General features: G+C 39.8%; 1 protein-coding gene across 2 annotated transcripts; it reads left to right on the top strand.

The window, feature by feature from the left end:
- The first annotated feature begins 357 nt into the window (after positions 1–357).
- On the top strand, positions 358–38347 carry mfge8 (milk fat globule-EGF factor 8 protein). 2 transcript variants are annotated; one of them, XM_012958774.3, is made up of 10 exons: positions 358–960; positions 9481–9603; positions 12498–12629; positions 17352–17465; positions 17892–18073; positions 19349–19498; positions 28181–28325; positions 29958–30142; positions 35423–35578; positions 37185–38347. In XM_012958774.3, exons 1-10 carry the CDS (start codon positions 882–884, stop codon positions 37326–37328), a joined length of 1410 nt encoding a protein of 469 aa, XP_012814228.1. In that variant the 5' UTR covers positions 358–881; the 3' UTR covers positions 37329–38347. The 2 variants fall into 2 exon arrangements, with proteins under 2 accessions (XP_012814228.1, NP_989401.1); NM_204070.1 differs by having other exon boundaries at positions 737–960; positions 29940–30142; positions 37185–38333.
- Positions 38348–72089: the final 33742 nt, after the last annotated feature.

Raw genomic sequence — 72089 nt, forward strand, 5'->3', positions numbered from 1 at the left:
AATAAATAGTCACTGTCTATAACATTTTACAGCAGCCCCTCTGACATTTGACATAATCCACAGCTTGCCAGTGGGGGGGCTTGCCCTCAGCAATAAGATATATGACTTGATCTTTTGCAGAGGTGAATGTTTCCATTCTGACTCCCAGAATGACTACTGCAAAAAAAAAAAAAAAATTATTTAGTTTTTTTAGTGTATGCTATTTGCATATTTACAGCCTGCATATAATTTTATTGTGAGAGAAGAACGCCACCCCTTCCCCTAATTACATAAACTGCTCCTGGGCACAACGCTAGTTCTAAAACCCATTGGAAAGAGCCAGTATTCCAGCCTATCACAGCGTGTCATGACACAGCCTATCAGAGCGCAGCTCAGTGTAACGACGATGAAGGGAAAACTTCAGTCGTATGCGGGAATATAGAGAAATACATGGGAGGTAGGAGATTGACAGGAAAATCATTAATCTCCCTTCTGAATCCATAAAGTTGCCATATATACTGGCAATACCGCGGATAATTCCTGTGGAACTCAGGTCCCGCGTCCCGGTTACCCCAAGCTAATACCGCCCATGCTGTGGGGGTCTCTATACACACACATTGCTCTGCTTATACAGACACAACAAATCCTCCCACCGGTCTCCCTCCCCGTTCTGTATCCAAAGCACAGCTGATTTTGCCTCCTCTCCTCTTCCCATTGGTGGAGCCGCGGAGTCACATGCTTGAGTAATCTGCATTCACAGGCTCAGCGCTCAGAGACTAACAAATCTTTCTGGAACCGCCGGACTTTCTCTCCTAAGGGCACCGGGGGGAGTAAACTATTCCCGGTACGTGTGTGCCTGTGGGAACAACAGTTCCAAGCAGTGACCCGCCTGTGTGCTAACGATGGATGGATCCGTCCGCGCTCTTCATACACTTGTTACTTTCACTCTCCTGACTTCCGGGCTTGTATTGGCTGTTCCAGGTAAGGGCAGATCTGGTCACTTTTATTTTTAGAAATAGTGGTCACTGAGCTTGTGTTGGAACCATTCCATTAAAGGGTCTCGCAGGGTAGCTGTGCTATATGGCAGCCTCTGCTGCTGATTTACCTTATTGTACATGTCGCAGAACTCCTTGTTTTTGGAGCAGCGATTCATACATCTGCTCACTTCCCAAGTGAACATCCCATTATGATTAGTCATTACCCAAACCCATATTCGCCCTGCTGGACCTTCTAAATATTTTATAGGTAAGCTGCCTAAGCACTGTAACAAGCCATTATTATAAAACGTTTTGCTGATAAATGCTCCAGCTATGCCCTGTCCTGCAGCATATGCTCCTACACAATCATACTCCCTCATATAATGTTGTTAAAAGCAAATCTTTAGCTTGCTGCTGCCTCCAGCTATTACTGGACTACAGTTCCCAGAATCCACTGGCAGTCAGTTGCTGGGTTTGCTGTGTATAGTAGTTAAAACATGAATTTTAGTTGAACAATAGCTAAAGGGTTACATGCTGGTCACCCCTGATGGAGTTTCTGTCCCCTGCAGGGGTTTGGTCACAGCAGTATTTATTAGTGTCTGGATGGTGTTGCCTTGGGAATGCAAGTGCCTGTGACATGTTATGGGAGCAGTGCTATGGGCGAGGTGGTGCTGGAGACAATCTGCCTTTAGCTGCAGGGAGCAAGCAGAGACTTGATGTTCTGTTCCATTCCTTAGTGTAACAGCTGCAGTTCGGCAAAATGTTGATTAACACATTGTTTTAATAGCTTGGGTCAGCGTTGCATGTTACAGGCACAGTTTGTATTATTAATATAAGCTTAGCAAACCACAAATAGCTTCTTTTTTGTTTTTTGGGCTCCTGTCTAGACAGTTACCATGTGCTTGTTTTTTCTATGGTAATTTTTTCTTTTAGGCTAATGTCACACTGGGGCGTTTTCTCCACCATCAGAGAAAAGTCAGTCTGCTCCCACTTGCGCCTTGGAAAGGCCTCTTCTGTCAGTATACACTCACAAGTGTGAATTTTCAGGTTAAAATTGTTCCAGGGTGCCGAGCAATGGGTAATGCACACTTTGCACTCAAAATAGTAGGGGGCTGAATCAACAATGGAAAATCACCAGCATTAAAAGTGCGACATTAGGGTGGTGGTAAACAGGGGGATTGTGAGGATTTTGTTCAGTGGAGTAGAGAGATGTTCTAAAGGAGCAAATCAGACTCCCTGTATACATCAGTGGCAATGCTAATGAAATTGCCTATTGGCTGATTGCTGTTTGGTATAATGTTACAAAGCAACAATAGCCTGACAAGCAGTTGCACCATTGCTTCTAAGTGTATAAACCTCAACTTTTCCCCAGCATCAGGTGATACTGGTGGTACTTTGGCTGCAGCACGAAAAAGTGTATCCTTACTGGCATATATTTGTGTGAAAGCAGCATTGCTACAGCTATTAGGGGCCCTACCAAGAAACTTTTTGGGCCTGTCTTAAGGCAAACACAGGAGATTGGCTACATTCACAATTAGCTTAGAAAGGAAACTACAGAACCAGACTTTCCTGTCTCCATTTCCAGTTCAGCCACTTACTATTGTTATCTGTAAGGCTTTATATATTAGGATAAACAAAACAAGCAAATATCCTGGTATTTTTCATGTAAGAGAAATTCTTTGCATTTCACCTTGGAATCACCAGAATCCAGCTTTGGAATTTTGGTACATGTACAGGTAGCATTTTAATCAGAATGTCAGGGATAGCCAAAGAGGTGCCTTTTAGTGACAGTGTGCTGCTACATTCAGTGGGGAGTTTGAATTGCCATAAATATGAAGAGCCTTGACAATTTTGAAATTAATTTAGAGTTTGCCTCCATCTCTGTTGCTACAGAGCTTTAATACCACAAAAATGGCAACAGCAGCTGTGCAATGTAGCTAAGTCAGCAAAGAGCAAAGTTGTAGGAAAATAAAAAGTGGGGTAGCATCAGTGCTGTGGTCTTTAAACACCCTGATTTTTTTTTAGTCAGGACATCTCACTCATATCTCTAGGGCTTACATTCTGAGCTCCATAGTGGTTACATTGGGCCTAAAGAGTCACACTGTGGAATGCTGACAATAATTTATTAACATAGTTTCAAGGTTATAGTTGTGCATACAATCATACAGACATTTGGTTTCATTAAACTAAATGTGGCCATACACTGTGCGAGGTCACCAAGCAAGCAGATCGTCTCCCAATATGCCTACCATGGTAGGCGATATCAGGTTAATTTGGTCAAATTAAAACGGTGGGTATATGGGCCATGGGACCGAGGACTGCATCAACAAGCTGGTCCCTGATCTGAAAAGAAAATCGAACCTACCCGATTGATATCTGCCCAATTTTAGCCCAGATATTGTTCAGGTAGGCCCGCCGGGGGTGCCCATTGACAGGCACATAAGCAGCCGAATTGGTCTAAAGGACCTGAATCAGCAGCTGAAATCCGCCCGTGTATGGCCACTTTAACTTCCAGTAGAACAATTGAACTGCTGACTAATTATTATAGGTTACTTCACACAAACCCTTTTGAATCTGTTAGTTAATATGCCTCAAAGTTCCATATGATAGGCAAAAGTCTAAATAGAATTTATATCCCTGAATTTTTTGCAAAAGCTAACCCTGTGAATAACTTTACCCACCATTTCTGATGTTTCTACCATATGACCTAGAGCAAGGCTGTTCAACTAGAGGCCCAAGGACTGGATGTGGCCCGCTCATGAGCTTCTTACACTTCTGTGTATGAGGCAATCATTTTAATACAATCCAGCTTTCAAATATGTGGCATGCCAAATAAGTGTCCCTCTGTATATAGACAAATGGACAGCAAAGGGCTAGAGCTATAGCCACCCTTTCTTCTTGTTGTTATTTACTCAAGAACATACCTGTGTCTGCACACCCCAGCATAGTTGCAATTTCATTTGAAAAAATATAGGTGTGCTTAAGGCTTTTTATATGCCAAACAAAAGCAAAGTGTTGTCATACAGTACAAATCTAAAGTGGGCGCGAGCTACAATGTATTATGTTTTGTGGAGTTTCTTTCCATCTGTGGTCACTCATATTGCTGTCAGCTAGCAAGTCTGGAGTGACTTTATGAACTGAAGAGAAATGTCGATTATGGGTGATGTTGACTGCAATCTGAAGGCCCAGTTAGGGGAGTATAATAAATGCAGTCCTTATGCTGCCGGTTGACAGTTACAGGTATTTACGGCCATTTACCTGACAGTCAGAGGGCTAGATTTGCTTCCAGTGTGGCCTTACAGTTTATATGTGGTCAGTCTTACATCCATACTGAAGCTGGGTGCCAGCAGGCACAAAATTAGTAGAACTTGATAAGGCATTTTGTTAAATCTCTTTTGCTAATGATTGTATGTGCATGTGTGTAGAAACTGTATCTCTGCATCATTTGTTGTCTTGGGCATCTGTGAAATTCAGAATCTGACTTGCAGTGGCCAGTTTGTCCCATTGTGTGTGTAGCTAATTTGGCCAGTAACTTCTCATTCATTCTGGGCTCATCCTCTGCCCAGGCTTTATTGGATGTGGCTTGGAGAACGTAATGATAGATACATGTTCAAATGGGCAGCACAGTGGCTCTTTGGGTATTGCTATGAATAAAAATAAGCACTAGGGCAGTAGCACACTGCATGGCTTTGGATGCTTTGCCGGCTATGTATTTTAGTATCCCAGGAGGCGGGGGCGTAATAAGCATTTGAATGAGCACTTGAAATCGATTCCAATAGATGGTAATTGAGCGTGATTCCTGGCATTCTGGTGCCGCTTGTCTGGCCTTTTAAAACATGCAGTGAACAAAGCACCTTAAATTACACTTGTTCAGTTGGCCTCAGATCACTGATAAATGCAGATGATTGTGTGCAAATATAACCCTGTACATATGTTCATTTGTCTTGGCCCATTTCTATGCATCTGCTATGGGTTAAGAATCCAGTGAACTTCCATGATCTCTTCCTTCTTACAGTCAAAAATAGTAATTCAAATATGATGCATTACTGGTTCTAAATTAATTTTAGGGTTGCCAAGCTGATATGTTCATTTGTGTCACCTGACAAACTGAGCTAATAAAAATTAAAATAGGTTAATTTGTGCATAGATATTAAGTGTAGTTTGTAACTGGCTAACTGGAGGGTAAATATAGCTTTTTTTTTCCTATGTGGCAGCCTCTATTACTGTTTGTGACCATTGTGGGTTGCCTCTTAGGAAATAGAACTATTTTTAAGTTGCACATTGCGTGTGGATTAGTTAGCTAAATTAAATTATTCTTAAAATGTTTTATTGAGTTTTAAAAGTCCTGCAGTAAGCAAGAAAAGGTTAAATAAATTTGATGAACACTTTAGTAGTAAGTGTATAACAGAAAAAATGGGGGGAAAAGAGAAATATAAACATTTGAAAAACATCAACAGAGAGAAGGCATATGGGGAAGGTGGAGTTGGAAAAAAAACAGGAGAAACAATTGTCAAGGATGCCAATAGAGTGCAACATATCTGCATGAGTTGATAATCTGCTTTAAAAGTATGTGCATGAAATAGTTGTACACATGTCTTCATGACTGGGCTTCAACATAGGCCTTGGCATTTCAAGTACACAGAGGCCTAAAAAGCCCCCCAGCAGCAACAGTGACTGTCTATTGCAGCAGCCCATCTGGCATTTGCCAGAACGGCAATCAGAAGACATTAAGGGCAAAGACTTTTGTAAAAAGTTGCGGTGACTAATCCGTGCACTGAAAACTCTGTTCAGGTGGACGATATCTGGCAAATGTGGGCTAATTCGATCGTTTGGCTCTGGGGCCAAATGATCGAATTATAACGACGGCAATGGGTGCAATCGGTTCATCCATGCGGCTTGTTGATGCGGTCCCCGATCCGACTAAATCTATTAACCTGCCCAATCAATATCTAGCCAATTTCAGGCCAGATATCGGTCGGGCATGCCCGTCGTTCCTGGCCCTACATGGGCCGATAAGCTGCCGAAACGGTCTAAGGGTTCGATATCGGCAGCTACAATCGGCCTGTGTATGGCCACCTTTAGTTGCAGTGACTTATATAATAGCCTATGCCGGGAAAGATGTTGCAATCTACTTATCGCCCTGTTTGCCTTTCGCCCTAATGGTGAAGACACACAGAGCTACTAGTAGCAGCTACCAGAGGCAATTCTCAGTATGGTCTAGGGCAGGGTATTATTAATTCTGGGGTTTAGTAGCCGTGAAAAAGTAGTTGCTACTAAGTAGCTCAGTGTGTCTTCACCCTAAAGGTGGCCATACACGAGGCGATTTCGCTCGTTGTGCGATGAACGATTATATCGACAAACGATCGTATGGCGATCGAGTTCCCATACGATATGCCATCCACGGGCAACGATAATTCGGGAAAGATTTTGTCGCATCATTATCGTAAAATACCTACGATCGTACATCTACGTACGATCGATGTCGTTGACTTCCGCTGCTGGCAATCGTGACATGCGCAGAGAACAATCGTTGAAAGACAAATGTCTGACACTCACACCAACTGGCAGATTTTATCGTTAAACGACCAAAATTTTTAAACCTGGCCGATCGATTTTGGGGACGATAATGTCGGCTCGTTTAGTGGGCCGACGATCGTTCGTACACCACCAACTATACGATAACTTAACGATAGCATCGGATCGTTCGGGAATCGGTCGTTTGTAAGTAAAAAATCGGTCCGTGTATGGCCACCTTAAGACAGTAAATAAAATAGGTTAGTGTAGGGCTAACATTTTCTCTTAGGGTTCTGGCACACTGGGAGATTAGTCGCCCGCGACAAAACTCCCTGTTTGCGGGCGACTAATCTCCCCGAGTTGCCATCACCTGCCATCCCACCGGCGAAAATGTAAGTCGCCGGTGGAATGGCAACTGATGGCTCTCTGATGGCAACTCGGGGAGATTAGTCGCCCGCGAACAGGGAGATTTGTCGCAGGCGACTAATCTCCCCATGTGCCAGAGCCCGTATACTTAGGGACAAATGGTTTTATACATGATTTACATATGAGGTTCAATGTAGAGCTTATTTAGCCTATTCACAAATCCTTCTTTGGTGGTGATGTTTTTATTTCCATTTGGACTCAAAGCTGCTTTTGTATGTAAATCTTTTGCTAAAAATAATTAATGTCGAAGGTGCAGTGGCATTGAGACCTTCTAAAACAGATGGGACTAGATATTATCAGATCTAGACTAGCATAATCTCTGGGATAAAACAATCAAGACACTTAACTCGGATGCATTGTCACAGTCGTTTTACTTTGTGCTGCCTGAAACCATTAGGCCCCCTCATAAATCTCAATATACAAAACAGCTCAGTTCTTATATCTTCTTAAATTACAGCATTGTGTTTCAGAACAAAGGATTCTTTACACTTACAAATTGTATGTGGCATAAACTGCAACATTTTAACACCTTGGAGAAATCTTAAGGCAAATGCCAGACATAGCTGTTTCTTCACTCACTTCTGCTCTCTCCTTTGTCAGATATGACTGGCACTGCTTTGACCAATGTGCAGACACATGGAGCTGAAATCCAATCCCTGTGTCCGTACACAGTAGTTCCTGTCATTGCAGACAGAGGAGTGAGCAGAGGTCGCTGTTTCTGTGAATGCAGGTTGACAATCGGCAACATCTGGCATTAGCCTTAGCCTTAAATGTATAATAAGGGTTAGGTTCAGGGCTGTATTTAGCACCAGTGATTCCCTAAGCACAGGGCCTTAGCTGCTGCCCTAGTTATGGGTCCTTCAGTGCCAATTTGGTAAATTAAACACCAAGTACATTTATCAATGATCCAAACAGCTCAGTTATCTGATTCTCAACTTAAATCAACCATTTCTTGAGCATATAAAGCTTTTTCTAGAAAATTCTCATTCTTGTTTACTGGCCCTAACTACTCAAAGGTGCCAATAAATGGTACCCATGTCCATCTTGTGGGCAAGGAGCTGCAAGGCAGATATTCATAATATTGCAGGGATTCTTATCCTGTATGTCTTGCTCGGAATAAATTGCTTAAAGGAAAAGTAACACTAAACATTTTTAACTAAAAAAATCTATTCTACCCTCCCCCAATAATTGCCCTATCCTGAAAACCATTTGTTATTGTGAATGTTTTAGTAGAAAATACCTGTAAAAAACTTGGCTTCTGGTCATTTGAACAAAGGCGATACGGCGATGCAGGGAAAGTTTCAGGGGAAGGGTCCACTATGCAGCGATTGATCGAGCCTAGCCTTCCCTCTGTATAGGAAGGAGTCAGGCTAGGCTCGATCAATCGATCGCCGCATAGTTGATGCTTCCCCTGATACTTTCCCCTGCATCGCCGTATCGCCATTGTTCAAATGACCGGAAGCCAAGTTTAACAGATATTTTCTTCTAAAGCATTTAAAATAACAAATGGTTTTCAGGATAGGGCAATTATTGGGGGAGGGTAGAATAGATTTTTTAGTTAAAAATTTTTAGTGTTACTTTTCCTTTAATATGCTGTTTAGAGTGGGTCAGTGTAATTCTCCCTAAGTAAAGGTGGCCATACACGTAGCAATTCTGATCTTTCGTTCCCACCTTCCACTGATGTTCAGGACTGAATCGCCAGATATTGAGGTAGAAACAACAACAGGGCGATTCAGCCCTGAACATAGAATTTGCTTGGGCGCCTTCAATAACGCCCGATCAAAATCTTTTAACCTCACCGATCGGCGAGTCGACCGATATGTGCAGCCTGCGATATCGGTCGCCTCTTCGAGCCGCCATACATGCACCGAAGCTATTTTTTGAAAAGTCCAGCTGACACACAGATATATCTAAATAAATATCAAAAGGTGAAGGGACCGTGCACTACAAAATGTATGTGAGAATCCTATACAAGTGAATATTCTTCTTAATTTTGGCTTCCTGAGAAATAATTACCACAATGGACAGTTCCCAGGATAATTTGTGTTATGTTGTAGTCATTCATTTTCAACACTGTATGACTTGTCTTGTTAGAAGTAACCAATAACATGCTAAAAGATGAGCCTGGGTTGCAAGCATTGGGACTCAGGCACCCAATTAGACCCGTAAATGGAACTTTCTATTACAGGGATACCTCTCCACATTTTTGATAGCCTGGATATTAGCTTGAGTTTCTAAAGTCTCTTAGCTTGCCCTTTTAAAGACTCTTCTTTCCATGCAATCTGTAATTCATTTCAGGCAAATATTTTCCCTGGCATTTTGTTTTAGATGCTAAAGACCCAATACCTATCTGGCGACCTTATCATTCTCTCTCCATCAAGGGGTAACATGCTCTGTTGACAAATGTGCCTTAAACCCAATACGGGCAAATGCTCACAATATATGTTCTCACGCAATGGGAATGAATGTTTATAATGATTTGTTTTTGTTAATGTGTCAGTGCTGTATAAACAGAGGGTGAATTTATATGAATACATTTTGTTGCTTTATTCTTGGTGAGTGACTTTTTATTTATTTTTTTAAGGGGAACTTTGTGGAAAAACCCCATGTCTTAATGGAGGAACCTGTCTAAAAGATGCACCTGACAATCCTTTCTGTCTTTGCCCAGTTGGTTTTACTGGAATCGATTGTAACATAACTGAAAAGGGTAAGCACAATAAAAGGCAAGGGACACAGGTGGGTTGGGGTGTTGTTTCTTTCTAATGTAGGCTGTGTTACACAGGATACACAAAGAATATTTTAAGTAGGTAATGTAATTCCAAAGTTTGCACCAGGTCTAATAACTATAGTGAACAATCATCAGGTTGTATTCACTGTTTACCAGATTTGGTTGATTGTTGTTTGTTATGGCTTACCCTACTGTACAGTGCTGAGTACATATGTAGCGCTTTATAAATAAAGATATACATACATACATACATGCTTTAGAAATCACTTGGTGCAGAAACTTGTGTACACCAGGAGAGGATGCTGACATAAATTCTCTAAAGCAGGGCTGTCCAACTGGAGTCCCATGGGCTGGAAGTGTCACTATGAAAAGGTTTTTATGGTCCCCAGTCTCCTCAGAGGCTTCATACACTTCAATGTATGATACATCATGTTAATTTAATCTGGCCATTGAACATGCTGTATGCAAAATATCCTTGGATGATGAAATCACTTGGTGCAGGCAGGTGCAAGCATTCCATGTGTTGTTCCTTTGGCAGGTGGGCTGTGGATTGGAAGACAGATTTGTGGGCTAGCTATGAAAGCCAAATAAACTGGCAGCAGTTACAGAACTATTATACCATCATTTCCTAGATTACCCTTGTGCTTGTACTATGGAATTATTTATTTAGGTATAATGCTACATTATTTTCTTTTATTTTGTTTTCACAAGTCGAGTGCAACACTGGCTCTGCTTCCAGTTGTATAGCTGCTAAAGCTCCTATTAAGAGAGGATAGCTGGGCACAACCATTTATTTCCTATTAGCACTACTCTGGGGTTATGTTGTAAAAATTGCACAGGTTTAGTCACCTAAAGCAACTGGTAGCATTAATTGGCCACTTGTCTAAAAGCAAAATCTTATTGGTTGCAATGGGTTATTGCTCCTGGGTAAAAGTTGCGCCTTTGATTTATAATCTCCTTGCAACAAGGCAACAGGTATTCTGCCAAAGGTATGATGCCCCAGGGGCCATGGCAGTTGAAATAAATATTGATAGAATTATACTTGCATAGAATGAACAGAAGCTCATATCCTCTACAGAGAGACTAATAAAACAAATCCATCATATGGATTCCCCAGTTCTACATGAAAATAAAAAATATAGTGTACGGTTACCAGATCTGGAACATCTCTAATGAATACAGCAGTGATAGCCTTTAAATTAAATGTTGCCCTTCTAGCTGGACGAATTTTTCACATAGTTGAGTAACCTTAATATAACGGAAGTTTGTGTGAGGATCATGCTAGAGTGCTTAGTAAGCTATATCCAGCTGGGTTATACAGCAAGTGTTTCCACTGACCTTCACACCTGTGCTTTGTTTCATATCTTCAACAGGCAAAATACCTTCTAATTTAGACTGTTTACCAACATATGGAAAGAACTTTAGGTGGCCGTACACGTAAAAATCTGCTCGCCTGGCGAGGTCGCCAAGCAAGCAGATCTTCTCCCAATATCACCACCTACGGCTGGGCGATATCAGGGGAATTTAGGCCTATGCAGTCCCCGATCCAACTGAATTTTTTAACCTGCCCGATAGATATCGGGCCGATTTCAGGCCAGATGTCGGTCGGGAAGGCCAGTCGTTGTTTCCCCTACACGGCCGATAAGCTGCTGAATCGGTCCAAGCGACCGATATCGGCAACTACAATCGGCCGTGTATAGCCACCTTTGGTCTCCAACCACTCACAGACAGGCTGCAGTACTAGTAGTATACAGATGTATGTATATGGACATTTTTACAATACAGTAATAGTACAATATTGGGGGGGCAATAATGACGTACATAACCAACTTCTGACAATTTTCCCCAGTAATATACATGATGACATAGGATTTAACGTTACTATGTACAGGTTTATGATCCTTTATCTGGAGGTAAAGAAAATCCAGAAATCTCCAAATTGCAGGAAGGCCATGTCCTATAGAGCCCGTTTTAAACAAACAATTATAATTTTAAAAGCAATTTTCTTTTTCTCAATTATATTCAATCTGCACATTGTAATTGATAGTAATTATCCATCCATCCAATCCATATTGATGGCAAAACAATCCAATTGGGTTTATTTAATGCTTAAATGATTTTTAGCAGACTTAAGTTATCCTTAAGTGATCCACATTACAGAAAGATCCCTTATCCAGAAAAACACAGGTCTCAAGAACTCTAAATAATAGACCGTATACCTGCATATATTTTCCAGGCAGAGTTTATTTTCTGTTTAGAGCAAGGGCCCATGGGGCAGAATTCACCCCTATGCTTAAAAAATCTATCTGCAGGCCAACAATCTGCCCTGTGTACCCTTGCCCTTATAGCAGACCAGACATTTCCTGTCTTTACTGTATGTACAACAGTGAGATAAAATACAAGAGATCAATTGCAAAGGCCTGGGATGCACTCTGTTTATGCTAGATCACAAGATGCAGGTGCCAGGCAGCCTTGTCCTCAACAGCAAACACTCTTGTGCTCCCTAACTTGCATATCTTAATGACACCAAGTTAAAGGACATTTAAGGATAAGGTTGGGTGGGTGAACTCCAATGTGCCTCCCTCCATCCACCCCTCATAAATACATTGCTGCCAAAGGATGGAAGTGATGTATAAACACTGATTAGTATCATTTTATAGCGTCTACATGTAAATTCTTTCTGTTCTGAGGCTTCATTATCAAAAAATAAATAAATACATAAAATGAGCAACTAGAGATGTTCTTGTGTATAGAGATTAACTATAAAGACCATCTATTTTTGCTTTTCATAAAAAAAAAAAAAATTTAGATACTTATAGAGAATTTACATGAATCTGTAGAATGCTTTCCAATATTTTTTTTCTACTTGATAGGCCCTTGTGATCCTAATCCCTGCCAGAACAGTGGGGAATGCCAAGTCCTGTCTGATTCTGGAAGAGGTGACACCTTCGTACAGTATTTCTGCAAGTGCCTGCCTGGATATGAAGGACACAACTGTGAAATCAGTAAGTGTTATCTAGTAAATAAATAAGCAGCATGCTACTGGTTTGGCTTAACTTATATCAAGACTGAATTCTAAAAGATCTAGATTTCACCCTCGTTCTGCCCCCCCATATAAGAAGAATGCTAGAATGACAGTGAGAGTTGAGCTGGACACTGGATCTTATAGAGGAGGTAGGATTGTGATGCAAATAGGGAGGTTATATTAATGTATTTAAAAAGGTCTGCATTTATTTAAGTAAATATAGTGGCAACTCCTGGTGAATAAGTGACAATAAGGCACTATCACTAAAAGGGTAAAAACTGCCTCTAGTGAGAAATGAATGTTCAGGAGCTTTGTGGAACCCTTTTCTTTCCATAAGATTGCTTACCTCATTACCTGCACTGAAGAGGGATTGTGTAGTGGGTCTTAGTATGGTAAAGAATTAAACCTCCTGTTAAGTAGGCTCTAAGGCCAATGTCAGACAGGATGTGAAAATGCTGAAGCAAGCAGTTTTGCACAGTATTAATAGTATTGGGCTGGTTTCAACATGATGATGATTCTAGCGTTCTTTAATGCCAGGGCGGTTTGGCCCTACTAAAAGCTTGTCGTAGAAAAGACTGCTTACGCCCCACAGGAGTTCCACCTGAGCTGTCACCCAGCCTCATGGCTGAGAAATCCTTACAGGGGCCAAAGACATGTAGTTATATTTTTTAACTGAAAATGTGGTGAATGAGACTTTTAAAACTTTAAGCCTTACAGTGCAAATGGATATATATATATATATATATATATATATATATATAATAATGCTACACAGCTGTTGTGGATTATTGTAAAAAATCTAATACTGTTAAATCTTCAGTGATGTTTAGTATTTTGAAAAAATAAACAAAACTATATATTTGGATTTAATGTAATTTTCTCTGTGTATATATACCCTTTAATCAGTTCAGGCATCTTACATTCTTAAAGGTAAACAGAATTTTCAATCACTTTCAATACAAATTGTTCTATATGTTAGCTAATTAGATATCAGACATAAATAAGCTAAGGAACTTGATTTTGGCTGCATGACTCTTACAATGAAACTTCCAGATATAGTTTGTATCTGAGTTAGTGAGTTGTGGCATTTTCTGTGGGTTACACCCTCATCTGGAAATATTTCCTGAGTTATTAGATGCTTTTGTGCTGATGCTACATTCTCTGGCCATCAGAGCAGATTTTCTTTATTTAAAGTGACACTGTTATAAAAACATACATTTCAATTTGCACCTTAAAATAGTGTGTAGTTTAATTGTAGAAAGTGGAAAAAATAGTAAAACTGTATATTTAAAGGGGTTGTTCACCTTTAAGTTAACTTTTAGTATGTTATAGACTGTTATAGCAAAATTACCTTTATTTTTTAATAGTTTTTAAATTATTTGCCTTTCAGTTCTGCCTCTTTTCCTACACATTGATTTTTCTCCCTCTGTTTTAGTCTGGCAGCTCAGTAATCCCAACACAGACTCTGAGCAGTTACTATTTGCTACATTTGTTGGTACATTTCTCAGCAGCATCTGTGCAATGTTTGCTGCTATTGTATTAGTTAAAACAGCGGCCTTTAATGAAACTCAATTATTGGCCCTGCTGAACAGGGACCCTCCCTGGTACCTGTAATAATACTTATAGCTTGCTTGTGGAAATGCTCCTTGACACCCAAACACTGTGTTCATATTGCTGCCTCCATGAATAAAAGACCACTAATATTTGTTTTTTTTGCCTGGGCCACTGCAATCAGCTACAATTGGTTCTAAAAGCTCTGTGCCTAAAGCTGTCCATACACGCACCAGCAATATCGTATGAAACCTCGTTTCGTACAATATTCTGCACGTGTATGGCGGAGGGACAAGACAACCAATATCGCAAAGGCTGTGGATATCAGTCAATCGTTCGGGATAAAAGGTTTTGATCAGGCACCATTGAAGGCGCCCGAACAAAATCTGACCAGTGGTCGCAGGACAGATCAGAATTGCTACGTGTATGGCCACCTTTAGTTTTATTTGCCCAAACTGAACCTCTTCCAAAGCCAAAAGTAGGCAGGTTCCATCCAGCCATATGCTGCTGCTGCTGCACAGAAACAGTCTAGAAATAACCTCTTGCAATAGAAAAAGAAATAAACCTAGAAAATCGCATGAAATACACCCTAGTGGCTGTTTGTATCAATGGGAGTTTTACTAAATGCAGACTGTAAGCTATAATGAGCTAGCTACACCATAGAAAATCAGGGAATTCCACAACCTCACAGCTCTCACAGTAAAAAATCTCTTCCGAATATTTAAACAGAACCTCCCTTCTTCTAAACGGAGTGGGTGCCCTCGTGTCCATTGGAAGGACCTACTGGTAGATAAAGCATTAGAGAGGTTATTATATGATCCCCTTATATATTTATACATAGTTATCATGTCACCTCTTAAGTGCCTCTTCTCCAGTGTAAACAGACCCAACTTGTCTGGGTCTTGGCCAGTCTTTCTTCATAACTGAGACTTTCCAGGCCCTTTACCAGCTTAGTTGCCCTTCTCTGGACCCTCTCCAATCCAATAATGCCCCATTTGAGCACTTGAGACCAAAACTGAACAGCATATCCTAGATGGGGCCTTACCAGTGCTCTGTAAAAGGGAAGAATAACACCCTCCTCCTGTGAATCTATACCCCTTTTAATACAGCTCAAAACCTTGTTTGCCCTTGCTGCTACTGAAATGGTCCGTGTGTGTCATGTGTAGATGGCTGTTCTTCTGTGCTTCCTAACTGAACAAATACACATTGTCATAGTCATTTGAATGACTATCTATCTATCTATCTATCACCATGCTGGAGCGTTCCACCCAGTTCATTAAGTGTCAGCTTGCCTTGGTGCAGTCAAATAGAAGGCCACTGAATGATGAAAAACCTTGGAACTGTTTATTTTTTCTTTCAATAAATCTGCATTTTTTTTTAAACCTGTCAAGTGTGAATGTATAAAAAGAGAATGTTCCAGAGCCTTTGTTAGCTTTAGATTTATTTTTTTAAATACTGTTATATATCCTGCAGTGCAGGATATTATAAATAAAGTGTCCTTGAAGTGTTTTCCATTTGTTTTTAATTAATGCATGTAAAGGATGTTTTGGTGCTTTGGTCTTTATCTATCCTAAAGGTTCCAAAGGTTCATTAAAAAAATCAATTGAAACAAAATTCAGGACTTTTAGACCCTCCTAAGCCCATTAATTATGTGAAGTGATTATGGTATGTGCTGGAGGCCGTTAGAGGACAAGCAGATTGTACAGAGCATATGACTCAAGCATTCCATTGGGGATAATCTGTAAAAACAAGTTGGTTTGCCGGTGTGTCTAAAGGTGGCCATACACGCACCGATAATATCGTACGAAACCTCGTTTCGTGTATGGTATGTCGGCGAGTCGACCGATATCGCAGGATGCTGCTGATATCGGCCGACTCGCCGATCGGACCAGTTTGAAAATTTTGATCGGGCGCCATAGAAGGCGCTTGACCAAAATCTCCCTTCAGCACTGAATCGGCAGAAGGAGGTAGAAATCCTATTGTTTCTACCTCCTTACCTGCCGATTTAGCCCTGAATGGTGTGTGGCGGATCTGACGATGTTTCGTGCGACCGATGGTCGCACGAAACATCGTCAGATCACCACGTGTATGGCCAGCTTTAAAGTGTATAAGCAAAAAGGGACTGCACACTCCAAAATCTTACAAAAGGTTTATTAGTAAACAAGTGGCAGTACTTTTGTGGTTTGTGTGTGTATACCACAAAAAGACCAGCAACACTGGGATTTTTTAGTGAAAAAAAAAGTAGGAACATACAGCCTGGTTTTTCACTAAAAAATATGTATATGTATGTATATACAGTATATGTGTGTGTGTCTGTGTATATATACGTATGGGATCCCTTATCCGGAAACCCGTTATCCAGAAAGTTCCAATTTAGACTCCATTACAAGCAAATAATTCTAATTTTTCTCTGTAATAATAAAACAGTACCTTGTATTTGATCCCAACTAAGATATAATTAATCCTTATTGGAAGCAAAACAAGCCTATTGGGTTTATTCAGTATTTAAACGATGTTTAGCAGATTTAAGTTATGGAAGGATCCCTTATCCGGAAACCCCTTGGTCCTGAGCATTACCTGTATATAATAGTCCATAGGGTGCACACCATTTACAGAACAAAACCTGGGTGCTAGTACCAAAAACCGTTTACATTTTGCTCACAATTCTTCAAATTCCTGAAGTGCTGTCCTTGTACCAGTGTGTGTGTATATTATATATATATATATATAATATATATATATATATATATATATATATATATATATAAAATGAGATTTATGGAGTCATTTACTAAGCTGTGGATTAACTATTCCTATCCCAGGGCATGTGCTTCCTACTTTTCAATGTACCAAACTTTGATGTGGGCAGAGCTAGAGCTAACAAGCCAATCTGAGCATTAGAATAGGTACAAATCTAATACTAGTTGCTAGTTCCTGTAAATGAGTTAAAGTGCCATTCTAAAACTATATTCATCCACCCAAATCTGTTAAAATGGCAGCTGGACCTCTTTAAATCTTTTTCTTATTTCGGAGGAATCCAAGTCAACCTGCGCATTGAGTTGATACCCCTGTGAGCCAACATAACTCTGAGAGCAATTGTCACCTTTATTACATTGTTACATTCTGATGGTATCTTCTTCATCTGTTCCAGATAAGAACCACTGCTATACAAACCCCTGCAAAAATGGGGGTATCTGCAAACACCTTGGTGACGACTTTTCATGCAAATGCGCTTCACCATATATAGGGAAAGTATGCAACATCCGTAAGTATGTGCTAAGATGGCATTGCATTTTAAATAGGAGAATTTGCTAGCTGATGCACTAGACTCTGTCTCATTTACCTATGAGGGTAGGTCCCTGTGAGAAAGAGGAACACTGACTGACTCTGGCCTGAACAAACCACTGAACTTTCATGATTCATATTGTACTGCCCCAGGCAGGCATTCCTTTTCTTTAAAATACACACTGGCCTGGGGGAATTTAACCTAAAGCACACCATCCTTTTGCTTTCTCCCATCTGCTTCGCTACCCTGGTGGAAAATCCTTAATTCATTACTGTACTGCACATGCTATATAATTTTTTTTTTCATATTTACAAAATGTTCGTATGTTGCTTCATAGGATTTTTCTTGTATGAAAGAAAGCTTTGATAAATGCACCCCACGTTAATTTATGCATTGTTTTTTTAGGTTGTGCCAATGCTTTGGGAATGGAAGGAAGGGCAATTTCAGATGCCCAGATAACATCATCTTCTATGTACCATGGCTTCCTTGGTTTACAGCGCTGGGGGCCCAACCTGGCCAGGCTCAACAACAAGGGCATGGTAAATGCCTGGACAGCGAACAGCCTTGACCAGCATCCATGGATACAGGTACTGATGGTTTTTTTTACCCAACATGCTTTCTCTGTGCTCTGAAGTTAGATAATTTTGCTAAAAACAGACCCCCCCCCCCCTTGAAGGATAAGGTGAAATCTAAATTGATCTTTAAAGAATAATACCATTGCGCAACTTGTTTTGTTGGGCTGTGCTAGTGGCTTTGTAAAGGTAAATGGGGCTTATGTTGTTGGCTGTAACTTTTTTGTAAACATCTTTTATGGGTGAGTATAAAGGCAATAAGTGTCACAGGCAGTATCATTCCTTATAACAGAATTCCAATAGATATCATTTGACATCCCATACACACATATAATCTCTGTTCTTACTACAAGGGAAGGTTTTACTTTGGTTCATACTATACAAAATTAAAAGATTTCTGGGTAGAAATTGTGGAGGTTGGGTTTGGAGAAGTCTCTCACCTCCAGAATTTCTTGATCAGTGTGGTTATATTCTGGACAGCTGTGTTTTGGCTGTAATTTAAGAGGCAAAGAGTCACTGTTTGTGTGGAGATTAACAGCAACCTAATGCCCTTCAACTTATTAAGACAATTTGTATTGTGTGCTTTCTTTACCCTTTAATCTACTGTGTGCAAGGGCCTACTTTGACATATTCTGAGATACCCTGAAAGATTTCAGTTTTTAGCAGTCTGGTACACAGATAGCATATTTATATGATTATGTAATAAAATGCACTAAGGTTGCCTGGGAGCATTACCCATAGCAACCAATCAGAAAGTAGCATTTATGGGTTAATACTCCTGGGCAAACTTAGTGCCTTTTTTTACATACAGGGTTTAAAGTTCAACTATATTGTCATGTCTGCACTGGGTTTTTTTATGATGCTTCCCTTTTTTACTACTTTCAAATGTTCAAATGATTCTCAGGACAATTATGTATTTGCTACAGCAGGCATATCTTACTGCAGTGCTTCCTCTGTATACCATTCCCTTTATAGGGCTGCATGTGCGTTTGCTTTTAGCAGTTAAGCTGAATGTCAACCTTGTTAGAGGTATATCAATGAGTCTCTACAGTGGAAAGCCTGTGCTGTCAAAGTGTTATGGCACCTTTTATGTCCAAACTAAGAGGCTTGCTCTTGAAAGTATTTAGAATTTTTTTTTTTTTTTAGCTGGCCGTGTTCCCAGTGGCTTCCGACCAAACCTCTTACTTGCTTCTGTAAATTAATGATACATAGATAGATGTAAAGCACGACTGAATTGTAGGTGGGGGTGGTAAACACTTGAGCACATATGATTTTTTTTTTCCCTAACAGGTCAATCTGCTAAGAGAAATGAGAGTGTCTGGAGTCATCACTCAAGGAGCCAGCAGAATGGGCACGGCTGAGTATGTCAAAGAGTTTAAGGTGGCATACAGCGTCGATGGGCATGAGTTCACTTTTTATAAAAGTGAAGGAAAGGACAAGGTGAACTTCACATTTATGCTTCTGTTTTTTTTTTTTTTTTTTTTTTTTACATGCTTTCATAGATTTAAGATATATTCCTCAATCAGCCTTCTGTTCTGTTTGCTGTTTGTGATCCAGAGAAAGGCAATGCAATCCATGTTGTTGTTGCTAAATTGTGCTGAAAGAGAGAAACTGTAGGGCTCATTTGCTGAGTCCATAAGTACAAGATCACTCTTTAACTGCTATATACCTCTTTGCATATCAGGCATTCAACATAGATTGTAAACTTTGTAACATAGGTGCTGACTTTGAAATTATCTCTGTACCTCACTGTGTATAAATAGTAGAGCTTTAGGGCTCTGGCACACGGGGAGATTAGTCGCCCGTGACAAATCTCCCTGTTCGCGGGTGACTAAACTCCCCGAGTTGCCATCAGTTGTCATCCCACCGGCGACAATGTAAGTCGCCGGTGGGATGGCACACGCGGTGGCGCGATTTCTGCAAATCGCCGAAAATGCCTCGCGAGGCAACTTCGCCGATTTGCCGAAATCGCCTGCGCAGCGTGTGCCATCCCACCGGCGACTTGGGATGGCAATTCGGGGAGATTAGTCGCCCACGAACAGGGAGATTTGTCACGGGCAACTAATCTCCCCGTGTGCCAGAGCCCTTAGTAGAATAAAAATAATCATAATATAAATAATAAATCATTTTAACCTAAATTGGACACTGGCATGATTATTATTGTACTGTAGTAGGTCCTAATCCTATTCCTGCTTGTAAAGCAGAAGGGCCCCAGATCCTTGTTTTTGAGATTGCCTTTTTTGAAAGAAAGCATAACCTGGCAGACAGAACCAGCTGCAGAGCTCCCTTCCGTTAGCTACTTAAATCTCACCCAATGCCCCCCTTCTGCTGTAGCTATTATTTGTTATAGCTTGTCGCAAGTCTTTGAGTTAACATCATCATTTATTTATATATATATATATATATAATAAATAGTGCCTGTAAGTTGTGCCCTATACCAATGGCTGGCCAGATCCAGTCTAATGACGCCTTATTATTTACATTCTAGAAGGTGTGCAGTTTGGAAGTGAGAAAGCATTGGCCAATAAGGTAAAACTACAGCTACTGCAGCAATATTGCCCCACAGTGCCCCCCTTATACACAGGTATGAGGTAATTTACCCAGAGACCCCTTTTCCAGAAATTTACAAAATATGGCAGTGCCAGAGTATTCCAGATATTAGACCACATGCCTATAATAGCCTATATATTGCTTTACCGTTCTCATTGCTCTTACTTCTAGTTTTCATTCTCTGAAAAGAGTTATAGACTGCATTACATTTTTCGGGGAAAAAAAACTTTTGGGGATGAGCCATTCCAGCTTATAAATATGACACTTCTGGGAGATTCCTTGTTCAATAGTTATTCAAAACATCTGTGACTTCTTTGCAGTAGACTTTTGGATTGTTCTCTTTCAGCCTTGGAAAAAAAATTCCCATTGTCTAAAACTAATGATATAGTGTGTACTGCAACTAATAATACATAAGCTAGTTTTCAGACATTTTTATGTGAAATATAGTTCGAATGAAGCAGCTCCCATAATATTAAATGTATGCAGCTATTTGTTTAAATTTTTCTCTTCTAATTTTGCTAATTTTCTGTAGTACACCTGCCCAGGTTTGTTTTAGACCTGACTCAGTAAGGTCTGCGTAAAGTCAATCTGCTGCACACGTATGGGAATACAAACTGCTGAAGCATTGTTAGTAAGTTGGTCCAGGAATTGTGGGCACCTGTAGAACTAGAAATTATGCCTTATGAAAGAAAAAATTGGCTTCCCTGCATACCAATTACTTTGTAAAAAATGTTTCCCTTCAATCAGATCTAAAATATATAAATAATAGATGATGCAGCCACTCAAGCATTCAAATGGATATACTGTGCCACTATGGTAATGATCAGCTTCTATGGCGGTTTGGAACAGTGTGCTTTGGCTGTCCATGTTTTGGGTCTGGATATTGGTTTGTGGATAACTAGCTATACAGTGGAGTAAGTATAAGCAGTGCAAATGCTGAGTGTCGGCAATATTTGATAATGTCATCAACTGTAAGCCTCTTGACCTTCTATCTATAAATAATAAAGAGAGAATCACATCAGCTTGTACCACACAGGGCAGTGACCTGGCTATAAATCAGCCAATGCGTGTTAAGTTGGGACAAGTTGCCAAAGAGTGGGAGCATTTAGCAACAAGCAGCAAAGCTGAAATGCAAACATGATGGTTATGTTGCCCACACAAAGCTTTTCTTAACTGTTTGGTCAATTTAACCTAACACTGAGATCCATCTGTTCATAGTGATACCCTTAAATTAATTTGGTCAGTCGTTTGCAACAGCGTAATAGCTAAAACAGTTGGATGCTGGCAGGTATCTGTCTGTTCATGTGCGTGACAAATTTTCATTAACATCCAACATCTCATTGCAACTTTATTGGTCGAATATGTGGTAACTTGTCACATGCATGACCAACTTTCTGTTGAGGTACAAGAACAAACATGCAGATTGGCCAAGCTGGGTTTCTCTGCATTTCATGTGTTCCTCATGTGTTCCTATAGATAAAAAAATTTTTTTTGCCACATATAAATCATTAATGGCCTTATGATTATCCCATGGGTTCAGAAGCTGTTCTGCTTTGCCCTATCCTTCTTAGTCTAGGAGCACACGGAGCAGATTGTCTGCTGTCTACATTTTGTATGCAGGTGGAGGAAAGTGAAAAGGTAAAACCATTTGTTTTCTTACTAATATTCCTTCAGTGTAGCTCCATACAGGCTGACGCTATGCCTGTCAATGGAGCTACAGGAATGAACGTATGAAAGCACATTCTCTCCCCTCCACCTATGTACAAAACGCAGGTGGAGGAAAGTGGAGAGTTTTTTTTTTTTTTTTTTTTTTTTAGCATGTGCAGGGTGTTCTGATTACCATTTATACATGTACACCCAAGTCATTGGCACTGGTTCATTATGTTTAGTGTAGGGCAATCCAGCTGGAGGCCAGTAGGCCATATGATTTATAAGATGTATACCATTATCATTTTGATATATTTCAGCCAGTGGACATGTTGTATTTCAGAGGGCTAAATACTTGAGAAGCGTTGGGCAGACCTAGTTTACAGTGTGCACAGAATTTAAAGGTAGTTGATATCCCAGTTTGTGCCACCAACAACAGATGCTTATTAAGTAGCTACGTGAATAAAATTTTATTGTAGATGAATGGATGATAAACTAGATGCAGTTATTTAACTGGGTGACCCACAGAAAGTAGGGAAATGTATAGGGGGCAGTGTCATTTTTTTGGGTTTGGACTGGTTGTTGTAGCCCATTAGGGCAACAGTGAACGCCAAATAGTGCCATTTTAATCCCATGTACACCTAAATAGTGCAGCCATTGCTGTATTTGTTTTAACCCTTGTGTGCCTTCTGAGAGGACAGATGTGTGGCAGCTGGCAGTGGTGTGTGCAGATGTGTGGTAGGGTGAGTAGTTGGGAAAACTTTGGTTATCCTGACCTCTAGGAAGTTCTGGTGCATCACTCTGTACTACTGGTGGGTCTGAAAGAGCCAGTTATTTTTATTGAATTACTGTGAAAGATGCTCGGCCTATGTATGCTTCGCTGAATACTCTGCACAAGCATCTAGCTTATATTAATGTTTTTGTTTTTTTGTTTTTTTTTTTGTATGGTTTATGGTTTTAAGGAAATAGTACTTGTGAACTTGATTTGTGTCTCATTATCTCATTTTGATGTTGTCTAGGCTTTTACAAATCCCTGCACAAAGCTAGCAAGGCTGGGAAACAAATTCAGAGGATTAATTTGTTAAGAAGTGTGATTTCCATAACAAACAAAGCACCTCTGTTTATTCGCCCATTTGTTTTAGGCCATTGCCTCCTAGATACCCAGTAATCCAGTGCATGGATAAAGCTCAGTTGGACACAATACACGTGAGAGTAGAACCAGGGATATCGCCACCTTACACAGCCAACTCTGCAGTAATTGCTGACCCACTGGAATGTCTGTCTCTTGGATACAGAGAGAGGCTTACTAAAACAGAAGGTGTTTGCATGCCTCATGCTAAACACATAGCACTGCTGATTTTTAACTTAAAAAGACTTGTGTATGCGCAGTATAGTAGGATTTAAAAATGTCGCTCTGCTGCGCTTGTGCTAGTTTAAGTCCAAGTTTTGCCAATGGACAAATGGGAAAAGTAAGACAGATGGTGGTTCTGATGCAAGGCACAATGGGTCCAGGGATTATTGAATTTACTTGGGGGGATGCCTAACTCAAAGGCAACCCATGAATTTGATTTTCCTTGTCCTTTAATAATTATGTGCTGAGATGGAAATTACTGCATCTATGCGGCCAACCCCATATTACACAGATAACGTAGTGTTCACCCATAAAGGTGAAAATCTCCCATATTTGGTTTTAAGGCATTGCTATGTGTGTAGTGAGGAATGTGGATAGCTTTGGTCAAAAGAGAGAATTCTCACTATTTAACATACATCAGTGAGTATTTCAGCTCCTTACCTTAACATCTCCAGTTCTTGCATTTTGTTATACTCCTTCATAGTGGTACCTAGCCGTGCCCCTTATTTTAGATCACTTGACATACCTTTTTAAGTATTACGTATGACAGGTTAAGTTTAACTTTTGCTTTCTGTAGTCTAAGGATTAATATACCAGTGGGTGGTGCAGTGGTGTATTTTCGGATCACTTTCTCCTTCCTTATTGCTAACTATTTATTTGATCATGCACACCCCTGGAGACCATTCAAATTTTTGAGTGCTGTTGCTCTCCAATTATACTGTTTTTGCTCCTTCATAGATAGTAAGGGCAAGCTTAAGCCAAAGAACAAGTTTTGCTTTTCACTTCTCAGGCCTTTTGGCTAAAATCAAGTTTAGTTGCTCTTATCAGGAGAGACCTAGTCTCACTCCTCCTGATGGGACAATCTACCTTGATCCGCTGGCCAAAGGGACAGATAGCTTTTTAACTGCACTGGGAAAGGAACTGTTAAGAATGCTGAACATTTTCTCTCTGCTGAATATTAAATAAGCACTATATAAATAGACTGCTAACTGTTTATGGTAGCCAGGAAAAAATATTCCCATGTTAGTTCCTGTATTTCCATTTTAAAAATGCAGAAGATAGATAAAAAATTAAAAGTCCTGTGATATTATTTCTGCCACTCACATTACCTAAAATAGATGAAGTTGAGCTACTTAAGACAGCATGTATACATTTATATTACTCTAGTCTACAACATAGATTGCACAGCAGAAAACAAAGGCACCCACTAGGATTTGGATGTGCCTTATCTCTCTCTGTGGTTACCATAATGTTAGTCACCACATGGATTTCACCTGAAAATGTGCACATGGATGCTACATGGTAGCAGGGGTTCAAACACATTGTGTGTGACATTGTCTATCAGGCTATCTAGCCACAAATATCTCTGTTCATTCCCAAAACTGCCCTGTTGTGTAATAATCCCCTATCCAATATAGGGGATTATTATGAGATGCCCCAATCCCATCCACTTTGACATTCGCTTCTTTCTGGATTCACAGGTCAGAACTGTCCCAACTAAATGGAGACGTTGTAGTTATGCAGCCATTAAAAAAATATATTTTTTTTTACAATTTCAAGTATCATATGTTCTGTATTTAAATCTATTTTAAATAGTAACTGCTTTTATTTGTGGTTTGGTTTCACCATTTGCAAGGTACAGTAGGTGTCGCATAAAAAAACCCTTTGGTACGTTTTTCTACTAAAAGAGATAAATGAGGCTCCTGTAACTGAGTTCAAGAAGCACAGAAGATACAGTGGTGTGAAAAACTATTTGCCCCCTTCCTGATTTCTTATTCTTTTGCATGTTTGTCACACAAAATGTTTCTGATCATCAAACACATTTAACTATTAGTCAAAGATAACACAAGTAAACACAAAATGCAGTTTTTAAATGAGGGTTTTTATTATTTAGGGAGAAAAAAAATCCAAACCTACATGGCCCTGTGTGAAAAAGTAATTGCCCCCTGAACCTAATAACTGGTTGGTCCACCCTTAGCAGCAATAACTGCAATCAAGTGTTTGCGATAACTTGCAACGAGTCTTTTACAGCGCTCTGGAGGAATTTTGGCCCACTCATCTTTGCAGAATTGTTGTAATTCAGCTTTATTTGAGGGTTTTCTAGCATGAACCGCCTTTTTAAGGTCATGCCACAACATCTCAATAGGATTCAGGTCATGACTTTGACTAGGCCACTCCAAAGTCTTCATTTTGTTTTTCTTCAGCCATTCAGAGGTGGATTTGCTGGTGTGTTTTGGGTCATTGTCCTGCTGCAGCACCCAAGATCGCTTCAGCTTGAGTTGACGAACAGATGGCCGGACATTCTCCTTCAGGATTTTTTGGTAGACAGTAGAATTCATGGTTCCATCTATCACAGCAAGCCTTCCAGGTCCTGAAGCAGCAAAACAACCCCATACCATCACACTACCACCACCATATTTTACTGTTGGTATGATGTTCTTTTTCTGAAATGCTGTGTTACTTTTACGCCAGATGTAACGGGACACGCACCTTCCAAAAAGTTCAACTTTTGTCTCGTCGGTCCACAAGGTATTTTCTCAAAAGTCTTGGCAATCATTGAGATGTTTTTAAGCAAAATTGAGACGAGCCATAATGTTCTTTTTGCTTAAAAGTGGTTTGCGCCTTGGAAATCTGCCATGCAGGCCGTTTTTGCCCAGTCTCTTTCTTATGGTGGAGTCGTGAACACTGACCTTAATTGAGGCAAGTGAGGCCTGCAGTTCTTTAGATGTTGTCCTGGGGTCTTTTGTGGCCCCTCGGATGAGTTGTCTCTGCGCTCTTGGGGTAATTTTGGTCGGCTGGCCACTCCTGGGAAGGTTCACCACTGTTCCATGTTTTTGCCATTTGTGGATAATGGCTCTCACTGTGGTTCGCTGGAGTCCCAAAGCTTTAGAAATGGCTTTATAACCTTTACCAGACTGATAGATCTCAATTACTTTTGTTCTCATTTGTTCCTGAATTTCTTTGGATCTTGGCATGATGTCTAGCTTTTGAGGTGCTTTTGGTCTACTTCTCTGTGTCAGGTAGCTCCTATTTAAGTGATTTCTTGATTGAAACAGGTGTGGCAGTAATCAGGCCTGGGGGTGACTACAGAAATTGATATTGAAATTGAAAATTGAAATTGATAAACCACAGTTAAGTTATTTTTTAACAAGGGGGGCAATCACTTTTTCACACAGGGCCATGTAGATTTGGAGTTTTTTTTCTCCCTTAATAACGTAAACCTTCATTTAAAAACTGCATTTTGTGTTCAATTATGTTATCTTTGACTAATAGTTAACGGTTTTTGATGAGCAGAAACATTTAAGTGTGACAAACATGCAAAAGAATAAGAAATCAGGAAGGGGGCAAATAGTTTTTCACACCACTGTATTCAGATGGGTTTGTAACAAAGTATTTATTCTATATGTAAATGGTAATAATGCATGCAATGGTAATTCCCTATGACTTGCAGCTTTCTCATTGCAGATGTTTGATAGTGGGCAAAATCTATGCCGAGTCCTTGAAGCTTAAGTAGTAAGCATGAGAAGCAGGACAAGCTGAACACTTATCAGTATAGCTTCACAATCCAAGCATGCAAACCAGAATGCCAGAGAAATTACATTTTCTTTAGATTTAACTCTTTCACTACTGGCAGCGGGTTTTGGTTTTTTCTTTTTTCTTTACTGCAGCTACAGTTGTACCAATATGTAGATGTATGAGTAGGTTGTAAGATGCAAAATTTAATATAAAAAATATATTTCTTTTGTGGGACATTTGTGACCAAGGGGTATAGCACAGTATTCACTTAAAACAGGCTACAGTCAAATTAATAACATATATTAAACTACATTTTTACCCTGTTACTAAAGTTTTCTGGAGGTCTTCCTACTTTAGTGTTATTAAACTACATTTTTACCCTGTTACTAAAGTTTTCTGGAGGTCTTCCTACTTTAGTGTCCCAAAGACAGTGGGAGGGGTTTAGTCCTTTAAATCATACCTAGAAGCCTGCCCCCATTAGATTGACTGTGCTCTGCCACCAGCCTTATTCGACAGCAGCAAGCTGGAATTTGAGAGTAAATCTTTGCTGAAATATAAAAAGCCATGGGCTGCATCACTGATAAATTTCAGATGGAGAACTGAGAGTTGAGAAAAATATGAAAGCAGTGTAAATAAGATTATATTGCAGGTATGGGGCCTATTGTCCAGAATGCTCGGGACCTGGGGTTTTCCGGATAAGGGGTCTTTCCGTAATTTGGATCTTCTACCTAAAGCCTGCTAAAAATTTTATTTAAACAGTAATTAAATCCAATAGGATTGTTTTGCCTCCAATAAGGATTAATTATATCTTAGTACCTTGTACTTGATCCCAACTTTTTTATTATTACAGAGAAAAAGGAAATCATTTCTAAAAATGCAAATTATTTGATTATTAGATTCGAGTCTATGGGACATGGCCTTTCTGTAATTCGGAACTTTCTGGATAATGGGTTTCCGGATAAGGGGTCCGATACCTGTATAATAATTTTTATTGGTGCAGAATTATAATGTGTTAATGATCTGGAGTCTTCATTTCCCCAATTTTTGTTTTGTTCTAGCTGTTTCCTGGGAACATAGACAATGATGGAAGGAAGGCAAACCTATTTAGCCCACCAATCTCTGCTCGGTTCATCCGCATATATCCTGTGACATGCCGTGTTGCCTGTACTCTTCGCTTTGAGCTCTATGGCTGTGAACCAAGTGGTAATAAGTAAATTTTTTTTTTTTTGAGCAATTATGCTTTTTTTATTGTATCATTGCCAGTCTAATGCTTTGCACAAGGTTTGGCTTTGCTAATTCACTCAACAAATTTAAGCTTCTTTCAACGCTTTGTTGTGTACAGTTTTGTCCAGTGTCTCCATCTAATGGCGGTCAATGAAATTGCGAAGTGCATTATAAGTTGCATTTACTGTAATGCACACGATTTTAAAAGTGATTGCTTAGATCTAATGTACCAAATATATGTGTTTAAAAAAAAAAAAAAAAAAGTGAGGATGTCATAGAGCTCATGGTGATATATAGCCCAGATGTAGTGGTTGGCCAACCAGCAGTTCTGTAGTTTAGATGGGAAATTTGTCTGACATTTAGGGGCACATTTACTAAGACACGAATTCGAATCCGAATTGGAAAAATCCGATTGGAAAACAAACATTTTGCGACTTTTTCGTATTTTTTGCGATTTTTTTGGCGCCTTTACGACTTTTTTCGGAAATTGTCGCGACTTTTTCGTTACCAATACGATTTGCGCGAAAAAACGCAAGTTTTTCGTGGCCATTACGATGCGCTCGTATCTTGTCGCGACTTTTTCGTATTGAGCGCTCGTAAGCGGCGGGCGAAACTTTCAGACTTAGCATGATTTTGGAAGCCTCCCATAGGACTCAATGGTACCCTGCAGCTCCAACCTGGCCCAAGTAAAGTCACCATACTGAAGCTTGAACGAATCCGAATCTTTCGTACTCGGCACGAAGGCTACGAAAAAGTCGCGACAAAATACAAGCGCACCGTAACGGCTACAAAAAACTCGCGTTTTTTCGCGCAAATCGTATTGGTAACGAAAAAGTTGCGTCAATTTTCCGAAAAAATCGCCAAATACCGATCATTACGAAAAAAACGCAATCGGACGCATTCGGCCGGTTCGTGAGTAAGTAAATGGGCCCCTTAGTCTGTGTCTTGGAGCACCCATTTACCCTTAGTGTTAGTTCTTTAAAATCTATTAGCATACTTTCCATTCTTTAATATCAGAAAAGGGTGGGCACACACACGCACATAATGAGGGAGTCTCCCGGATCAAGATCAGTGGAGTAGCTGAGCTATCTTACATCACACACATGGGAATAGTGAGCGAGCTGGGACACTCAATATGTGCTACTAGAACCAGGAGCTCCCTAGTCTTTACCCCAACAGGATTGTGGATTCTATTAGCCTTTACCTCCTCTGAGGTAAACAATTTTGTGGTCGATAGAAGAAGGTCTTTGGCCAACTGAGAAAAAAAAAATCCATATTTGAAATATGGAGAAACTTTATTTATTTTCTTTAATCCTTTAAACAGTCTAATGGCTCGCCACTTAAGTCAGAGGGGAATCATGGGCAAGAAAAAAAATTACCTGGGTATCGACAACTTTTATATTAGTTATAATTTGTGTGGCTTGTTAATTTGTGTTTAATTTGCCAAAAGTAGTTACACAGATATAAACTTGTTGCTTGATGTTCCCTTTTATTGTTTACATTTGATACTGCTTTACATGTCATGCTTGCAGTGGCCTTGTGATGCTGAGCACTGTCCTTTCTCCCACCTTTCTATGAACTGCTGTGTTACAGTGTATTTCAACATGGTAGGTTGCTCTGACCCTCTTGGAATGAAAACACAAGTGATTTCTGATAAGCAAATAAAAGCATCCAGTGTTTACAAGACTTGGGGCATTGATGCGTTTACATGGCACCCACACTATGCCCGTTTGGACAAGATCGGCAAGACCAATGCTTGGACTGCACTTGAAAATAACCAGGAACAATGGTTGCAGGTATGGGGTATATGAGCAAAAAACACAGTTAAAATTGAAAGCTCAATTTGCATTTATTAGACTGGGAAGTAGCTACTCTTTATTTATCTTGTGTTTATGAAAAGGTAACATTTACCCTCATTTTGACATGAGATTGTTCAGTTGGGCCTGTGTAGAAAAGTTGCATAAATTTTATCTAAGCTGCAAACAGTAAATATACATGTAGTGTGTTTTTTTACACAAACATTCCTAATTCCCCAGATGGAAAGGAACCTACATTGCTCTGCCAAACTATTTCCCAATATCCATGTTCTAGTAAGGAATACAGTTATAATTGTTATCCTTCTTTAACACCATGCTATAGTTGCTCAAGTTTTTTGACAGTAGATTATGTAAAAATGCACGGCATGCATTGGCAGTTCATAACTCTTACCTTAGCCACTGATTTACCTTAGCCACATCAGTGCTTTAAATTCATGTCTATCAGGCTGTGTGGGCTCGCTGAGACCTCAGCAAATAAGTCAGCTGGCACCATCATATAAAGCTGTGTTAACTGCCCACATTTGTTTAGTTTTCTCACTGGCTGCTGTGCTCATAGGTCCTGTAGCCTTTGAAAATGTTAGCCTATAAGAGCCTGACAGCTTGTTAGGGAGAGTTATAGAACTGATCTGATATTGTTTAAAAGGCGCACTGTATCCTAAATGTCCAAGCAATATTGTGGTTAGTACAGAGGAATATACAATATATGCTGGCATAGCATAATAATATATAGTATAGTATATATATCCTTGTGCCATTCATAGCCCTGTTCAACTGGAGGCCACCCCTTATGATATCAAACCACCCCTCCCTCAACTGTGAGAATATGCCCTCTGTTCTGAACAATGCCCACAGGCAATACACAATAATAAACACCCCCCGACCTGCATAAAAAAATCTCTTAATCAGTGCTTTTGCTTCAGAATACTGTATGATAGTGTTATTTACTGGCTCTCATCATGCATTAGTGACATCAGGACATTGCTTAGTGCTGCTTCAGACATGGCAGTAAAACATGCACATACTGATGAATGGGTGGGACTGTATAAACACTAAAGGGATAATTGTGCTCTCTGGTGTCCTATAACCAAGATAATGGGGCTATTTTTCTTCCTTCTTCCATGGCATCTTCTAAATCTGGCCTTCATGTTATCCTCACTGTCTGCTGATGTTCCTTCTTGGAGGATGGGGGGGATGACACACCCTCTTTATTAAGAAATCCAGACTCCAATCAGCATTAGGTCCACACCATCCCATTTAGGAGGCTACAGAGGCCCCCACTGACAGCATATTGCAAGTTCATTTTTTTCTACCCCTTCTATAATTTTTGCTAGTCAGAGAAGGGCAGGCCTGTGGCTATGTATGTAGCAAATGACAGATGCAAACTGTCCCTTATTTTCAGTAAATTGATTCAGCATGCAGAATTAAATTGTCACTGTCTGTTCCCATGATGTGTATGTATGTATGTATGTATATCTTTATTTATAAAGGGCTACTTATGTACGCTGCGCTGTACAGTAGAATACATTAATACAAACAGGGGATTATTAAGATAATAATAGATAAATACAAAGTATAACAATAAATACAGATAGATACAAGCTAAATACAGTTGCAATAAGTTAAGAGTCAAAGACACACAAGGATGGAGGTCCCTGCCCCGTAGAGCTTACAATCTATATGGGAGGGTAACTTACAGACACAAATAGGCAAATACAGTATAAGTGCTGTAGGTCACAGTGGGTGACACTATAATATAAGTGTTGATTCCCAGATTGCCTATGTTAATATTAAAAAGCTGCTTGGGCACATTATGCCCCTTTTATCACTATATACTTATACAGCCCTGCCATTAAGTGTCTAATCTGCCCTCATGCTATTTATAAACTACAACCCCCAGAACCCCAAGATATCCTATAATTGGTTATACACAATCTTCTCCTTTGCTTACAGAAATATTATGGGGAGGCAAACAAGCTCTCGTAGATCTTTTTTGCTAGTTATACTAAGCTTTGTCTGTATAGAATGAAAGTAAGTACAGGTACAAGAGACATATTTAGAGCAGGAATTACTTTCTGTGGTAATATAGAAATATAATTTAAAGTACTGGCATTAGCCTTTAGTTGGCCACTGTGTTAGGGGTGTTTTAACACACTAGTATGTGATCAATTTCTTTGTTGTCTTAAAGGGATAGTATGCTCTCCATCTATGAATAAATATTCCTGAACATATATACATTGTATGATATTTATGCAAAGCAGAAGCAGGGTATTTTGTGATCTGCTTGGGCTGATTTCCAAACATGGCCAGTAGAGGGCACTGTTTTATTAGACTGTAGACAAGATTTTTGTTCTTTTTGTCAGCAACCAGTGTTGCAGTTCCTATTCATAAAATTATAAAAATGTTGTAACTACAGTTATATGTTGTGTTGCCCTAATGTTTAATGATTGTTTGTTTTCTGTCATACATAAAGTCTAATGGCACACAGCTATTTTATTTGTTTTATATTCATGGTCAAAATCCCAAAAATTCCTGCCAAGTGACATCGGTGCAAACTAGCTAGTACAGGTATGGGATCTATTATCTAGAAACCTGTTATCCAGGTTTCTCCCATAGTCTCCATTTTAATTAAGGATGCACTGAATCCAGGTTCCCGTTTGGGATTTGGCGTTTTTCAGCAGAATTCGGATTTGATGAATCCAGGTGCCTGGCCAAACCAAATGTGAATCTTTATAATCACGTGATTTTTTTGTCATGTAAATATAGATGTTGAAATTTTTTCACCGCACACTGTGTGCATGGTTCTCTTTAACCCTCCCTGAGTTCAGTGCTGAACTGCATATTTCCCTGAATCCGTGCCTCTGGTCCAAAGCTAATCGGAGTACAGGGGCTGATTTTTGCTTCCATTTTTTCACAGGATGAGAATCCGCTCCATGTGGCTTAAGCCTTAGACTAAGGGGCAGATTTGTGGGGGTCAAAAAAGTGCAACACAGATGATTAGAGGCAACATTTCGCATCTTTCTGGTCTCTGGTTTAGAAAGTGTGGAAAAAGTAGATTTTGTTTCCTCTATTCCCCTATAGTTCCTCTGTAGTTTCTATGGTGAAGTGTGGTGACTTCTGTTTTCATTTTTTTAAAAATATGCTGCAAAGACTAATGGTCGAAATAACACCTCAGAAACTGGTGAAGTTTCAAGCTATTTTATTATCTCCTTACTACTTGTTCTCCGATATGAAGCTACCCCTGGTCTCAAACAAAAAGAGAGCTTACAGAACTACTTGTATGTACCTACTGTTAATACATGGGTAAAACACATAAATAGGAAAAAATGTAAACTGTATGTAAAAGACTTATAAATAAAATAAAACTTTACAACACCAAAGCATTAGAAAATGGGTTTTCCGCCAAGAAGTTTTGCCTAAAATAACATTTTTATTACAAAGGGGATTTAGTTACTGTTTGTCTGCTCTTAGAACTTATATGCATATATGTGCTCATATGTAAGAATAAGGGCTGCCATATTGCTTACCCAAATGTAAATGCTCAACATTGCTGCACTGGGTGCTAAAGCATGGTGCTGTCAAACATTTTGCATGTTATAAATGGTATACACATACATCCATTGAAGCCTTCACCAAATAATGCCTTGGAGGGCTGCATATGATTGCTGCCTTGCTCTGTCTATTGTAAAATGTAGAACTTTAGATTTAACATCTAAAGTAACGTCTAAAATGGGAAGGGTCTGTGTTTGTATTAACGGGAAGTATCAAATGCAGAAATGCCAAAATAACTTTAAAAAGCCTAGCCAGAGGCTGTGAATTGGTTGAGAAAGGACTGGTTAAGCGAATTTGTAGGTCGCTGCTGCTGTTGCACCATGGCTGCTGACTGCTTGTGTCTCAGCTGATGGCGTGCGGTTGCTCGCTGTCTCTTTGGCAGTTGATTGTGCATAACTACTCACTGTCTCACTGCGGTATTATCATGGTGTCAGGGTTCTTCGTCTCTTTGGCAGTTGTTATTGGACCTTGCCTACATTCCCTGATACTTGCTCATACAGTTCTGCATCTTCCTGACAGCTTATATCCTCTTCTGACTGCTTTGCTATAGTACTGCAAATGGACTAATTAAGTGGCACGTTCGCATTTGGTCTGGACCACCTCGGCAGCTCTTGCTTAGCACTTATTTGATGGAGCAATTCTTTATCCTTGTACATAGACTTTTGTCCAACTTTGGATAGGATGCTAAACTGACATGTTATAGAAAAACGGTCATAATAATATCTAGTTTCTAGTAAATGTAAGAATAAAGTGCTTCCATACCTGAGCAATGCTATGTAGCAGTGGGTGTCAGCCCAAGAGGTGCTTCCCAGCTTCATAGACAAAACAGAAGTGATTCACTAAAATGTTTTTGTTAATAATGGGTATATTTGTGTAATACAGAGGCCTTTAGTTTGGCCACTGGAAGGCACTGTTTCATTGGAGTCCACAGATGAGGTTTAACTGGTTTTGGTGAGGTAGTACAGCATTGTAACCCCCCCTTCATAAATAGATACATGTTCAGAACAATATAGTTCAAAATGTTGTACCCTATAATATCAATCTTAAAACAATGTGACATCCAATTCTACTTAGAAGTAAGATTTATTTTGCATTTACCTACTATTCTTTCTCCCAAAGCCAACACTGTGTCAGTAATGGAAGCCTGTGATGTCTGGAATGCTGTTTCAGCTTAGAAACAGATGTTATCAATGTGGCAGTTTCATTCCAAACTCTGCGGCCCTTTTGCTACTGACTGCAGTATTGCAGAGTTCCTTTAGTCTTTCCTTGGGGTTATAACCCTGAGTGCTCTTGTTTGCCAGGACTTCTATTGCCAGGTTGTCTCCATTGCCCTCTCTGATCCCTGTCCTTGCATGACCTTTGGATTGCAGTGGTCCTCACAAATATCTTTCTGTGCAGGATCTGTCACTTTACATCAATCTGAAATTAATTAAACTGTGACTGTCATGCATACAAATCTATTATTTTAATACTTGACAGTCTGTCAAAGCTGAAGTTGACATACATGTATAGAAGGTTGTGCAATAAGGCCAGGATTGCCCTAACTGCCTGACCCAATCTGCGCAATCATGACCCTGTTTAAATAAATGAATCCTTTACAAAACATAACTTAAATTCTTTAGGCATCTGGATTAATGTATAACATTCTGAAATACTAGAGAATCATACTTTTGTATTTCTTATCAATTTACACCACTCTTTCTTCTGCAGATTGACCTCCGAATTCCTAAGAAGATCTCTGGCATTATTACACAGGGTGCAAAAGACTTTGGGAATATTCAGTATGTGGAATCATTCAAAGTGGCTTACAGCGACGATGGCAACACCTGGAAGATTTACAAAGACAGCAGGACAAAAGCAGATAAGGTATTATTGCGACTAATGCTGTCTGAGCACATTCAAAGGCAGAAATGCTGAACAGTGTGCTTTTTTTTTTTTTTGAGAGTATCCCTGTGTAATTTCGGGGCTTTGACCTCAAATTATTTCCCATTATCCCTTTTTTCTTTGATTCTTACCCTCCTTTTTATACTTCTTACACCACTGTGTTTCTGGCTATGCTAAGAGGGTAATGTAATAAAAGGTGCAAAGTTTGCTATGGTCATAGCCATTAAATTCTACCTGTGTGGCCAGAAAATCTAGCCCGCTGTTGCCTCCTTTGTGTATTGGAAACAAACCTGGAATACATAATTTTTCTTACTTCTGTTCAGATCTGCTCAAATAGCCCACTAAGTAAGTGGATCAGCCATCCGTGTTAGACAATATTCGATTGTTCAGAAAAATGTGGGGGAAAATAATTTAATTTAATTTCTGAATTTCATAACTTATAACTTTACCAATTCATTTAGAGTGGGTCCCATCACAGCATTATCTGCTTTCAGAAAGCCCTTTCCTGGGATTACAGTGTTAAGCTGTCTCCGTTTCCTCTTAAAGGACTGCTTGGGGGGCGATAAATGACATTTGCAGTTGCCAGCTTAAATCTGATCTATCTATTTAAACATTCAGTCTCGATTTTCACTTGCTGCCACACTCCATAAACACTATGAAGTAGCAGATGACTTTTCACATCAGTGTATATTTGTTCCATTGGAAAATGTGTACATGCCGCTGGGGTGTATTTCCAATGTCCAGTGCAGGTCTGGCAGAAACCAGTAAGGGACATAACTATATCCTTTTTTTTTTTTTGGCTGCCATTCTTGACTTGGCCCTTGTAAAAAGTCTAAAGTGAGAAGCAATAACCTGTTTATTTTCAACATAAACATATTTTTAAAAAATGTTTAGTGGTTTTATAGTTTTTTGTAAATAGGAAAGGAATACCTTTATATTCTCTGCAATGCTGGTTCTGATTCCTGAAACAATGCTGTAGAAGCCGCTGATGTAAGAGGAACTGCAGTGGATGTTTCACAAATTAAAAATGATACCCAACCAAATATTTTCTTTCCAACTGCAAACAACTTACTCATGCTGTGATTTTCTGACAGATCACTCAGCAGAGTCAATCAGGGTGGGTGTGCTTTAAAAAAAGGAGTTGCCAAAACAGGCTTCTATTATTGGCCCTCCACCATACAGGCCAGAAAAATTCCGGTACCACAGAAGTTGGACTGCACTGCTCTATAGCACGATCAAGTTGTTAGCAAATGTTAGGTTGAGGGAGCACACTAATAAGCCATTTATCTCATGAAAGGGTGGAGATACCCTTTAATTAGGTGGAAGCAGTATTTGTGTAATGTACTCCCAATGATCTGTAAGCATTGCTGTCCTTCTAAAGTGCTTCTAGTGATGCTATTGGGGCCCCTTTCATCCCACTGTGTTACAGGAATACAGACCTATAAAACCGATTGTATTTTGACATGTAATTTAAGCTTCAAGTACCATGAGTCATGCACTTGATACCAGCTGTTTAACCTCAATATACAAGCAGATGTGCGTGGGGAAGAGAATCGCATAATATGCTTTACGCTTTATTCTTTTGCAGATCTTCCTTGGAAACAATGACAACTATTCTCACAAAAAGAACCTTTTTGATGTGCCATTCTCTGCCCGTTTTGTGCGTGTTCTTCCTCAGTCTTGGCATGAGCGCATCACACTTCGAATGGAACTCCTGGGCTGTGATGATTAAAAGTAGCCCAAGTGGTTGGCGACTGCAGTGTCCCAGAATCAAACCTTCTCTTATCACTGTCTCCTTTATTTAATGCACCTGCTGACTACTAAAATTCCCCTTAATTGTGACCTAAATCTGTGTTTAGGGGTGGGGTGTCCCATTGGCATTCTTTTGACACTCCAGAATATGACCTGTAGTGGAGAAGTCATTTATCCCTCAGTGGAACATGGAGTGTCTCAACTAGAAAGCAATGTCAAGCCGAGTCAATGGCACAATGAAGGCATAGGCCCTTGCCTAAGATGGGCCCTGTAGCTGTACATCAGGGGTGTCATTTTATGGCACACCAGCTATTTGAACTACAACATCTAGCATTTACCACAGCAGGCTCTGTCAGACAGTGCTTGTTGTAGTTGAACAAACGCTGGAGGGTCATATATATTGCACATTATTGGTTTACCTCATTTGCTGCAGCTAAAAGCCAATTCCATACTTTTCTGGGATATCTTTGTTTAATTTGGGGGCTCCGACCTTGAATTATTGCCCAGGGTCCCCCATTTTTCTAATTCTTGCCCTTCTTTTTATACTTCCAGTATTCACTGATCAGATCTCAACAGCCTTATAGGCCATGCCGAGGGTAATGTAATAAATTGTGCAAAATTTGCTCAGGTCTAGTTGCCTATAGTAACCAGTAAATGCTACACGCTCATAGGTTATTGTGGCTGACTAGACCAGTAGCACACTTTGCACCTTTTATCTTATTACCCCTAATCACATGTACTCATGCACATACCTTTCCCTGTATGATCCATTTTATCCCCTTATGCACATTGTTTCCCCCCTTACCAATTCAGTATTTTAAAGATTGACAATTAATATTGTAACCATTGGGTGTACTAAGCTTTCCTAATTTTGTTTGTATTTTTTTTTTTAAAATCCAATTTAATTATTTGTTTTTTTTGTTAACTTGCACAATTGTTTTGGCTTATGATGTTCTTTGTGCTTAATATATAAAGATATGACCAACCTGTGACTCCCTAGCTCCTATTGAAGGCTCGCATATCTAGAAAGTCATTGCATTTACAGAGGTCTTATTGTTTTTTCCTCTTTCCTGTGGTTGAGCGATGCTATGTATTGGTTAAGCTATGTAAAAAATGCACGCTTTTAAGATCAGTAAGGCATGTGAACACACAGGTTTCCTATTCTGAACTGTGTCTACCATGGGACAGCTCTCTGCTTCTTAACCCTGGAGAGGCGTTTCACTACTTCTTCACATATTGATAAGAGAACCACAGATACTAAATCAGATATATTACCATTACCATACACAGGGCTTTTATTTCTCACATATTTGCTTTATTCAAAAGTTATCTCTCAGCCATAGTCTTATCTGTAGCACAAATAGGTTTTAGGCACTTTTCCATTGCAGTCCTTGAGAGCCTGAGCAGACGGTCAGCGTTTGGTCTGCTTCTCTCAGCCTGTGTATTTTCTTCAGGTTGAGGTTAGTGCCATACAGGGCTGATTTAGCCCCTACCTGGTACCGGCCTGTTACCTTGCCTGATACTTTGCCCACGCCTGGAAGCATTGTCTTCGTCCAGGTGCAGACAAAAGTGGTGGCTATCAGCTAATAAAATGCAAGACTTTGCATCTCCAGACAATTCTTCTGGGAGCAGGCAATGTTGGAGACTGGTGCCAGCATAGGGGCTGATTCTTGCCCTGCATTTCCCGCAGGCGGAGAATCGGCCCAATGTGGCACTAGCCTAAGAGAAGCAGATCGGCTGCTTTCACATTTTGGCCCGACCTCGGCTCCATGTACCTCCCATCAGGTGGAAGCTGTACTTATCAATGCAGATACACAGGGATGAGAAAGGGAACGGGACCTGCTTCTTTTAGAAATGGTTATTGGTGTAATTTGGTTAAGATACTTGGTGAAACGTTTTAACAAAGCATCCGCAGGCCCCTGATTTTAGTCCAGCTTCAAGAGCTCTACAATATACCCATTAAAAAGATAAATCTGTTTATAATTGGTGGTGGCAATGTGGTTACTCCTACTATTTTCTTTTCACCACTTATGGTGACTTTCTTTTGATGTAGCAAAAATCTTACATTCTTGAACCAATGGGTAGGATTTACATTTACTTTTTACTCTTTACATTTAGTTTTGAAAAGGTCCTGAAAGTGCACCTTACAGAGGAATTTGTAGATGGAATTCTATAGATAAGGAAAAGCATGCAAGAAAGGAAGGTTTAGGGCAGGGGCGGATTGTCTGCTTTCCTTCACCTGTGTTTTGTTCACACCAGATTAACTTTCATGCACTCACTCACAGTCCCAGCTTCAGTCTATGTGTAACTAGATGGATCAGGTATTGGTGCAAAAATGCATTTCTATATGTGCTCTGTTTAGCTCCATACAGGAGTGAGCAATTGAAAGCTGCTTTCCTCCACCTGTGTACAGAATGTAGGCGGAGAAAAGTGGTCAATCTACTATGTGTGCCCCTCCCCTTAGGGTTAGGAAATGGCAGTGGATATTGTAACAAGTCTGTTAAGGTCCCCATACACGGGCCGATAGCAGCTGCTGATATCTGTCCCTTGGACTGATTCGGCAGCTAATCGGCCCGTGTATGGGCACTTCCGACGGGCCTGCCCAACCGATACCTGGCCTGAAATCGCCCAGATCTCGATCGTTCGGGTTAGAAAATCTAGTCGGATCGGGGACCGCATCGGCTTGGTGATGTGGTCCCCGGACCGACTTTACCTATGCCCGTCATTGGCCAAACGATTGAATTACCCTTGATTCTCCCGATATCGCCCACCCATAGGTGGAGGACTAGGGATAGTATTGCAGACTTGCCAGTAAAGTTATTTGCTGTCATTGAACCCCTGGCCCACCCTCAAGCAGCCCCAAATATCGGCAAGCCAGGGCTTATCTCCTATACTCACAAATTTTAGTTGCTTGGCCTCTAAACTGCCCAGTTACATCCATCTACTTAATTTCCCCTTCCCTTCACATCATCGGTCCGACCCCTCAGTGTTCCGCCCCTGTCCTTCTCACTTCATGCTGAAATTTTTGTAAAAGAAAGGTGGCAACCCTACTAGGAACATATAGAGGAGCACATTACGTGGTATAATACGTATCTAAGGGATGAATGAGTTTGAAAGAGAAATATTCTTTGCTTGATGGAGAACCATAATAACACATTTTTAGATCAGTAGTTTCTCTGCTAAGTGAGAACAGGAGGATTCTAGCAGCAGATATTAAAATAGAGTGAAGGGCAGAGATAGGAGTCTGGCAGGCTGATTTGTAGCAGGTTGCAGTTGTCCAGCAGGATAAGAACATGTTTTTGTAGTGGCTTATAAAGCGGGAGGTTTTGGCTGTGTTATTAATGTGATTTGAGAGGGAAAAAGGAAGTTGAAGATTTCCTAAGGCAACATTTAAAATAAACAAGTTTGACCCTTTAAGTGCCGCAGATCATAGAATCTACAATCTGTGGATAAAAAGGACTCAAGTGCCACAGCTCGTAGATTCTACGGTCTGCAGTACTTTCAGGTTTGGGAGCGGATGAGCGGCTTTTAATGGTTACCCATCTCTGATTCAGCAGAATGTGTAGTTTTCAAAAATATATGGAGGTAGAAAATCAAGTGCAGTTTGCATTCACTTTGTGCCAACTGAGTCATATTAGCCCTTGTTTTACATTTGGCGTGGTAACTCAGTTTCTAAAATTCATCAATACATCTCACAATGGAACTGGCCACAGTGTATGAAAATGTAAATTGGTCATGCTCCAGACATTCGGTATGTCATAAAGTAATGGATTCAATGAAGGCCAAAGCCAGATGAATGTAAATATCTCTGATTGTATCCAGATATCTGTCTTGGGGAACTATAACATGTCCTGCAACCAATTTTACAATGTTATCTATATGGGTGGGGAGTGCATGTGGGAATCATTCAGAGAACATGCTATGAATGGTTTAGGCCTGGCAAGTGTATACAGAAACCAAAAGAATACACTTGAACATCAAGGTGGGAATCTAATAACATTTTAGGGTTCTTACTTTATTATTATCCTGCATCCCAGTGGGAATTGCAGTAAGGTCCACAGGAATGCATGATGAGATAAGCAGATGGCACAGCTCCCCAAGGAGCGCCACATGAGGCGTGGGACAAATTGAGGAAAAACAGGGATCAGATTTTGTTTTCTTATCTTTTTTTTTTTTTTTCTTCTTCCCCTTTAAGGGATATAGCTTCTCTCAAAACAGAAACATTTGCTGGCCCTAGAAACCCTGGACAAATCTGAAACCATTTCCAGATTATAAAGAAAAGGAAGAGTTTAGTAGATTCCAGATGAGTTCCCTCCCATTAGGCATATACAGAGGATTCCCCCCTCCTTCCCAAAGCCTCATGTGAAATACATCTGCCTTCTTGGGATTGGGATCTATCCCATTGATGACAAGTTAGATACTGGACAGATAAACAAATAAATAAATAAACACACTTTATTTAAAAGATGGGAAGGGGGGTGTCATAGATATTTCAAGGCTAATGTCCTTAAGAAAGTTGGATGCCCGTAATAGATCTCTGTTAAGGTGGCCATACACGCACCGATATTATCGTACGAAACCTCGTTTCGTACGATAATCGGTGCGTGTATGGCATGTCGGCGAGTCGACCGATATCGCAGGAAGCTGCCGATATCGGACGACTCGCCGATCGGACAAGTTTGAAAATTTTGATCGGGCGCCATAGAAGGCGCCTGACCAAAATTCTCCCTTCAGAGCTGAATCGGCAGAAGGAGGTAGAAATCCTATTGTTTCTACCTCCTTACCTGCCGATTCAGCCCTGAATGGTGTGTGGCGGATCTTACGATGTTTCGTGCGACCGATGGTCGTACGAAACATCGTCGGATCGCCACGTGTATGGCCACCTTTACTGTGTGAGACTAACTGCTCCAAAATACCTTTTGCACAAAGTTGCCTGCAGGAGGACACTTAGCACAAAGTTGGATTGCAGAGAAGTTAGTCACCCTACATTGTGGGAAGTGGTTCCGCACCTCAGTGCTTTATTGCTAACAAAATGATTAAATGTCACTGGGCCTTTGGTTGCCATAAAAGACACATAGGGCTTGTGGAATTCTCACCAAGATGCAGTCCTTGTTTTTCAGGAGATCACTAATACAGCGTGCGATATGTCCCACAGACTTTACTTGCAGACTAGACGTTCTGTCTGCAACTTGGGAAAAGCAGCAATTGTCCATGTGTGGCATGGTCCTTAAGGGCTAGATGCACAGAGCTACTAGTAGCAGCTACTTGTCGTGGCAACAAAACACCACAAATTACCCTGCCATAGACAATGCTGAGACAATTATCAGTAAATAATCAGCACTGTCTATTTTTGTAGCCATGACTAGTAGCTCCATGTAATTTAGGGCCATGACACACAGGGAAATTAGTTGCACTGTGACAAATCTCTGTTGTTGCAGGCGACTAATCTCCCCGCAATACCATCCCACCGGCTAGAATATAAATCGCCGGTGGGAAGGCATAAGCGGTGTCGTGAATTGCCGAAGTCGCGGAAATTGCCTTGAGAGGAAACTTCTGCGACTTTGGCAAATCGTGGTGCCACATATGCCCAACTTAGCCCTAATTTAAGTTGCAGAGTGAAGGAGAAAGGAACGATTGAAGAAAGCAGAGCAAACAAAACTAGAGCCGATTTAGGGCAATGGTGTTTTGTAGCTGTGGTTCTACTTCAAGAGGGCTCATTTACATCTGCAACTGCACATGCATTTGCTGCAGTTTCCATTCAGTCAGTTGCATGTAGTAACCTCTTTTTGAGGTACTTACCTGAAAATGCACTCCTTGCACCTATGTATAGTTGCACCATCTAGTCCTTTCTACCTTCTGGACTGAATCAAGTGCTCCTGTGCCTATTAAAGCAGGGCAACCATGGAGCTACTGCCAACTCCTTACCAGGCGGTAGCTCCAGGGTACCCTCAGGGCCTGTGTCATGGTGCAGGACACTTGTGGCTAGATGGGCATATCGGGGGAAAGATCCTCTTGGTTGGCAAACTCACTAACTGAGCGGATCTTACAGTGTAGGGCCACCTTTCCATAGATAATAAGAATGTTTGTGCTTATAGCAAACAGAAATCTATCAAATGAACAAACCAACATATGAACTTCATGCAACTTTTGCTCATGCCTGTTGGTTCCTATTTATCATAATGGAAAGGATCTGAGAAAATCTGTAACATTTTGTTGCCACATTTTGTTCCTGAGAAAAAACACAGCTACAAAACACCACGTGCCATGGCTCTTAAAAATACATTTATGCAACCTTAAAGTCTTAATTACCACCTAAACGGTCCCATTTATAAACTTGTAAACTTCTAACTAGGATAATGGGGAAAACACTAAATTATGTAACAACAGTATCCCTAGAGATTGCCAGGGCTCGCACTTTCATATGCTCACTTTCATAGCACAAAACATAGGTCTCAACCCAAATTAACCTTGGTGAATGTGGAGCTATTGCCAGGGGGGATGTCACATTTGAGTGATTATGTTTAGTTTATAAAATGCTTTGACAAGTGGAGGTTATAGACGTGAGTGCACAATGATAATGAGCTCTCTGGTTTTAAGGAATAATCCCTAAATTTGCTTTAAACATGATTCTGTGTTTAACTCTAATTGTCTGCCTGTGTCAGCCCATTGCTGCCCATTGCTTTGATCTGTGCTGTGTCCTTCCACCTGTGCATAAACCAGTGGTTAGGCAAAGAAAATATTTGCCCTGGGCAATTACTATCAAGACTTTAGCCATTGGCAAATATGTTATAATGTGTCTATGAAGATTCTGATTCATCCAGGTCATGATATACAGTATATAGTAGAATACTGTATGTATCTAGTTCTACTAGATACTGAATGTTAAAATGTGCTTTGGTATTGTATTTGTTAGTCTTTACATAAGGGATGTCCAGCCTGTGACCCTGCAGCTCTTGTTGAGATCTGTAGTCCACTAGCCAGATGGCTGATTTACATTGCCATTCTATTTATTTATTTATATTTTCTCACCAACCCCTGCCTTCCTGCATTGCCTTGGGCCCCTCTGTTCTGAACTCGGCCTTGCAAACTATTACCTTCATTAGAGGGCATGGGTGTCTTTCTTCAAAAAAAACTAGATGGCTGATATGATGACAGCTCTGCAGATGTATTCCATTACTGCATTATCCATGTGCTGGGATAGGAGGTTGCAGATGAAATTAATTTAATCAGTTGGAATCATTTGTGCTGGTGGTGATTTTTTGCATGATTGTTGCTGCAACAGAATATCACATAAGCAGTTCACTTGAGATTTATCCTGCAAAAAATGCATTATAATTATTGGTGCTAGGTACCTGAATATACAGTGTATGGGGGGAGGGGGGGTGGAAATAGACTGTAATACATGTACAATACTAAGGGGAGTTTACTCCATTTATTGCCCTTGTAAAGGCCATAGGATTTATATTCACTAGCTCTAGAGTGGAGGGAAAAAGTCCAGTGGAATTCATTATAAATACATTTCAGTTAATCTAAATAATCAAATGCATCAAAAATGTAAATGTTGTGGCATATTGGTATTTTTATAAATTCGGAAAATGTGGAATACAAAAATTCAACCACAAATCACTTCTCACGTATCGCTTGTATAAACTGTAATAATTATCTTTACCTTTAAAAATAAAAGCTTACAAATATTAATACCAATACCTACTCTTTACATTTCAGGGCATAACTCTGGTGCTACACATTCACTTCTTGAATAGTTTCTGTGTTTATATAATTTGAGAAATACATTTGGACTCTCAGTGGAATGTATTCTGGGTAAAAAACAAAAGACTAGTAAAGTGGAGAAACTGAAATCCTTACAAGGAAGTATAGCCGCCACATAAGGCATTCATCTATCGCAGGAGCATGGAAGAACCAAGGAATATTACCCTATTTATAGAGTTTATTTTCCTTGTTTTCAGGCCCGGATTTGTGGCGAGGCCACAAAGGCCTGGGCCTAGGGCGGCACATACACAGGGGCGGCCCCGCCGCAAGCAAATTTTAACATTTTGCTCCCATACGGAGCAATGGGGACATCTCCCCACTGCTCCGTATGGGAGGTCTACGTTTGGCGCTTGCGCATTCGCGGCGGGCGCCGAATGGGGGCGGCCTTGGGGCGCCCCAAGTAGAAATCCGGCCCTGCTTGTTTTATCAATACTGTAAATCCTTAAAGATTTAAGGATAGGTTATTCTATTGTGGGTTCCTTAAAGAACAAGGAAACCTATAGAAGGATAATCCAATTTAATACAAACACCAGACCTATGCTCCCCCACGCCTCCCCATATCCAGACAGGAAGATTCTTAGAAAAACATTACAAACCACAAACAATGTGTGGATTCAGTGTTCTTTTCGTTTTTTTTTCCACATTTTAATTCATTCATGTTTTTTTAATTCAGATCTTTTAATACATGACTAGACATTTTTGGTTTTAGTGGAAATTAGTTTATTTGTTATTTCATAAAAATTCTTCAAGAAAGAAAGATGGTAATAGCTCATTAGAGATTAGATCCACTTGAGGTGCAACAAACTGGCAGATATCTGCAGTTTTAAAAATCCTGTTGGACAAGGATTAATCTCATCAGCGTATTATAGATTCACTAGCAAATGCAGCCTCCTGTATTTGGGAACTGTTATGGTGCTTGTGTTGCTCTCCAAGTCTTTTTGCATTTGACTGAGGCTTACAAGTAAGAAAGGTTGGGAATCCGTGGCTTTAGCATTACTGAAAAACTGCTCATGAACATAACACCTCTCAGCATCTCTCTGGCCTCTTTGTTATGTCAGGGATGCCCATATAGACCCTCTGAAAGATATATATATATTATTACCCCAGTGTGCTCAAGCACTCCATGGACTTCCTTCTTTAACACTAGCCTGATTGGGCCTATATACATGGTGTAAATGATAATCACCCCGACTTCAGAAGCGATGGCTATAATAGTTCTTTAACACCAATGCAAAAAGGTTTCCAGCCCATTCTCAGGGAAATCACTTGAGCACAACAGAAAACTTTCAGTACCTCAAGGATGATCAGTGATTTCCATTGCCGCACCATCTGTCTAAACATCCTAGGTTTGCTTGGATACATGAAATTGGCAAGTTTTATTTCTTCATAAAATTATGATTTTGTTCAAGAAATGGGTTGTTATTGTAGTACATTCCATGTGAAGAAATACTTTAAATGCTACATTGTACAAGTCGGAGGTACTGTATGCAGGTAGGGTTAAATATCATTTGGCATTAGATCACAAGAGGGGTTAATGTACCTGCCGCATGTTTTTGTTTTACAGAATATTCTCTGGACGTTCCGGATTAACAGTAAGGAACTGCTGTTTAAGGAAAAACATGATTTAATTTGGCTTTAGGATTATTTTGCATGTATAATTATGGTGAGCTGACTGAAGTGTGAGAGTACTTTCATCTTACTCCCCTTTCAAACTACCATTGATCTTGCATAACTGCACACACCCCTTACTTCAAGCTGATTATTCAAGGGACAGCACCCCTTCTTTCTTTTATAGGTTCCATATGGGCTGGGACTATGACTGTAAATCACTGGCTTTTCATTGTACGTATGTATAACATATAAATATCTCCATGTGACTACCTATAAGCACCCCCACTGTTTTGTTACTGTTTTTTTTCCTGCATAATGAATTCCAAGCAACTTTGCAATATACATTTATTAAAGTTCAAGTTAATTGTAAATGTAATTGCAAACTGAAAGCAGCATTTGTTTCTACTCTTCTGTTCTCTGGTTCTTACTCTTGAAATAATGTAGCAGAAGTTAATTCTCTTCCAGGTCCATTTGTTTACAGGTAATAGATGAATATTTAAATGACACTTTTTGGAATGACAATTCATCTCTAGGCTTGGCTTTTGAGTGAGAGGAACTCTAGTCATCCATATACAGGTTGAACAAACAGAAAGTGTATGAGGACCACGGTATGTGGTAATCACAGTCTTTCCCAACCTCTCTACAAATATTCACTGTGGTGCTGTAGATTAGTAAAGAAAAGCGGAAGCAGCAGCACAACATAGCTAAACCATGGGGGAAACCCCTAGTTCTTTATTGTGTCAGGCAAGCCACACAGTTTAACATGTGGTTCAGCTGTTCCATGTGCTGGTTCTGCTTTCCTTTACTATACACAGCATGGACCCCTTTCTATAATGTTGATCATTTGGGACTACAGGCAGCCAACATTTAGACCTCATTACAAGACTTGCAGCAGATACATTTCCCAATACAAACGGAAAAAGCATTAACTTCAAAATAACAGCAACAGCTAATCCTGCTACTCCTCTTTCTGTAATATTTTCCGAAACAAGTTTTGATTTATGACAGAAATAACTTCTGCTGTCTCTTTATTCTCTTCCTTCTGTCAAACAAAAAGTGAAAAGGATATATGTCAGCTGGTGCAGAGGTACCAAGTATCCCCTTAAATCACATAAATCCACATTCGGGCCGGCAGCCTGAAATCATGGTTATGCAGACACCATGGCGACTGGAATACAATGCTGACTTTACTGCATAGATTGTGTTTGCAGAATGAACCAGTAAAGGTGGATCAAATAAGCAACTATGTAGAAACTGTTTTTTAATCCTGGAGTTCCAGTCTATGGGCCCTTACCATGATCACACAATCCATGGGCCGTGACCACAGTCACACAATCCATGGGCCGTTACCTCAGTCACACAATCCATGGGCCGTTACCACAGTCACACAATCCATGGGCCGTTACCACAGTCACACAATCCATGGGCCGTTACCACAGTCACACAATCCATGGGCCCCTACCACAATCACACAATCCATGGGCCCTTACCCCAATCACACAACAGTTTTGTAAGAAACCCTAAATTCTTTGTATTTTTTGAAATGTGAGAAACAACTGGAGGAGCCAAAGGAAACCCACAAACTACAAAATACAAGGCACTTTGCAAGATCGCATTCCCAGAGCTGCAAACTCTCCCTGTTATTTTGGGAGTTACCCATTTTGGGTAACTTGATTTCTGTAAAAGGTTACTTTTAAAATCCTGGCGCGCCTGTGCAGTAATCGTTGAGTGACATCGCATGAAGCATGTGTGGTTCTTTCCACCTGCCCCAAGGCAGCCAGTAATGACGGGTTAGCAGCAATGGTGCTTCTCTCTGCACCAGGGCTGGAACTAGGGGTAGGCAGAAGAGGCACCTGCTTAGGGGGAAACGGTGGGGGGTGCCAGTAAGGTGCCTCACCATTCACTTACCCCTAGTTCTGTTCACATTTCCCCCAACTGCATCACCCCCCTTCAGCGGCCCAGTAACCCCTGTGTCCATACAAACGTGCGCACCCACGGAGGAGGGGTGGGGGCGGGCCAATCTGGCCGGGTTATCTAAGGTGCCCGGCTATTTTGGCCCTGCACTGCTCTGCACTGAGTGCCAGATTTGCCATCCGATGCTCAGGACAGAGCTCAGGGGAGCAAATGCTCCTGGAACCTCCTGGGGTTCTCAAACCTTTGTGCAAATAGTGTACTGGTCAGCATCAAACCCAAGAAATCAGATCTGCAGTACTTAGGGGAGATTTATCATCATTCAAGTTTGATTTTTTTCACGATTCAAGATTTCTGTGCTACAAAAACCCAAATGCCTGGTATGTATTAAGTTGAAACCCCCCCCCGAAAACTCGAAAGTTAAAAGTCTCCATTTGAGTTTTCGAGTGTCTTTTAATCACCCCAGTTTACCGCATTAATAAATAAGTGGGCATTTGATATGCACGTTTATTTGATATAGAAAACCAAACTCGAATTCACAAACTCGAAAATTGATAAATAAGCCCATTATTGTCACGTGCTTCAGTATTTATGCACTGAAGTACTTTAAGGTTCAGACTGGTTGCTGGACAGCACTTTCCGAGCCCTCAGAATAGCAGCGCAATGTAGCAATTTGCCCTTTCAAACCATAACTTAACTTTTACCTTGATGTGGCTGTGATTTTGCTCAGTAAAGCTTTAATATGATGTGACCATTTAAGGAAACAAAGAAATACATATATTTCACATAACAAGCTGTCTGATGGTGAATGTTACATAGTAACATTTTTACATGGTTAAAGGAGAACTACTACCTCCCCCCAGGTCGAAAAGCCCCCTTAACTGGCCTGCATAGACCCCCCTCACCTCTCCCTTCTTGCACAGTGTATAACTTTAAATACTGGCCCTATCAAAAAACCCAGCCTAACCTTTTAGTTAAGTTGGTTTGAAAAAAGACCAAATGCCATCAAGTTCAAACCTTCCAAGTAAACCCAGCACATACAAACCTATACTTACCTATCTATACACTCGCATATATAAACTGTATATTGTATAGGTAGGTCAGTATAGGTTTGTTTGTGCTAGGTTCACTTGGAAGGGTTAAACTGGATGGACGTATGTAACTATATATATATATAAAATATAGTATACAGGGAGGAGCACACCCTATACAAGTCCAAATGCCCTTGGTGCAGGTCAAAAAACAAAAATATAATAGAAAGAGTGCCGCACACACAGGGACTTGATACAAAAGAAAAAGTGGTTTTATTGAAAAAATTCCAACGTTTCGAGCACAATCTGTGCTCTTCCTCAGGGACAAACCTGATATATATATTTATATATACCAACATTAATACTAATTGTAGATTTTACATCACAATAGCCTTGGATACCATACTTGTTCAAGAACTCATCCTCTTAATGGCATTAACAGAATCTGCCATTACTTACCACATCTCTAGGAAGGGCATTCCCCAACCTCACTGCCCTCACCGTGAAAAACCACCTACGCTGCTTCAAATGGAAGCTCCGTTCCTCTAATCTAAAGGGGTGACCTCTGGTGCGCTGATCGTTTTTATGGGAAAAAGGAACATCCCCCATCTGCCTATAATCCCCTCTAATGTACTTGTACAGAGTAATCATGTCCCCTCGCAAGCGCCTTTTTTCCAGAGAAAACAACCCCAACTTCGACAGTTTAAATATCATAGTTTAAATCTTCCATCCTCACAAACCACCAACACAGCTTGAACATGGCACAATACACAAATCACAGATAATACACAAATATGATGAGAATGCATTTATAAGGATTGAGCTTCTTATCATATTAGTCCCACTACTGACACAAATGATTATTTTACAGCTCTGCCTGTTATTGGGTGGAGTTTACACAATACATCCATGATCTCACAATAAATCAGTACTAATTTACATTCAAAGACCTATTGATTCCAGGGTCTGGTTATATTGCAGCTCATGCTAGAGCTCCTTAACTTGCACGTCTAAATGACACTTGGATTAAGGGCTTGGTAGAAAGGATGCCAACATGTATCTCCCTGCCTGCCCACATGTATACAGTATTGGCAAACACAGGCAGTGCTGTATTCTTTGGGGGAACACGGGTCTTGGTGCCCCATTTTGGAACTCACAGACCTGCTGCAAACTTTTAAAGCTCAAGGCGCAAAGTACACGCTCTACTACAGGACTGTGTGTATTTTTTGCACTTTGCTCCCTGTACTGCACTTGATAAATTACCCTTTCTGGAACCTAATAAATCACCCTTGAACAAATAATTCAGCACATAATTAAGAGGCACAATGTTGACTATTAAACTGATATATTTATAGGCACAGTTTCATATTTTTGGTGTCTTTCATTCATTCTGAGCAGCTACAGTTAACATAATATCAATTTGTTTTAATCAAAGCTGTAACTTTAAAACAAATCTACAAGACCGATTGCTGTTTTGGACACACAATGTATCATTCCCTAGTAATGTAGTTTTACTGTGTAATTAAATCTCCCATAATTACACGCTCTGCTAAGACTTACTGCGTGCATATCATGTTTCTCAGTTCTTTTACAGACATGATACTTTGTTTTATTGTGAGAATTTCTAGTGATGTTGGCCATTAGAAATAATAAATATCAAATAATAATTTGCCTCTCTGGGCTGCACAGATAACATTCCCATGGCATTCTGTGTCTTTATTTTCATAAGCTGCGCTACCGTTATATTCATTGCCCTTTATTAATGGCACTATGCTAGTATCATCATGCAAACTAAACATAGGAAGGAACATAGCAGTTTGGGAAGTTATTTATGCATATAGTTATATATCTATGACATATAGGTGTTTTCTTATCCTGTAATCAATTAATTTGTTGGAAAGTTCTCTTTCTAGAAGTTACTATTATTATTATTATTATTATTATTATTATTAACATTTATTTATAAAGCGCCAACATATTCCGCAGCGCTGTACAATAAGTGGGTTACATACATTGGACATACAGAGTAACATATAAAGCAATCAATAACCGATACAAGAGGTGAAGAGGGCCCTGCCCAAAAGAGCTTACAATCTACAAGGAGAAAGGGTTGAGACACAAGGTGTGGGAATGGGCATAACCAGAGTTGTTAGAGGTGTGGCACAGGGTATTGCTAAACTAGATTAGGGTAAGCCTCTCTAAATAAATGTGTTTTTAGAGATCTCTTGAAGGCAGAGAGATTGGGAGAAAGTCTGACAGTTTGTGGGAGCGAATTCCAGAGAAGGGGGGCAGCCCTTGCAAAGTCTTGAATGCGAGTGTGTGAGGAGGGAATGAGAGAGGAGTTGAGGAGCAGGTCAGTAGAGGAGCGTAACAAGCGGGTTGGATGGTACTATGCATACATACATACAGACTGTAACTTTGTATTGCATATTGAGGACAGAGAGTTCATAGGCAGTCACTGGAGTGTTGGGGTAGAATGAGCAATTTAAGCTCTATGAAGAATGTTGTTCCTGTGTTTTTAGGCTATGGGTGGCATAGTGATCTTCTATTGGCCCATAACTTGTTTAGTGCCATTCCTGGATAAACTGTTTTTATCTGTGTTTAAATACACACTGCTATTTAATAGGTCTTCATTTTACTTACAGAATTGTGCTCACCCACCATATGCAAGCGAGATGCAACACAGAGAACAGAGGCTCTCCTCTGTTCGGTGGCCAAGCACAGTCCCATAAGTAAATGCTGGCCAATGAATATTGCTTAGCTTACTGTTTGGAACTATTGTCTGTGTACTTTTGCACTCTGCCCTGCTCCTTTCCGGTGTTTCTATCCATCACTGATTTGGCCCATCACTGGCAGAGTAGAAATATGATTCTGTACTGTGGCTGGGAGATGCTCAAATCCCAAGGTAATTTAAAAGACATGTAAAGTCTATTTCATTGGTGGGTGCCAAATCCCTCTGGCATTTGCCAGAATTTATAGACTGCCAGTTCAGGCCTGCTGTCTACGGGAGTACACAGGGAGTTGTACATGCTGAACATGCTGAAGCAATTACTGCCTTAAACTCCATCATTACATAGATTGTATAGAGACAGATTATAGGTTCTTGTGAACTGAGCCTTTCTATTTTATTTTTATTCTGTTTGTGATTACATATTTATTAAATAGACAGGTTGCTATAAATTATTGTAAAGCACAATGTAACATACTGGTTTTGGGGGCTTTTTGTGGATAACAAGCTGTGTGACTCTAGGCAGAGTCACTCAGTGGCTGCTAAAGCAAATAAAGTACTGCCATATAGAAAAGAGACATTGACTTGAGGGATGAAAAAAAAATTTTGCCTCTTTATAGATGCCAGGTAAGGCCTCACCTAGAGTATGCAGTGCAGTCTTGGGACCCCGTCATTAAGAGTGATATTTAATGATCTGGAGAGACTGCGACTAGACTGGTAAAAGGCATGGAAGAATTCAACTATGAAGAAAGATTATCAAGGTTGGGGTTGCTTTCTCTGAATAAAAATGCTTATAAGGGGACTTGATTATTCTTTACAAGTAGGGATGCACCGAATTCAGGATTCGGTTCGGTATTTGGCCAGGGTTCAGCCTTTTTTGGCAGGGTTCAGTTACGGCCGAATCCACAGTCCTGGCTGAACCGAATCTGAATCATAATTAGTATACATTAGCGTATGCTAATTAGGATTTGGAAGGGATAATGTCCCTTGGGATGGATTTGGGGGTTCGCCGAACCAAAAAAAAAACTGGGTTCGGTGCATCCCTATTTACAAGTACTTTAGATAACTTCAACAGATACAGCTGCAGGGGATCTTTTACATAGAAAAGATAATAGAAACAGAAGCCACCCCTTAAAGGGGTCCAGCCAGCCCCAATAAATAATTCCAAATGTATTTAATTTTAGTGATCATGTTAGCTGAGCAAAATAAACTTCACTTACACTATATAAATAATATAAATCTTGTTTCCTTCAGTCTTGGACTTACACAATTACAGCAAGCAGGCAGGCACTATTTTGTGGACACTGTCAGTAAGGCAAGCTTTGTATCATGCCAAAATCTTGTTTATGTGATAGAATGGAGGACCAGATGCCCATTCTCATGCACTGGTTACTCAATTAGATGGTGAGGAGGGGGGGATGTGAGGAGGGCAGTGACATCTAGGTAGTGCTGAATAAAAAAATGAATGTAAAGAAAAGTTATGCCTAAGGCAGTGCTGTCCAACTGGCGGCCCGCGACCCCCCTCTGTGTGGCCCCCCACCTGTCTGGCTGCTTTGATGGCTTACTCTTGTGTAAGCTTTAAATGGTATCAGTACTGTGATTAACTGCCCCCCCTGCATGGTTCTCACCTCAGATTCAGGCTGTAATCAGGCTGTATTGTTTAAATATGTAATCCCCTGTGTTGTTCACACCTTTTAATCTCTGCATTGTTCACCCCCTGCAGTGTTCACACCTCAGGCTCAGGCTGTAATCACCCCCCATTGTTCCCCTGTTCACACCTCAGGAGCAGTAGAAACCCACAAATAATCCCTGCACACTACAAAAGGAACATATACTGAGGTGATACTGCAATTAAAAAGTTTTTTAATATATAGTTATTGTGCAGACTGTAGGAGCAGTGCCAGCATTGTGTCACTGTAGGCTGCCTGTGTGTGCCATACACACAGGCATCATAGGGCAAGCAGAGTATGGCACACACAGGCAGGGTAGGGAAGGCAGAGTATGGCACACACAGGCCAAGTATGGCACAAAACAGCCAAGAATGGCAAACACAGTGAAAGTATGGCACATGCAGGCAGGGTAGGGAAGGCATAGTATGGCACACACAGGCAGGGTAGGGCAGGCAGAGTATGGCACATACAGGCCAAGTATGGCACAAACCAGCCAAGTATGGCACACAGGCAGGGTAGGGAAGGCAGAGTATGGCACACACAGGCAGGGTAGGGAAGGCAGAGTATGGCACACACAGGCAGGGTAGGGCAGGCAGAGTATGGCAGGTTTTTGCTGTACTACAACCATTAATACGGGTATGGTCATGTAATAACATGGGTGTGGTTTCAAGTGGGTGCGGTTTCAAAAAGGGGAGTAGTCAAAACTGGCTTCCATTATCGGCCCTCCACCACGGAGGTCGGAAAAATTCCGGCCCTCAGTACAACAGAAGTTGGACAGCACTGGCCTAAGGTATAGAGGAGGGGCAAGCAATGTATGATTGGCAGCTGGGATTTTGAAATGTCTTTATAATGGGTATGGATGTGTTAATAAAAATAGGAATTTGGGTTTCATATCGAGGAACAGAACTTAAAATTAAAACAGAGGAGAAGGCAGTGAGGCTGTGATAACAGATTCTATCGATGTAGCCATGCAAAGCAATCATTTTTTGGCAGCTGGGGTCAATGGAGCAATGAACCCCATTTGAAAGTGACTGGCTGATCATCACTTTAATCAAGGACAGTCCTGTCTGTTTTTCCTTATTTGGAAAACCTGGCAGGAAGGTTTGACCCATCAAAACTAGACAGTCTTAAAAAAACTAATAGAGCCCATAGTCCAGTTGGGGAAAAAATCCCTCCCTGCGCGTTAAGCCACTGGTGCGTGTGTCCATGTTGGGACACTTAGGGGCATATTTCTTATGCTGTGTAAAAAACGGTGAGAAACTTCGCCACACAGCGCCAGGCTTCACCATGTAAAAACCAGTATAAAATCAGCGTAATAGTTTTATACGTATTTTCTTCCGTAAAATTTGGCGTTTGGACAGTGATCTTCTACTTTTATTTTAATCAGTTTTTACACCGTTTTTTTCGGCGAATTCAATTACACAGAATAATAAATATGCCACTAAGTATATTTATCATGCTGTGTAAAAAGTGGAGTAAAGCATTACCGGTGATGTTACCCAGAGCAACCAATCAGCAATTAGATTTCTATTAGTCTGCACCTCTGGTGGGGGAAACAATATATTGACACTAGGGGGCACATTTACTAACCCACGAACAGGCCGAATGCGTCCAATTGCGTTTTTTTCGTAATGATCGGTATTTTGCGATTTTTTCGGAAAATTGTCGCGACTTTTTCGTTACTAATACGATTTGTGCGAAAAAACGCGAGTTTTTCGTAGCCATTCCGAAAGTTGCGCAAAATCTGGCGATTTTTCGTAGCGTTAAAACTTGCGCAAAAAGTTGCGATTTTTTCATAGCGTTAAAACTTGCGCGAAACGTCGCACCTTTTAAGTTTTAACGCTACGAAAAAGGCGCAACTTTTCGCACAAGTTTTAACGCTACGAAAAAATCGCCAGATTTTGCGCAACATTCGGGATGGCTACGAAAAACTCGCGTTTTTTCGCGCAAATCGTATTGGTAACGAAAAAGTCGCGACAATTTCCGAAAAGTCGTAAAGACGCCGAAAAAATCGCAAAAAAATACGAAAAAGTCGCAAAATGTTCGTTTTCAAATCGGAATTTTTCCAATTCGGTTCAGATTCGTGCCCCTAGGTGCCACATTTTGTAGTCCCTCCCACTAAGCAATGATTACACAGGGTTCCCTGGTTTGCCTGACTGACAGCAGATAGGTGCTGATTGTATGCTGGAGTGATATCCTGCTGTAAAAGGTACTGCCACAATTTCCATTATTAATTAATTATTAATATGTAAAGAAACTGGAGACAAATCCTGCAATTCTGTTTCTCTGTTTGGGGCACTATTTTAGCCCCCAGTGACCTATTAGTGTGAAAATTAGTAAAATACAGAAATTGAATTTGCTATAAAGTGGCTTTCACAACAGTTTTGTTGCTGTACCTATTAAACTTACAGGTGGCTTTGCTGATAAATAAAACTTTGGGGCATATTAATCAATAGGTGAAAAATGAGTTGGCCTTATTTCACTGGGGAAATCCTTAACTTACTTTTAACTTGTATAGGATTCTTCCGGGGCACCTTAAGCAAATGGTGAACTCTTTTCTCACCCATTGATAAATATGCCCCATTATCATGCTAGGATTGGGTACAGATTCATTGCTGTTGTACCTAGATTGGAAGTGCTCACATCCCAGTGAAAGTGCCTTAAAGAACATCAACCAAAATAGATGCTAAAATCACAACAAAGCAAAGCATGTTTTCAGCATGGAATCAGTTTGGGTTTATGCTGGCCAATTGTAAATATACAGAAGATTATCATAGCTTGGCATGTAAAGCTCATTTTCTATGCTGACCTTTTCAGTGAAGCACTGATACAGTTAAGGATTGTACTCTGCCCCCGGCTGTGCTCTCTCCTCTATGCTCTCATTTATCTCTGGTTTTGTTATGTTGCTATGTTTACTGGCCCTGCTTCTGCTTGCAATTTACTCCCTCTGTATCCCTCTCCTGCATTCTCCTTACTAACAATATAGGAAACAATGGACCCTTAAAAGAATTGCTATTCCTTGGCTGCAAAAATACAAACTCTTCTGTCCTTTGCTTTTACTTATCCCCTGAAAAAAGTGTCAGTAAGTTATAAATAATAGCCCCACAAACACACCCCTGCCTACCTACCTACCTTACTGGGCACAGGTTATTCAGCACAGGAAGCTTCATGTTTCAGTAAATTTCTGTTTATTCATTTGAGTAAAGCAGCTTTAATAGCCCTGGAAAGGTAACTTCACCCATAGAATATGAAACGTGCCATTTAGTTGCCAGATTATCCAGCAAACTGGCTTAATGCTTGTTTGATTGCGTTATGCTAAACCATTTGAAGAAAGCATCTGTCAGACATAGGAGAACACATGTTTTACTCAGGAAGAAACAGCATCAAGTGCATGAGTTGTTTTTTAAATCCATAAAGTTCCTGGAAAGCAGTTATTTTACCCAAGGGTAAATGATCCCAAATTATTCTATTCGGTTGGCTTACTCCGTAATATTTCCGTTCAGCCCTTGTGCAGTTATCTATGGAGGAAGAGCTTTAGAAGCTTTAGGATTGGGCACTGTGTGGCTTTGCAGATATAGCAAATAATTTGGTTTACTTCAAAGGCATCATTAATGAAAAGCAGAGGGAGGAATGTCTTGTTTTGCAGTGGGTCAGGAAATGTGTCTGAGAGACCTGGCACCTAGAGGGTCAAAGAACACAACTGGCCACTGTCAGAGGCCCCAGCTAATCAGTCCTGTCAGCACTCGGTGTTTCTGCTGATACTGTCTGTAGGGATTGTGCAGAAAGGTCAGTGAGTGCTATCCTTTCCTCTGTGCCAGGAAATATGCCCGGACGGATGCTAGCTCCTAGGGGCCTGTAGCGCTCACTATCTGCTCGCTTTCTCTGTACATAGGCTATGTTATGCTTACCTTCTGCTTTAACTAAAGGCTCATTGTTAAAAAAGCCACCATTCAATACAGGGCAGAACACAAGGGACGTGGGTTTTGCAGATATATCTTTCCCCACCATTTTATTAGCCATAAATGTATTACATACTGTAGCATTGGTCATCTACAGTCTTATAGCTCCATGAATAGGATACAGGGTAACTCTTTTGAAATAAAAAATAACAAAAGTAGTATAAAGGTGATACCCATAATAACACTTACTATACAGGTATGGGATCCATTATCTGGAAACCTGTTATCCAAAAAGTTCAGAATTACGGGAAGGCCGTCTCCCGTAGACTCCATTATAAGCAATAATTCTGATTTTTAAAAATTACTTAATTTTTTTCTGTCATAATAAAATATCTTCTACTTGATGCCAAATAAGATACAATTAATCCTTATTGGATGCAGAACACTGCTAATGGGTTTATTTAAATTTTAAATGATTTTTAAGTAGACTTAAGGTATGGAAAGACCTCTTATCAGGAAAACCCCAGGTCCCAAGCATTTTGGATAATGGGTCCCATTCCTGTACCTCATTAGATCTCTGTTCAGTGACCTCCATGGGCTCACTTCCAGCCATGGTTCATTCTGTGGAGAGTTTATATTTTTGTTCCATATCTGTGTGAGTTTTTCCTACATTTCTTGAATGTTCAGATAGTTTGGTTCCTGGAGAAATATTTATCATATATATCTATATATATATATATATATATATATATCTATATATATATATATATATATGTGTGTGTATATATATATATATATATATATATATATATACTGTATATTTAAATAGTTGTATGATAATAAAATAGATTAAAAAATGAGAAATGTTCCAATGGAAGAATATTTATCAATAATAATATTCCGTTAATTACTGGGTATGTATATATAAAAACACTGCCGATATACTTTATAGTGTTTGATATTTGTAACCTCCTCACATTACTTATATATTATACAGATGGAACAGCATTTTTGAAAAATGTAGAAATGTTGCAATTTTAACCAGTGCATTTCTCATGGTACCATATTCTAGTTCCAAATAGCACAAAAATACTGGCACAACAGGACTTATATAAGGTATAGGACCCGTTATCCAGAATGCTCGGGACCAAGGGTATTCTGGATAAGGGGTCTTTCCATAATTTGGATCTCCATACCATAAGCCTACTAAAAATCTATAAAACATTAATCAAACCCAATAGCATTGTTTTGCATCCAATAAGGATTTTTTTTACATTAGTCGGGATCAATTACAAGGAACTGTTTTATTACTACAGAGAAAAAGGAAATAATTTTTAAAATTCTGAATTATTTAATTAAAATGGAGTCTATGGGAGACAGGCTTTCCGTAATTCGGAGCTTTCTGGATAATGGGTTTCCGGATAAGGGATCCCATACCTGTAGTAGCAAACCATATTTTTGTGCTACTTGGAACATGGAGAAGAGAAGTCTCTTCAAATACTGTGCACCAGGCAGAAAAGAGTGGAAAGGCTAGGGTGTGCTGTTGAGTGTGGATTACCATATTCTAGTAACATTCACACAAGAGCCATAAATAACCTGTACAATATATCCTTACACAAGAGCAATGAATATCCTGTAAATTAAATCCTGTAAGGATATTATAAGTCACCTTTTAAGTGCAATGACCTGAATAAAAGCACTCAGCTTTGTGCCTTTGTATGGTTATAGAACTCCATGGTGACTTATAATATCCTTATATTTTACAATAGGGGGTAGATTATTCACTTTATAAACGGTAATTACCAGTAATAATTGGTGCTTAGTGTTATATGACTCAATCAAGCTTATGCAGTATAAGAAACTATGAATCCCTATATTTTACAGCAGGGAGCACACTATACTTTATGTGTCTTGTTCTACCAGTGGCATACAGATGTTCGCATTTTATTGGAGTTTTATTGTTGCAGCATTTACCTGTAGATTATATGCAACCAGTTTTGTACTCCTGACAGTGCTGCATCTGGGCCCAGAGCTGACCTAGGCGCTAAACCTCTGTGTGATTGCGTCTTGTTGCTTATTGGTGCAAGCTCAGTACAATCTGTGAATGTGCTGGTCACAGAAGAGAGGGGTACCACTCCCTCAGGGAAACATATTTAGTTCTAAAACTCACAGTTGTACTGACAGAGAAGGTACATATTTAACATATACTGTATATATATATATATATATATATATATATATATATAGAAAATAATCATCTGTGGCCAGCACACCCTTCAATGTTTCATCAAAAATTTTTTTATTGCAGATATATTGTTAAAACCAACGTTTCGGTCCTTGTTAGGACCTTTGTCATCCTTGAGAAAGGTCCTAACAAGGACCGAAACGTTGGTTTTAACAATATATCTGCAATAAAAAATTTTTGATGAAACATTGAAGGGTGTGCTGGCCACAGATGATTATTTTCTATGCATACATAATTTTGGCTAAGCACCCCGCAGAATATTGAGCCTTGGAGTGCGGACACCATTTGGATTGATATATATATATATATATATATATATATATATATATATTGCGCAATGCCATTATCTCAGGCTGAGGTGACACATAAGATATTGGCATTTTGCCTGCCATATTTTTTCCAGAAGCTGTGCCAGTTCACTTAATTCCTCTTTTTATTAATGGGGAGAAGTGAAAGGGGAATTAGATGCAATTTGTCTCCACATTTTGACCATCAAAAAAAAAATGCAGAAGAATTCTTAAATTCTGTATGTGTGTCATAAACCTCAGGATGACAACTGCAGCTGTCACATGAGTTGGCTTTTTACAGCAGTTAGAAAGGATAAATATACGGGTAACACAAGCCTAAGGGTCCACACAGAAGCATCACTAGAAAGGATAAATATACGAGTAACACAAGCCTAAGGGTCCACACAGAAGCAGACCAATAAAGAATGTTTATGAAGACTAGAGCTTCTGTAAAGCTAATAACTGCTTTATATCATATAGTGACACTGGATCGCTTTGAATTGGAAATGCCACATTTATCAACTGGAGCTGCTACGACATGTTTACCCAGAATTACCCAAATTATTGGGTAAATCTTATCTTTAGTATGCCTATAGCTGGTGTTAGTTCTGTCATTGTCTGTGTTGTTAGTTCTGTCATTTAAAGGAATACTGACATGGGAAACCATGTGTTTTTCAAAACACATCAGTTAATTGAGTTTCTCCAGCAGAATCCTGCATTGAAATCTGTTTTTTAAAAGTGCAAACTGTTTTTTTTTATATTTAATTTTGAAATTTCACATGGGGCTAGCCATATTTTTCATTTCCCAGGGTGCCACAGCCATGTAACATGCGCTCTGATAAACTTCAGTCACACTTTACTGCTGAGCTGCAAGTTGGAGTGATATCAGCCCCCCCGCAGCAGTCAGTCAGCAGAACAATGGGAAGGGCGCAAGATAGCAGCTCCCAGTAGGTATCAGAATAGCACTCAATAGTAAGAAATCCAAGTCTGGCTTGGGACTCCTCCAGTTGCATGGGAGTAGAAGAAACAATAGGTTACCTGAAAGCAGTTCTAATGTGTAGTGCTGGCTCCTTCTGAAAGCTCAGACTCAGGCACAATGCACTGAGATAGCGCCTACACACCAATATTACAACTAAAAAAAATAAATTTGTTGGTTCAAGAATAAAATTTTAAATGGTAGAGTGAATGATTTGCTATGTAAACAGTGTAATTCAATGTTTACCATAAAAATCACGCCAGAATCCTTTTAAGCTTTCTGATTCTCAGGCACCAAAATAATGAAAAAAATTACGAAAATTTAAAAAATTTAAAAAAAAAATGAAAATTTGTTTGTTAGGAATTGTACAGGTATATGGAATCCTTTATCTGTAAACCCAATATCTGGAAGAATTATGGGAACAACATTTTAATCCATTTAAACCAATGACTTTTTAAAGTTATTTAACTTTTCTCTGTAGTATGTACTTAATGGTGACTGAATGGTGAAGCTGCATAAATCCATATTGGTGGCAAAACAATTATACTGAGTTTATTTAATATATGAAGATCCAAATTATGGAAAGATCCATTATCTGATTAAAAGATTGTATATTTGTATAGTACTTGGACACCGGCAGCTGGGAAAACATGGCATTATTTGTTTACCCTAGGGCTAACTGTGTGGGGAGTCTAGAACTAGATCAGAAAACCAGGACAAGTGGCCCCAGGAGAGACCTAAAACTGGGCAATGAGAGTCACAGCTGAGGGAGTGTGAATGGTCAAAAGAAGTGGTTCTCTATTGTTTCAATGTGCAAAGGCAAGATACATAAAATATGAGATATGTTATTGGTTGACACCAGTCTATATGGATTACTGCCAGTAGTCTGTATAAGATACATTGAATTTGCTTTTTTTTTTTGTCAAACAACCATATTACTAATTGTTCAGTCAAGACTGTTTTTTTATGGTAATAGTATATACAATGGCAATGGCCTGATAAAGAACACATCTTCTATGGGACTCATCCCCAGACTTATATTCCAAATGGCTGTGCCATACGACCTGGGACATGTAGAGCCGGCTCTCACTGCAGGGCCCAGGGCCCGCTGTGTTATTAGAAAGCAGCAGCAAGTCCGTAAAACTAATTGCAATGAAAATGGAGAGTGGCCCAGAGTGACCCTTGATAAGAGCATTGTGTGTGTGTTTGTGCGCATGTGTGTGAGACAGATGTCAGGCAAAGGAATGTAAAAACAAATGCCAGCAGTTCTACCAGTTGGGGACATTGGGACAGAGTCCTAAAATTACAGGATCCAACTTTCATTTTTACTGTATGCATGGTGCTAGTGTCTAACACTCAGTACGCTTCTCTTTGTCATGTGCAAACTGAGCAATATATGAAATCTAATGAGCTGTTTTTCAGCAGCCGGATGAAATGGGTAATGGGTGCAAACCAAGGAAAAGTTCTTTATGAAATAGAATGCTCTGTCTCAGTGGGGTGTTACTTGATATTTATCTACAGTTGCTGGCCTCAAGAGCACCACACATTCTCATTCAACCTGATTGATTGTTCTATGGGCCAAATGCTTGCATTGTGTGTAAGAGGTCTGGGTCCACTTCCAAGCCAGCTCATGATCCCCCACTGTGCCAGTGCAAGCCACTAGCAAACCAACTTATATAAAAAAAGATGCTTAACAACATTATCTAGTGAGGTAGCTTAATGGGGAACTCTGTCACTGATTGTGACCCTCGCCATAACTCACAGGAGTGCTCTTATCTCACCTGCAGGGAGACACCCACAAACAGGTGATCATGGAGTTCAAGTGCAAAGTGGGCCCTCTACTACATATATGCAGTATCATGCGAATGCACATTGGATTATCAGGGTGTATATGCAAGCGCAGTTCCCATACAACTGCAATTGGCTCTCTCTATTATAGTTTATTGTTTGTGTGCATGAACGTATTGTTTGTATGTAATCTGTATGTTTAATGTATTTTACACTGCTACAGAATATGTTGGCACTTTACAAAAATGTGTTAATAATAATAATAATAATAATAATGATGATAATAATAATAAATGCTCATACTCAGAGTTCTTTGGAAGCAGTAGTGCAAATGATATATTTCCATATTCAAGCACTTGGTTAAGTAATATAATAGCAGTGGTAGTGCTAGATAAATATAGATCTTCATATATATAAACTAACAGATACAGCTTTGTGGGGGGAGGCTTAATGTGGACCCTTTAGTTTGAAGAGCTTCCTAATGTTGGCTGTGGCACCCTCAGACTAATCACAAGCGGTGCCTTTAGAAGACTCTCTGCATCATTCTCCAGCTGCCCCTGGCTGTTTGATATCATTGAATGTTCCCGATCTGCAATTTCTGAAGGGGCACAGGATAGCCCTCATTAGAATAAAGTGTCTTACCCCACCCCCAGGGTTAGAGGACCCAATAAAGCTTCTGGTTTCATTGCCAGCATATTGGGTGCCCTGACGTAACAACATCCTCATAAAAGACAGAGATTAGTTATGAGAAGCCTTTATTTGGACCTTACTGTAGAAGCTTTAAATATATTTAGAAAAACGTGTTACCCTGTAGCCATTTAGTTATATATAACAGGAAATGTGAGTAGAGTAATAGGGAAAGGCTGTCTTGTTGTCTGCATAGGATCCAATGGCATGTTTTAACCAACACTTTCATACGTTCATTTTTTTAGAGAAAAAAAGCAGGGGCGCGCGTACAAGTTTTGTTATAAGTTGCTAATGTAATACATGTTAATTGATACTAAGGGGCACATTTACTTACTCACAAATGGGCCGAATGCGGCCGATTGCGTTTTTTTCATAATGATCGGTATTTGGCGATTTTTCGGAAAATTGGCACAACTTTTTCGTTGCCATTCCGAATGTTGCGCAAAATCTGGCAATTTTTTCTTAGCGTTAAAACTTGCGCGAAAAGTCGCGCCTTTTTCGTAGCCATTCCGAAAGTTGCGCAAAATGTTGCGATTTTTTCGCAGCGTTAAAACTTGCGCGAAAAGTCGCGCCTTTTTCGCAGCTTTCGCGCCGAGTACGAAGCATTCGGATTCATTCAAGCTTCAGTATGGTGACTTTTCTTGGGCCAGGTTGGAGCTGCAGGGTGCCATTGAGTCCTATGGGAGGCTTCCAAAATCATGCAAAGTCTGAAAGTTTCGCCCGCCGCTTACGAGCGCTCAATACGAAAAAGTCGCGACAAGATACGAGCGAATCGTAATGGCTACGAAAAACTCGCGTTTTTTTGCGCAAGTCATAATGGCTACGAAAAACTCGCGTTTTTTCGTGCAAATCATATTGGTAACGAAAAAGTCGCGTCAATTTCCGAAAAGTCGTAAAGGCGCCGAAAAAAACGCAAAAAATACGCAAAAAGTCGCAAAATGTTCATTTTCCAATCGGAGTTTTTCCAATTCGGATTCGAATTCGTGTCTTAGTAAATCAGCCCCTAAGTGTTATGGTTAATAATAAATAACTGCAACCTTCTCTTTTCATATCTAGACCATTAAAGACCATTAAAAGGGTTGTACACCTTCAAATGAACTTTAAGTATGATGTAGACAATGATATTTTAGGTCAATTTGTTTGTCATTTTTTAATTTCCCAGGTTTTTCAGTTATTTAGCCTTTTGTTCAGCAGCTCTCCAGTTTGGAATTTCAGCAGCTGTTTGCTAGGGTGTTATTTAACTTAGCAACCAGACAGTGGTTTAATAAGAGCCTGGAAAATGAATAGGAAGATAAGTAATACAAAGTAACTATAATAATAAAATTGTAAGCTCACAAAACAATAGTTTTTGGCCCCATTTTAAATCTGGAAAGTGGAAGGCAAATAATTGAAAAACAATAAAAAATAAATAATGAAGACGAATGGTCATACTAAAAGTTACCGTAAAGGTGAACCACTTCTTAAATACTGACCAAGGATTAGTCTCTATATCCTTCTAATCAAGCCCTATCCTTGGTGTTAGCAGGAGTGTACATGGTCAGTGTGTGCTGCTATGCAATATCAGTTGTGGGCTGTATTTAGACAGACAGGAATATAGCAGAAAGGTGATATAGGGATATCATGGATATTATTGGATGCAAAACAATCCTATTGGGTTTAATTAATGTTTTATTGATTTTTTAGTAGACTTAAGGTAGGAGATCCGAATTAAGGAAAGACCCCTTATACGGAATACCCTTGGTCCCGAGCATTCTGGATAACGGGTCCTATACCTGTATATAATTTATAATAATATAGCTCCATTACAATAAACCTATCCTTTAGTTTAAGGATACTGTTGTCAAACACAGAGTTTGTCTTACACTTTTGTCTTCCATTTTTCTTACATAATTTTAGGCAGTGTTTAGCCAGCTGTGAGCCATCAGCCATAGTTTCAAATGATATATTACAGACTCAATACTTTTTATGTTAAAGGCTCTTTTGCATTTAATGCACTGCTGCATGGAGAGCATCATGTCTGCATTTAATTGAGGGAATTGAAAATAACTGACACAGCACAAACACCCTTTGCAGAAATACTGTATATAAAACAAGTCTTTTAACTATGCCCTGAGAAATGGTAATATAAATATGGCACACAAGATATGAATAGGTTATTATGTATTGCAATATATGCTCATACTGAGTCATTCCCAAGCCACCTAAAAGAACATTAACCATTTTTTTTTTAAAAAAAGATACAAAATATATGTCTGTGTCACAGTCATGTAACCCCTATAAGCAGATCCTGTTTGAACCTGTACTTTTCTAGTTCAGATCTTACTAACAGCTGTTTATGCACCTCCTTAGGGTGCAACCACCACTGGCTAACCATACCAAGCATGCACAAAATGCACAATAAATGGGACATGCCAGGGGACAGGGCTTGGAATGTCAGACACGGAATAAGGAATTTCAAAAGTCTGCTAATGGCCACCAGTATGACCTGTGTAATGATGAGAGGTCAAGATTGGAGGGTCTCTGGTTTCACCAAAGGCAATACAGCTCTGTTTCTTCTGCATTGTATTATATATATCTACATATAGTTTCACATTTGTAGCATTACTGTTTATACCTCTCTTAGGCTGGTGTTACTAATTAGCCACCCTGAACTGGCCTTGAATTACCCCTTGGTAAATGGTGCCTGCAGTGTGCTCCAGAGAGTGCAATGTACTCTATAAACAGAATGCAAGTGTCACAATACAAGGCTAATTAGTAATTAATACAGGTAATTATGACATGGCAACAAAAATCAGTGCAGTTAGCATCAGAATTTAATAATCTGCTTGATAATTTGCAACAACCCCTACGATTAGCTTCTCATAAGCTGCTCAGAGCACATGAGTGTCGCAGACACTTTCCAACATCTCCTGTGACAAGTTTAAAGTCCTGGATCATTGCTGCTATAGAGATGTAATTTCAGTATTGAAAATTATAGCATTTTAGCCATGTTCATTTTTAGCATATAGTGCTCCATTAAAGAAAATTAAGTACTGAATCATTATCCCCCACAACATGGGGTTAGTTGAGTGCAACAGCCATCTGACTGCAGTGTAGCTAAAGATAGTGGGGTACAATGTTGTCTTTGTTGGTGGGATCCTGGGAGCTGTAGTTCAGCTAGATCTGGAAGGCCCATGCTAACCAACGCCTGCCTTAGTAAAATGAAAATTGAAGGGGAAGTGTGCTGAAGTATATTTTGAGTTGAACTCCTATATACCTACCGCAGGCGTCATGGTTACTGATTCTGTTGCATAAGCACTGACTAGTTTGGGCAAATGAATGGTTGGTGAGCTGGTACCATTTAGGTGGCAGTAGTGTAGCTTACTCCATACCTCCCAATAAATTCTAACAAGGTGCATTGCCGTGCTGTAATCTGCTGATTCCAGAATCAGATGGATTTATTATTTGCTCTTTCGATAAAGAATTTACAAAACAGAGTGTGAGTCTGACAACTTCTGAAACTAAGGAATTCTTTACTGTAAAATTAATTGGTCTTATATTTATTTTTGGTATTTTTAGAATGACTTCCTTTTTTTGAATGTTAAGCAGACCCATTGATGGTTGCTAGGGGTTGGTTACCCTAGTCACAAGCAACATAAATAATAGAGGGCCGAAACAAAACAAACAATATGAATATTAATAAAACTGAAGCCCTATGCTTAAGCTGATTCCAAAATAGGATTACTACAGGGGTGCAGGGGATGCAACTGCTCTAGGGCCTAGGGACCTCATAAGGGCTAGTGGGAACAAAGAATGGGCTGCACAGTAGCCTTGCAGTGCTGGGGGCCTGAGTTTAATTCCAGCTTTGGCACTATCTGCAAGGGCGGAGTATATTCCGCCTGTGTTTAGGACCTTTGATTGTAAGCTCCACTGGGGTAGGAACTGTAACGCACTCTGTAAATGTGTCGGTACTATATAGATAACCTATTTTTTTCCACTAGAGGTTTAAGAAAACTGCAGTATACATAGACTACACAATTATACACAGGGTCAAGGGATATAAGTGAATAGAGATCATGGGATAATGTGGTGGTGATAATATGAGGGCAACCATTGGTGTAAATATTGGGGTTCAGGGGATGTGACTGACCTGGATCCCAGAGGGAACAATTGTTGACTACTTGCTGATAACTGGCATAATAAACCATTACAGTGACTGAGCTCAGCTTTACAGTTGTTTCTAGAGAGAATATGGCATTATAATCCTACATTGGTTTTGTCTGGGTAGGAGGTATGTGTAAAGCACTGGCATATGGCAAAGACTAGATTTCTGGACCTCCAACTATCACATAGGCTTCCTTTGCACAAATCTGCCAACTCTCCCTGGTATGTGGCACCTGGAAAGTGAGATCTGTTTATCTTTTCCCTTTGTTTCTTCCCTTAATTCTGCTGTTTTTATGATAAATGCAGGAAACATATCTGCAACCTTACCGGGAAACAGCTTCACCTCAGCGTTATTGTTCTTGTTTTATGTTGTTTGATACCATTATGACATTCAGATGTTCCCTGAGTGTCTAGACTCAAACCCATTTATTGCTGTCATGCCGTGCTGACCATGTTCTTTGAAAACGATCTTTTAACAAAGGAGATGTAACAAGTGTTGACAAGAATGAAGAACCTACACAGACCCAGTCCTTTACCATCAGCAGTAATTAGATAGCAGGTTCTTGGGCCAAAAGGGAAGTCACATTTTTAAACCAGGGGGCATTCTGCAGCTTTTTCCTATAGAGAGAGAAACAATGGGATGACACATCTGTTTATTTAAAAAAAATACATTGTTAAAAATAAAACTTGCTTCCCAAAGATATTGCCAGAGCACAATGTCAAATGTAGGGTGAAACTCTGCCAGGAAAACAGCGGCATGAATCTAGCATTAGTAGTTATTTTTATGTTACATAGGTCATCATTTAACACAACACTATATAAGAAAATTCTTGGCACCAGGGTATCATCCGGCCTCAGTTTGCTTGCAATTTAATGTGGCAGCGAGGGGAAGCAACTTGTCACCAGGTAACATATCTGGGTTAAAAAAGACATATGGAATGGAATCTGTTATCCAGAAACCTGTTATCGAGAGAGGTATGGGAAGGCTCCATAGACTCCATTATAAGCAAATAATTTGATTTACCCTTATTGGAAGCAAAACAATCCTATCAGGTTTAATTAATGTTTAAATTATTTTTTAGTAGACTTAAGGTATGGAGATACAAATTAGGGAAAAGATCTTTTCCCTAAAAAAAACAGAAAACCAAATGCCATTTAGACCTGTCACTAGTATTATTTTGTATTACTGGGCTCATTTATGGAGCAGTGAATTGTTCAAGGTAGAAAATACGCACACAACCTGCCATTTTTTTTACCCACAATGTTAGTTGCCAGAATTCTAGTGTAATTGCAGGTGCCAGCAAAGTACAAATTTGGTGGCCTTGTAAACCGTGGTCAAGTTGTGGCTGAGTTTTGATGGCGTTGATGCGAGTGCAAAGTGTGTCAGTTGTGAAGTTGAGAAAAATAGCATTATTGTGAAGTGTAAGTCAATTATTGGTCCAAGAGCCAAATGACAAGATAAACCTGATATCACCCACATCAAGGTGGATCTTTGTGTATGCCCACCTTAAGACACAAAGAAATCCTTGGAAATAACACGCTCTGAAACACCCATCTGTGCACACTGTACTTTGCGCCTCATACATCAAAGCAGGTGCATTTTGTCAGCACCTTTCAATAGCAAATCTGTCCTTTTAACTATTAACACAAGTAAGCTTGCATTTTTATTTATATATTTTATTTCCTTGTCTTGGTTATGGCTGAGTGGATCCTTGTGAATGAATGGTGTTAGAGGCACTTAAGCACGCAGAACAAACAAGGCACATTTGGATTTTCCGAGATCCTCTGAATTATTTGCCTAAGCCCCATTTCCAACTTGCGTTTGTCTATTTTTCCCATAGAGCGGAGCAAGATAACACAGGAAAAGCTTGTGCCACTGGCCAAAGTCAACATGAGAAAGTGGCGCTAGACTTGTCTGCCATGTGAAAGTGCATTTCCTGCCATGATTTGTCCTGCTGATACAGAGAAGCTCTCTGACAGCCATATCACTGCCTATCTAATGAAATGTCACAGAACATTCACATGTTGCCGTGCAGAACTGATGGCAAGCTGTGTGGGTCTGACAGACATAATGTTTTTAGAAGAACTGACTAAACGTCTGGTACAATGAGAGATATGTCACTGATAAGCCCCGAGACGCCACTAAATTGATATTTATCTGTTTATTTTGTCATCTAATCTTGTTTCTTTCCCACCAGCTTTGCTAATCCTTTAGTTTTCTCTTAGTGAGAGAATTTTCAAAGGCTGCTGTGTATCATGTTAGTGCTTGGTGTTTTTATACAAGGGCAAGCAAACTCTCCATCACTTCTGGCACATCTTAAAGGGGTTGTTCGCCTTTAAATTAATTTTCAGTATGTTGTAGAGAGTGCTATTTTGGAACATTTTACAATCGGTTGTTATTTATTATTATTTGTGGTTTTCAGCAACTCCCTTTATTGGAATTTTAGCAGCTATATGGTTGCTAGGGTCCAAATTTACCTAGCAACCAGGCAGCGATTCTAATGAGAGACTAGAATATGAATAGGAGTGAGTCTGGACAGCCTCAAAGAACAAAAGTTTTTTAGCTGGCGGGTCAGTGGATCCCATTTGAAACCTGGAAAGCAAAGAAGAAGGCAGATAATTTAAAAACTCTAAAAAATAAATTATGAAGACCAGTTGAGAAGTTGCTTAGGGTTGGCCATTCTATTACATACTAAAAGTTAACTTAAAGGCAAACCCTTTAATGAGACGGAGTTATCACCCAGAATAATATTCCCTTACTTATCAAGGATCCAGTCATTTGCAGCCGGCACACTTCTGAGGGACACAAGAGCCGGGAAGACAGAACGTCTTTCTTGGAAAAGGTTATACTTACATAGTGCAGGGAATTCCATCAATTACTGTGGATTCCAAGAATCCTCAGGGCAGGGTAGAGTAAGAGAGAGCAGTTGGGGGCTGGTGCCATGATTTCAGAATTTACTTTATTTCACTTATGTTAAAGGGCAAACATACACTGAGTTTAAATGCCAGCTGCCGAGGCCTCACAGCCTCATGTGTTGCCTAGCACCGTGTCTTTTTCACTCATTTGAATGGAATGTAGAAAGTAGAATCTTCATTCTTGAAACTCTGGCAACTTTTTTTGTCAGCAATATGGATTCTACATGTCTGGCAGTTAAAGACCTTTTTCCTCTAATAATGCTTAAAAACATTGGTAGGCAAAGGTTATTTTGTAAAGGGATTTTTTTATATCCTCATGGTTGTATGTATTAATGTATTAAGGGTCCACAATATATAGTTGCTCTGGAGAATTTAAATAAATAGACAGCAAAAAAAATAGTGCCTCCAGTGGCCAAATGATCATGAGCAACTTATAATACTAAAGGGTATCTCCGACATTAGGGTACATTTGTTTTACTCAACAAGCAATGAATTGTGCTGGGGGTGTATAATTCCCCTCCATTTTAAAATAGGTTTTGTTGATAAGGAACATTGCTTGCATGAAATAAAATAGTGTAAAAAACAGCTTATACAATTCCAACCTTGTTTACCGCAATAGCACCCCAGTCACCTTGATCATCTCTCCCTGGGCTGGAATCAAGTACAAGGTACTGTTTTATTATTACAGAAAAAAGGGAATCATTTTCAAAAATGTGAATTATTTGATTAAAATGGAGTCTATGGGAGATGGCCTTTCCGTAATACGGAACCTTAGAACTGCCATGCAGAAAGATAAGGGAGGCCTAATTTTGGGTTTTCACTTCCTGGTTTGTTTAAAAAATATTTGTGCTAGCAGGCTAGCTAGCAACATGCTATATACACATAAACAGGTAAAATAATGCTGCATGTACCTTTTCTAAACCTCTCAGTATGATATGAATTATACCCGTACCTTCATGCTAATGTCAAAGGGCACACTACGCATGTCTCAGAAGCAACAGGTTAATAGAAATTAAAGATGTCTAACATTTCCATAATCTTCCATTTTTCCATGGTCGCAGCATCCAATGGCGTGGCTT

The sequence above is a fragment of the Xenopus tropicalis genome, chromosome 3, assembly GCF_000004195.4.
Source record: "Xenopus tropicalis strain Nigerian chromosome 3, UCB_Xtro_10.0, whole genome shotgun sequence".
In the NCBI taxonomy this organism is placed as follows: domain Eukaryota; kingdom Metazoa; phylum Chordata; class Amphibia; order Anura; family Pipidae; genus Xenopus; species Xenopus tropicalis.

What these genes read in the sequence shown, in the direction of transcription:
- mfge8 (NM_204070.1), top strand. Translation starts at nt 882, where the DNA reads ATGGATGGATCCGTCCGCGCTCTTCATACACTTGTTACTTTCACTCTC. An exon ending in GCTTGTATTGGCTGTTCCAG is followed by an intron (nt 961 to 9,480) that starts GTAAGGGCAGAT and finishes TATTTTTTTAAG; the next exon opens with GGGAACTTTGTGGAAAAACC. An exon ending in GCAGGACAAAAGCAGATAAG is followed by an intron (nt 35,579 to 37,184) that starts GTATTATTGCGA and finishes ATTCTTTTGCAG; the next exon opens with ATCTTCCTTGGAAACAATGA.